Source organism: Nuphar pumila, chromosome 11 (assembly GCF_984573655.1).
Source record: "Nuphar pumila chromosome 11, dmNupPumi1.hap1.1, whole genome shotgun sequence".
Taxonomy (NCBI): domain Eukaryota; kingdom Viridiplantae; phylum Streptophyta; class Magnoliopsida; order Nymphaeales; family Nymphaeaceae; genus Nuphar; species Nuphar pumila.
The window spans coordinates 93,493,184-93,565,272 of NC_143259.1; the positions used below are offsets into that span (position 1 = coordinate 93,493,184).

The 72,089-nt window shown below is 37.5% G+C and overlaps 1 protein-coding gene across 2 annotated transcripts; it reads left to right on the forward strand.

The window, feature by feature from the left end:
- The first annotated feature begins 9,329 nt into the window (after nt 1-9,329).
- On the forward strand, nt 9,330-18,793 carry LOC149822516 (putative tocopherol O-methyltransferase, chloroplastic). Of its 2 annotated transcripts, XM_089981602.1 has the most exons (7): nt 9,334-9,695; nt 12,094-12,263; nt 14,072-14,176; nt 15,803-16,006; nt 18,094-18,196; nt 18,285-18,402; nt 18,516-18,691. In XM_089981602.1, the coding sequence occupies exons 1-6, from the start codon at nt 9,380-9,382 to the stop codon at nt 18,353-18,355; spliced, it is 969 nt and encodes a 322-aa protein (XP_089837728.1). In that variant the 5' UTR covers nt 9,334-9,379; the 3' UTR covers nt 18,356-18,402; nt 18,516-18,691. The 2 variants fall into 2 exon arrangements, with proteins under 2 accessions (XP_089837727.1, XP_089837728.1); XM_089981601.1 differs by lacking the exon at nt 18,285-18,402 and having other exon boundaries at nt 9,330-9,695; nt 18,516-18,793.
- Nucleotides 18,794-72,089: the final 53,296 nt, after the last annotated feature.

Sequence of the window (72,089 nt, forward strand, 5' to 3'; positions counted from 1 at the left end):
ACGACAACAAAATCCGAAGCTTCCTAGGATTAGCTAGCTACTATAGGCGATTCATACATGACTTCTCCCGAATCGCTATGCCAATGACAAAGCTCCTATGGAAAGGGGTGAAGTTCGAATGGAATGAGAAGAGTGAAGAGAGTTTTCAAACCCTTAAAGCTAAGCTTACCACAGCTCCAGTATTAGCCTTACCATCTGGAAGTAGAGGATTCGTGGTGTACACGGACGGTTCTGGTACCGGACTGGGGTGTGTACTGATGCATCACAGCAAGGTCATTGCCTATGCATCTCGACAACTAAAGACTCATGAGAGGAATTACCCCACTCATAACCTGGAGTTGGCGACCGTGGTTTTTGCTTTGAAGGTTTAGAGACACTATCTATACGGGGAGCAGTTCGAAGTCTTCACTGATCACAAGAGATTGAAGTAACTGTTTTCTCAGAAAGAACTCAATATGCGACAAAGAAGGTGGCTCGAGTTTATCAAGGACTATGAGTTTATAATCTCTTACCATCTCGGGAAAGCAAATGTTGTTGCTGATGCCCTTAGTCACAAGGATGGGGAAAATCTGTCTAGCCTGGTAAGTCTTGGATGAAAGATAATTTCTGAGTTCACAGAATGAAGGCCTTTCTCCGATGATCAAGGTGTACTTAGGATGTCTAGCCTGACAGTACGATCAAAACTGTGAGAGCAGATCATGATTAAGCAAAAAGAAGTCTCGCAATACGTGAAGATGGAGGCATTGGCGTTGCAAGAAGACACTACTTTTCAGCACAAAGAGGATGAAAGTATATGGTTTAATGATCGACTATGGGTGCCGAGCGATCCAGAGACCAGAGAAGAATTATTGGCAGAGACACATAAGAGCAAGTACACCATTCACCCGGGCAGTACTAAGATGTTCAAAGATCTACAACATAGGTACTGGTGGAATGGAATGAAGCACGATGTTGCAAGGGAACCAATTCATGTGCTATAATTAGGTTGTTTTTATTATCAATTTAATATTGGCATTATCCTAATCTTGCTATAATTCTAGATACGTCGCAAAGTGCTTGACGTGTCAACAAATCAGGATTGAGCATCAAAGGCCAGGAGGAATGATGCAGTTGATGGAAATTTCTTAATGGAAATGGAAACATATCACGATGGATTTCGTGATGGGGTTACCACGAACCCGAAAGAACCATGATGCTATTTGGGTAGTGGTTAACCGACTCACTACTCACTAAGTCAGCACACTTCCTACCAATGAGGAAGGGTCAGTTACTGGAGAGCCTGACCGACCTGTATGTCTAGGAGATAGTACGACTATATGGGGTGTCAGTCTCGATCATTTCTGCCAGAGACCCTCGGTTCACCTCACGACTGTGGGGGCAGTTACAAAAGGCATTGGGAACTAAGTTGAAACTCAACACTACCTTTCATCCACAAACCGATGGACAATCAGAAAGGACCATACAAACACTGAAGGACATGCTACATGCCTATATGTTGGATTGGAAAGGCGAATGAGACACCCATCTTGCGGAGTTCGCCTACAATAATAACTATCATGCGAGTATTGGCATGGCGCCTTTCGAAGCATTGTATGGGCGACCTTGTAGGTCACCAGTACACTGGGATGAAGTTGGCTAAAGAGCAATTGAGTCTCCAATTGTGCTTCAATATTACACAGAGCAAATATATAAGACACGAGATCGTCTTAGAATAGCACAAAGTCGACAAAAAAGCTATGCAGATCAGCGACGCAGAGAGCTTAGTTTCAAAGTGGGAGATGTAGTGTTTGTCAAGGTATCACTGACCAAGAGCATTTTTAGGTTCAGAAAGAAGGAAAAGTTGAGTCCCAGATACATCAGACCTTTCTCGATATTGGAGCAGATCAGCGAAACAACATACCGAGTTGAGCTACTCTCTCAAATTGCTAAGATCCATAATATATTTCATGTATCCATGTTGAGAAAGTATATTCAAGATCCGTCTCACGTGATTCAGTTTGAGGACATTAGTGTGCAAGAAGATCTGACCGTAGAAGAGAGACCGATCAAAATCATAGATCGCAGTGAGCGAGTGATGCAAAATAAGATCATCCCATTAGTCAAAGTAAGATGGAGACACCATGGCTTATAAGAATGCACGTAGAAACCAGAGGCTGCAATGAGGGACAAGTACCCTCAACTGTTTGATTGATATGTGTTACAAATTTTGGGGACGAAATTCCTTTTTAGAGGGGAAGGATGTAAAACCCGTGAATTTCTTAGAAATCTTTAATGAATAAAAATGAGCATTTATGTGTAATAATAGGATTTTTTTATAATATTCTATGCGATATTGATGCTTAAGGGTTAGTAGAACGAACCCGGTAATGAACACTAGAAAAGGGTATTTGGATCTGGACCTTAGCGAGATTCGATGATCCGACCCAGTTCACAAGGCCAAATGAGAAAAATCTGATGGTTCCAGGATAATAGCATGAGACCCGAAGCACATTTAACGTGAGAGAGTGCAAGGTTGGAACAAACGGGAGAGAAATCCACTTGAAAACGGGAGAGATCCATCAACAGGGAAAACGTCCCAATAAGACATAAAAGGAATTTCCTTGCAAAAGTAAACATGTGATGGTGTAGTGTTGTGGTAGGACGCATGATTGTGTGGAGCCACAACCCTATTTTAAAACCCCTTGTGTGTGGAATGACTTTTTGCAAAAAGGGGCCACATTTTTACCTTGTTAAAAAGGTAAAAACGTGGGATCTTGGCCAAGCCTATTTCTTAGGCCTTTTCATCTCATTTTACCAGGGATTGAGAAAAATCCCATGTGACATGAGAGAGTGGTACCAATAAAGCAAAAAGTTTTGAAAGTTAGAGGGATTGTAGCCAAGAGAAGGGAAGGGTGATTTTGGAAAAAAAAATTGCACCCACCAAAAACGTGGGTTGAGGGTGGTTCTCATGAGCTCAAATTTTGAAACTCCCCTAAGTTGGGCGAGTTAAAATAGGAGATCCAAGTGAAAGCCACCACCTACATTTGGACGTCACCCACTTCTCTCTCTCTCTCTCTCTCAAACATTTTTCTCTCACCGTGAGGGTCGGCCTCCATTGTTCCATTGCCAAAGTGGTGTGCCGCTTCAACGAAGGAAAGAAAGTGCGGTTGTTGTCGTCTCAAAACGTCAAAGAGGTAAGGTGTATTGGTTTATATGCGAGTGTTTAATGCCAGTGATACGAGTATGTTGCATCCCACCTTCTACATTCTAGGAGGAAAACCATGCCTACTACAGGGGTCACGAGCCATGATTGTGCCCACTGTTGGCGTGAGGTTAATGCCCTGACGTGAGGGTTATTCGAAAACCCTCAGAACGGGTTTTTGACTACCAACTCGTGTTGCACTCTTTCTCGAGTTGCAGTCCCGAATGGACTGGAAGCCTCAACGTCGACCCTATAACAGATGGGTCTGACGATGAAGACTGTGCATCCTATTCCTGTGGCAACGCAGAGGGTCATGGATTGCTGCGTGCAGCATATACATGATCAGATGCGTCACCGAGGGAGACATCCAAATAATCCACTATTCAAAACAACTTTATAGAGAGAATAGGAGTTAGATTTTTATTGAAGTTTGACATATAACGTGGGTTCAGTTGCCTCTTGGATGCAATATCATCCTTGCATTTATTTTTAACAGATTAAAGCTCATGTGTATACTAAACATTCATCTTGACCTAATTACTATGGTTTAGATGGATTTCTTCTTTTTAAATGTAGTTTAGATAGCCCGTTAAGATGTGGTTCAGATAAAAAAAAATGTGTGATCTGCCATACTATGCCTTGACACAAAGTAACGTTTGGGATGTGTGTCATTTGGCGTGATATCTGTTGTTAGCACCTATATAACGTTAGGCCTGTAAATCTTATATTGAACTGTTAGTTAATTGGCATGAACTTCTAAAAAATATCAGCAACAACCGTCGATAGATAGTGTATAGCACATTTAAGAATGGTGTTGTAATGTACAGACTACTTGAAAAAGGATAATTACAACACACGAATGGGTTGAATACATTTTCATAGCGTATTTTGCTTATGAAAAAAAAGAAAAAACAATAACCTGAAGTTCTCTCGACGTGTCTCTATGCTGCCCGACCTGAACTTATGCGTAGGAACTGAGGTGGACTCGTCTGCCCCCTTACATTAGGGTACCCAACATTTTGGTTGGGTTCCATCAGGTGCGAGGCAGGCTCGGTTGGGGGCCTGTTTGGTCCCAGGCCGCTCCTGCCTAACCGGGTTATGGCAGGGGTCTAGCGACGTCACCACCTCCAGCTGTAGGTTGGGGGATGCGGACATTGCCTACGGCCTATGGGTGATGCCTAGCTAGAGCAAAACAGCGGGTCACCTTCTGCGGTGGCCACTAGGGTGGTGAGGTTTTGGGTCAACTGGTCCTGGCCTGACTTCACACGATTTAAACAATACCGGGTGATCAGCATCAACGGGGAAGCGAGCCGCAGGGTTGGGACCTGTGGTTGCAATGATGAAAACCATTGGGGGTTTGCTGCTACCGACAGGATCCGACGACGATAATGCACCATTGACTCGGGTGCAACCGCAGTGGCGTGGGAAAGCCCTATCGGGTGCTTGCTGGCCCCTGCACACGCATGTGGGATAGGCGAGACCAGTGGGTCCAACTCCTAGTCCCGTGACAGGTAGCTATAGGAGCGTGAGGAAATTTGGAAATACTCGGTATTGGTAGTCAACAAGTTTCGTTGTCCGTACAGGTAGGGCATATGAAAAAAAACAAAACATGGATGGTAGGTAACCCGTGCCACAAGGCGACACTGTTGCATGGGGTACAGATAAGTACACCCTAGCCCAGAACTTGGTTGTGAATGTGGGCTCCGAGTTGGGCCGAGTTCGGTGAAATTTCACTCTTTGGTGGTGCTTGTAGTACCAGGGAGGTTAAAGGCGTACATTGTTTGTGAACCCAGTGTCGGGTTAGGGATTGTTAGAATCCTCTGTGGTGCGATGGCTCGCAGAGGAAAATGATTGGGAAATCAAACGTACGCATAAACATTAGAATTTGCGAGGTACTGGGTATACCTGAGAGACGGTATATGTTACCGAACCCTTAGCAGTGCGATATGTTCGCACGTAATTATAACGAAGAGGTTAAATAAATCATAAATATAAAACCTTTGAGATTCTGGGTATACTTGAAAGACAATATATGTTACCGGATTCTCCGGGCTCTAGGTATACCTGAAAGACGGTATATGTTACTTGACCCATGATCTACCTTGGAGAGAGTAGGTGGTACAAGCTTCATGGACATTCTAGTTTTTTTGTAAAAGATAGGCGTCTCACTAGGTCTCCAGTCCATGAAGTTAGGGAACTAGGACTACCAATGTATCCTAGGCGGTAGATCAAAGTCTTTTGCAGAAGTATCACAGGGTGCATCCTAATCCTTATTCTAGCCACTGGGGAGTTCTTTCTCGGTCACGGACCGTCCCCTTTGGATATCCGTACGGCTAGTCATACGGGTTATTAACTAATAGACTTCTGTATGGTCTCGGTCCGCTACGAGGTCTATGCCTGTACATACCCAAAGGGTATGAGTAAGATAAACATTAAAATAATTAACTTGGTTGAAAACTTATTCCTGAGATATTGCGAAATTATTGATGTGAAAATTGTAATACTTGTAGAACTAAAATTCTTGCTAATATGATAGATTCACCTATAATCCAGTTTGCTCTTGCACTGTATCATAAATTAGAAAGCATGCTCATTTTCTTAGAATAGTGTAAATTACATACTAGCTATAACTGTAAATGTTACACATATTTGTACACGGGACACTAAGCACCACACAAAAATATAATGCTTCTTTCGCAGATAGGGGAGTCTGACCCTTCTATTTTAAATATTTTTCAGGTAACGAGTAAATTGGAGCATCAGGGTGTCGTTCTGGATTGAGTCAAGAGATCTTCTTTATTCAGTGTTTTGGTTATGTTGGACTCTGATTAATGTACTTTGCTTTTAATTAATGTAATGGATATTATATTGGATGAATGGAATTATTTTGCATGTCTCTATGCCTTAACTCTAATGCACCCAACTCTTTGTCTTTTTCATTTCCGCTGTTTAAAAAAAAAAAAAATTATCCAAATGTTTACGACATTAAGTTGGGGTATTACACCTTTCACCCAGACGAATCCCGCACCGCCGAGAAGATTTCTCCTTCGGTGAACAACTCCTGAATCGAGTTGAAGAGTGCCCGATCCATGAACAAAAATAATATCGTACTCATATATGAGAAAGAGAGAGAGAGAGAGAGCCGAAAAGTGATCAACATTACTTAAAAGTGAAACTCAACAAAGCGTTGAGGCCCACCGGCACCAGCACAACAACAAAACATGACAACTCCATTTACACAAAAAACCCAAACACAAAACAGAAAACTCATCAAAGACTACAGACATCTAGATGATGATCGGTTGGTGGTAGAGGCAAGGTCTTTGAGATATACGCGTAAGATAGTATACACATCAGCCAAGACCTTACGAGTAAGGTTGAACGAGACATCCCAAAAAGTAGCATCATTTCTGACCATCCAACATAGAGAGAGAGAGAGGGTCGGATGGCCCTGTCCAGGCATTTTTTAAAATTTGTTATGTTTCTGATATTTTAATAATAGGAGGGTGAAACAAAAATAACACCTTTTTTTTATTTTTATGCAGCAGATGGCATTCTGCGCATCCGTTGCATCGAACGTTTTGTTAGAATGCCCATCTTTTTCACCCTGCTCGACAGGAGGGACGAGCCATCAAACGTGCTTGGAAGGGGAGTGCAAAACAGGTTTAGTGAGATTGCACATAGGGGTGGCAATCGGGTCGGGTTGGCGGGTTGGCGTGTCAGCATACCTCAACCCGAACCTGACCCGTTTATTAAACGGGTCAGCTGTGGCAAACACGAACCCGACCCGTTTAATAAACGGGTAACCCGACACGACCCGCCAACCCATTTAATAAATGGGTTGGGTCGGGTAAATGGGTTTTCAGGTTCGCGGGTCAGGTTGGCAGGTTGACGGGTCGGGTTGGCGGGTTGCCGGGTCGGGCAGACGGGTTGACGGGTCGGGTTGGCGGTCGGGTTGGAGGGTCGGGCAGACGGGTTGGCGGGTTGACCCACTCCCCTAACCCGTTTATTAAACGGGTCAGCCGGGTTGGCGGGTTGGCATACCCCCAACCCGAACCCGACCAGTTTAATAAACGGGTTACACGGGTCGACCCGTTTATTAAACAGGTTGGCTTAAGCCCAACCCGAACCCACCTAAGAGGCGGGTTGGCGGGTCGTGTCAGAAATTGCCACCCCTAATTGCACACCTTGGTTGTGCTGCAGCACCTGATAACCGATGCAGGGGTTCCCTCCTCAGCCCTGAAACTAACCATGCTAGTGTCATACAACAAAAGCATCACTATCCATATGGAATTGGAAGTTTTTTAATGGACAGATCTGGAATAATGGGTATGACGAGTTCGTTCACTTTTTCCCATGTTGGAAAGTGATATGACTTCGGTTCACTTGATTCTCAATTTAATATTCTACTAGTAATTAATGTGCATGTGCACCAACCATGTTTAAACGAAGTATGGTAGAATGGATTGTCAAAAAGATTCGGCCGATTCTGTTTCTGAGGGATATTGAACTGAACCAGCTAACTTTTGGCCACCCACCTTGGCCTAGTGTCCATCCTGAAAAATATTGAGATAGATGGTCATCAGTAGTGGAGCTGCATAAAAAAAAATGAGCTTTTTTTTCAAATTCCAATTTCTGCCGAACGAACCCAACAAAGAGTGTTCAAGCTTAGCTCGTTTTTTGTATTGAGCAGCCAAGCTTGAGCTCATGAAAAGCTCGAGATTAATGAACTGAGCACGAGTAGGCTCATTTACAACAAAAAGATATTTTTAATTAAAAGTTGAAAACAATAGAATTTAGATTCTAAACCTACTAAGCCAAGCTCAAACTAACTCATTTAAAAAATAAAATAATTGTTCCAAACCTGTAAGCAATAGGATTTGAATTCTAAACCTATTTCTTGTAGGGAAAATACTTCCACTGTCTTCATTTTCTAATATAAATATATGTAAAATATATTTATTATTAATAAACGGGCCTAGACGAGACCGGACGAACATTAGTTGTTCATGCTCGAGCTTATTTCAAGAGTTGGGAACGGACTCTTTGGGAGCTCAAAATGAGCCGATCCAGGAGCAGCTCGTCTCGTTTCCCAGCCCTATCAAGTGCTCGACTGCTCCCAACTCAAATAAGCATCTAGAAGAAACCAGAGTTTGTCTATAGTCTAGTTTCTCTCTTAAGTATTTCTTTACAAAATTTTGTAACTGACATGATGTGAAGACGTGGCATGACTCAGTATCGGCCTAAGTATGATATCGCCAGAAAATGGACACGATACTGACCTGAATCGGCTATTTTTAATAAAAATAAAATAGCTTAAAACTATTTTTAATATTATTTTAACATCGTGTCACGTTCTGATTGACATGTAATATTTTATAAATTATTTTTTTGGCCGATTCAGAATAATTCACTTGAAGGTTGATTCACCTGAATGGTTGGCCAAACAATACAGGTCTTATTCCCATACTGACAACATTGCATGAGACCATTTAGTGTTGCAAAAGACAACTTGGGAAATCTTTGGACCACGATGGAGCCGCGAGCTAAGCAGGCTGAGCAGCTGGTCTGGTTTAGTGGTTTTCCTTACAAAACAAGTTGGGGTCCCTCAGCAGTAGGTCAAAGACCCATGTAGGGATGGCTATGGACCGGAGCGAGTGCGGGGGACAAGGTCTCCACCCCGTTTTGTCTCAAAATCCAGACCTCCATCTCCGCCTTTATATTGTCATATTTAAAAACAGATTTGGGATGGGATGGAATGGGGCGGGGCGGGGCAAGGCTTGGATTGAGACAAAGAAAAGGGTAAGTCCATTCCCGCCTTCATCTCTGGATGGGTTTTGATTTTAACCTCCATCCCGGGGTGGGGCTCAGTTTCACTCGGGACTGTCATCCCTGGACCCATGAGAGAGAAAGATAGAGAGAGAGAGAGTTAATGTTGCTAACTTCAAAGGGCACCATGTGAGCTAGCAGCTTTTGTCCAAAAACAAAGGATGAAAAGACGAAAAAGCATGAAGAAAATGATAGGGGGCATCAATTTGGGATTTTCCATAAACGTTTCTGTTCGTATGTGATGCCGTGTCGCACCCTGATTGGGTGCAATTGCGTGTGAAGGCATCTTTTCTTTCTTTTAAGTTGAACCTAAGAGTAGAGGAAGAAGGAAGGGAACACCATTTGTCCGGACCTTTCCAAGAAAGCGCCATGGAATCCCACTCGTCCCAAACCCAAGCCCTACCTCCCAAACTCAGCCCACTGACCCTCGCAACGCAGTGGGTGCGATCTTTGTTCGTTTCTTCTTCGTCTTCGCCACGGTCGACGGGCAACGCACGCGGTGGTTCGAACCTGCAGCAAGGGATCGCGGAGTTCTACGACGAGTCGTCGGGGGCGTGGGAGAGCGTGTGGGGCGAGCACATGCACCACGGCTTCTATGACCCGCACGAGCCGGCGTTAATCTCCGACCATCGATCCTCCCAGATACGGATGATCGAAGAGTCCTTGTCCTTCGCACGTGTGCCAGGTTTATTCCCTCCCCCTCCCTTCTTCTTAGATAGTGGTTGCCTTTTTTTTTTTTGTTTCAGCCAAAGAAATGAGGATGTGTATAGATAACTGGTTTTCTTGCCTCGATATGACCTGACCGAATAAGAAAAATTCAATTTATTAACCATTTTGCTACAATCAAATAGATTTCCATGAAGGCACCATAGTCTAAAATTCAAAATTATCATAACATATATAAAAATAATTTGTGACTATGCTTCCATTTCCCTCCTGCTATTATTGTCAGTATGGGGTGTGGTTATTAATTGCTACTACTACAGTTGCACTCGGAAACAGGTCACGATGGGTTCCACTGGCTGGTCAAGATGAGAATGTTGATTTTGCAACTCGATCCCGTAGCTGTCATCTCAGTTGGGTGCACAAGTGGGCGATATTTTGAAGATCTTGCGATGATCAAATGCCGATATAATAGCAAAAGAACATGATCGATATTTCCAAAACATCACATGTTTTGCAAATACTGCACTTTTTTAGATATTAACATATATGACCAAAACAGTTTTTGTGGAATATTGTTTATATTTTTATTTACAATTTTTTGTATCTTTTATTTTCATATATGCCAATATTTTGGTAAGAATTTCTTGAAAAATCAGAATGAAAAAGTGTTGCGAGATTTTTCCCAAGAACGGCGTTTGTGATATTTGTGCATACCAAAGTATAATTGTTATGTTTTTTTTTAAGAAAATCCGACTCCAAGCTAGCTAATCAGGAATGCAATAAAATCAGGTTGCTTGGGATAGCCAAACAGGTAATTTATATCCTTATCAGGATCTCTCATAGACAACTGATCAGAAGGATAATGCTGATCCTAAAACAGCACACTAAAACTGTGCAATTACATTACACCTGATCCTCCCTGAAACCAAACAAGTAGATCAGATCTTTCTGGGTGCGATGTGCAAAAAATAATAAATGATTGTCCCCATAAATACGAGTTATTTTATTATTGAAGGGCAAAAAGTGATCTTCTTACCATTGGAGGGCATTTAAAATGCATTAAAAAAAGCAGGAAATAAGTTGATAACCAAGCATTTGCTTCTCTCCTAAATTTAGATTTGATGCATCTGATATTGACCCCTTCTTTTCCAGTATTTAAAGTGGATCCCTAATAAATCTAAATTAATAGTAAGCCCTTTTCAACATAAGAATGATAAGTAACAAGTATTACAATCAAATTGTATTACTTAAAACAATAATTCAATATTCTCTTGTATACAACTTTGTTTCAACTAACATTCTAGATGGACCGACAGGAAGCTGGGAAAAATTCACTCTAATTAGGGATGTGAACTGCTCGATCCAGTTCATATGTCCGTTTTACTGAATCCGATCTAACCATATATATATATATATTGACTATCTGGATTCAGATTTGGATTTGAATTTGAATTCGGATGAAAAAGGGTACCAGTGAATCCTACTTTTTACAGTCATTAGATTTGGAGGATGGAAAATCTCTAGCTGAACTTAAATCTGATTATTAATTGGATTCAGTTTCCTTTGCCCAACCAAACTAATTTGTGTTTGGATATTAGATAACATCCAATGAACTCACATCCTTATCTCTAATAAAAGAATAGCTATAGGCAGGGGCGTAGCTAGGATTCATGTGAGGGAGGGGGGGGGGGGGCAAACAGGGGTGTAGCAAAAAAAAAATTATTTGTGTGATAGTCGGGGGTTCGGGGGCGCCCCCGATTTTTTTTTTTTTGAGATAAAATAAAAATGGCTACAATTATTAATAAAAATCTATTTCATATGGACAAATCAAACTATTTGCTGCAGTCAGGGCTGGGCTAAAAAATGGATAAAAATCTATTTCATATGGAATCAGGGCAGGGCTAGGACTGGGCTTTAAAAAAAAAAAAATTAACTGTTTGGGGGAGGCAGGACTGGGCTACAGCCCTGGCTACAGGTGTGGGCCCCGGAGACACTCCCATCGATGGAGGTAGGTATGAACTCATTTTGAAAGGAAAACCTTTTATTTTTCATTTATTATGTGGGTTCCACCATATATTTCTCATAGCATGTTTGTTTGGCTTTTTGTATGAATTCTATGATAGAGAGAGCGTCCTTGGTAGGATAGGAAAGAGTACGAAACAAACACCCCTTTATTATGAGTTGGACTAGATGAAATTCAAGCTCAAATAATTTGATGCTTTTTTTTTGGATAACTAAGAAAAAAACCCCACCTTGCTCACCGAGTTCACCGGTGCAAAACCCTAAGTCCTTCTTGCCCGGCTTTTGCCTTGCAGCAAAGGATGCACACCCATGGGTTCCAAACTCATGACTTTCCATCAACTTGATCCCTACCAAATAACTGAATTAATTATGTAAATCTTAACCATGGATTGCAGGAGATGCAGAGAATAAGCCCAAGAGCATTGTGGACGTTGGCTGTGGGATTGGGGGTAGTTCAAGGTATTTAGCCAGAAGGTACGGGGCTAAATGTCAAGGCATCACTCTGAGTCCCTTTCAAGCTCAGAGAGCTAATGAACTGTCAATATCTCAAGCACTTGGCGATCAAGTACGTACGTGACCTTCTGTACTTCCTCTTCTACTTCTTACTGCATTAATCCAACCCATCTGATGGCTTTCCTTGTGCCTTGGATGCACCATTATCCACCACTTTATAAGAATTGTGACTGGTTAAGTTCTTGTGGTGGGGGGCAAGTTTGATGGTTTGTCTAGGATTGAACGAAATAAACAAAAAAAGACAGATTTTTTATTTGTTCCGTAACAATTGTACCAAGTCCTTGTTTGGACCATACTAGGATGCTGTATTTCAAACATGACGATGACAGTCATGGATACTGAGACGGATTACTTTATTTTGGATAGCCTAACCATATGAATACGAGTGTTTTAACAAGTTTATCATAGATTTTTAACTTACGATATAGATAGGATTAGATTTAAAAAATGTTTAAAATTAAAAAAAAACTCTAAACAATGGAAATCAAAGAAAAAATCTTAATTAAAAAAAAAGTCCTAATCAAGAAAAAAATCAAAGTTTGGCCCCGAACTGTGATTCTCTTGTCTAAGTAGATCATGAATTCAATAAAAGAAAAATTAGATTTTTTCATAAAATTTTCCCATATTTCTGACAAAACAAAGAAAATCAACTAAATCAACTAATAAACGAACTGTGATTCTCTTGTGATCTCGTATTGAATTCAAATGCCAAAAAACACATAAAAAATAAGAAATTCATTCATAAATTTAACTATTCATACGTTAAGAAAAAAATGTTAATAAAATAAATTTATCTATTCATTCATAAACTAAATATGTTAAATTTAAAAATTAAAATATCAAAAAATTAAAAACTAAAAAACCAAAAAAATTGCATTCAAATCAGAAATTTGGGCTTCATCATCTATTGTAGGATGAGATGTGCATTTGATTAGAAATAAAAAATCAATCGGTATATACCCTATTTCCTATTTTTCTTTGGCCGCATTAATTCAATGTTTGTTAAAAAACCCGTTCTCAGCTTCTTTTTTGTCTAGCGGGACAAGCCATCAAACATGCTCTGAGGAGGAGACCGATATTGACAACATTGCTCTTGTTATATAATGGGTGAAATTCATTTGCCTTGCTTTATAGAGGAGCCAGTTACGTGTAACCTTTTCATTTCTTTATTTTGAGCACTCGAGAAAAAAACTGCTGGATTTTCTGTTCACCTGAAGTCCAATCGATTGACCCAGGCCTTATTCACAATGTCCATCGGCGTAAAACCCTAGACCTTTTTTGCTCACAAGGGAGTACACCTGATAGATCAGTCCTGTGGCAATTAGGAACCCACACTGTGGGTTTTGAACTCGCGACGTCCTTTTTAACTTTGGTGATATTACGAGTTGTCGCCTAACTGATGAGCATAGCCCTTGTAGTAACCATGATAAATTCAGGTTGTTTTTTTTCCCTTCTTTTCTCGCTCAAAATTGGTTCTTTTACATTTGTTTTTTTTTTAACTCGAAGAAACCACCCCCAAGATGATAGACCTAGTTGTGTTGGTTCTGCTTGCCATACTTACGGTAGGAAGCAGATCAGGTCATGCCGAACATGAGCGTTTTTTCTCATGCCGACATCATGGCCGTCCGATTTGCATTTTAAAAAGCTCAAAAGTCAACAAAACCACGTGGCATTCATCCAAAATGCAAACAGACGGCTACGATGTCCGCATGAGCGAAAACGCTCATGTTCAGAATGACCTGATCTGTGCGCCTTACGGTCACTGTCCTGACAGCATAAAACTCCGATGGCTTACCCCCGCCCCCAGGGACTCATCATGCTTCGCATTCGCTTGACATTTAAAGGTAACTTTGGGTGCAGGTTTCCTTCCAGGTTGCAGATGCATTGGACCAACCTTTTCCAGATGGGAAGTTCGATCTGGTTTGGTCCATGGAGAGTGGAGAGCACATGCCTGACAAGAAGAAGGTAAACCCATTTTCTCCATAGGCCGTGTATTCCATGGTTCAACCTCACACAAAATCATTTCCATCTCACTATGCATAAATTGGGTATGATGTGGAAAAATCATTTCCATCTCCATAGGCTGTGTATTCCTAACCAAAGCGGTTCTTTCTTTCTTTTTGAAGGAAAAAGGCTTCCTTAGATCGTGTTTGAATCAATGTTCTCAGTATCAGTGTGTATCAATAAGTATCATATCGCCAGAAAATTGATACGATACTAACCTGCTTCGGTTATTTTCAATGTAAAAAACAGCTTAAAATTAAATTTTTTAATATTGTTTTAACACGTGTCACGTACGTTTTGATTGACACGTAATAGTTTTTAATTATTTTTGATCGGTTTAGAATCGATACACTTGAGTATATATACATATCGGACAATACAGGTCCAATTCCGATACTGACAACATTGGTTTGAATCACACAATCGTCTAGGGAATCGACTATGTCCTGCATGGAAAGTGGGACATATGCTGCAGGGTCAGGTGGACATCACATTTGGGACTGCACCACCTGACGTTCAGCACACCCTGGTGTTGGGTTCTGATCCTGTTTTCAGTGCACATGGGGCACCACATTCCACGACCATCACATGCATCAAAAAAATATTCTGTTATTTGTTATAATAATTTTTGGAAATGTCTTTAAAAATAGATATATACTGTATTAAAATACCAAAATTTTTATAATTAAATAATAAAAACTCTATCTCCTCATGTCCAATGGTATGGTTGTATAATTGGTAGGGGGGTCTCCCTAACTCCAGCTTGCCTTTTAAAAAAAATAAAAATCTATACAATATACTTGTGCAGTAATAACGGATCCCACCAAACAAAATGGTCACGGGTAACAATGGTTTTTGATATGGCCCCATCATTCTATATCCAAATTAGGGGGGGGTCAACGAGTAGAGTTTGTCCGAACCTGACCTGGACCAAACCCTATAGGATCGATCCAGGTATGGTGATAAATAAGAAGACCAGATTAAGACCTTTGTCCGGACCTGACGGTTTAATTAATACATGGATCCGGATATAGTTTGTGAAATTTTATACCAGGCCTGAGCCCCGACCCCAGTTCCGATTAAGACCCGCAGTTTTTCAATGTAAAAATGATAAAAAATATTATTTTACAGGGTATGATCCAAGTCTGGTTCATGTAGTTCTTATCAGGTTCGGGTATGGTTTTTCTTATAGTGGACCCAATTATACCCAAGTCTGAACCCGATACCATATCCAAAAATTGGGTCCAAGTCTGGTTTCACCTGGTCCGAACCAAACTTGATCCGTTGCCATCCCTAATCTAAATCAATGCTGTTAGTATCAGTATGGGCCTCAATCGTTTGGCCAACGATTCAGCTGTATCGGCCCATACTGATACTCAAGTGAATCATTCTGTTTCAGCCAAAAAAAAAAAACATTGTGTTTTCATCAGGTGTTAAAACCATTACAATAATATTTAAAAAAATATTTTTTAGTATTTTTTATATTTATTAAAAAATAGCACACACACACACAAACCTGGTTTGTTTAGTTACTTTTGTGGTAATAATAGAGCACAGTCTGGTGAAATTGAGCATATTTTTGAGCAGTTTGTGAGCGAGTTGGCACGAGTAGCGGCCCCTGGGGCAACCATCATCATCGTAACATGGTGCCATCGAGATCTCTCACCGAATGAAGAGTCGCTAAAGCCACAAGAGAAGGAGCTATTGAAGCGGATATGTGATGGCTTCTACCTTCCTGCCTGGTGTTCTGCTGCTGACTATGTCAAAATGGCTGAATCCCTTTCCCTCGAGGTAAAGTTTGCCTGTTATTTTCTCTCATACAAGGTCTTCACCACCACCTCGTCTCAAAATCTTGCCCTCCATCCCTGCACCGGTTTTGATTTTAACCTCCATCCCTGCCTCATGTCCTTCATCTCCGGTCCAAACGGGGCGAGGCGGGGTGGGGCCCGTTTCCCCTCGTCCATTGCCATCCCTAAAGAAGGATTGAGGATGGAGCGGGGCGGAGCAAGGTGGGGGATCGGAACAGGGATGGGGGAAATTGTAAGTCTATCCCTCCCTCCATCCTCGCACGAGTTTTGATTTTAACCTTTATCACCATGCATTTCATGTCCTCCATCCCCCGTCCAAACGGTGCCAGGCGGGGCAGAGTCCCGTTTCCCCCCGGCCCTGGTCCACTGCCATCCCTATCTCTCAGCACTACACGTGTTTAGGAGGGCTGGTGTTAGGCTCCACTCATCCCCTGTGCCATCCATATATTTATGCCCCCCTTTGGCATTTCATTGATTCAAGTTGTTTTGATCAAGTTTGACTCCATGGATGTGATCTACATCATTTATTTGTTGGATATAGACATTTAAATTGTCCAAATCCAATTTGTGTTCAGCATGTTTTGGTGATTCAAAAATCAGACAAAACACAAAAGTTTTAAATTTAAAAAACCATTTTTAATTGATAAAATATGATCCAATGGTTGATTCTTATTAAATCTACCTGAATCCATCTATAAGGTCAGATTTGATCAAAACTTGTATCATAAGATTTAAGAAAGGTAAGAAGATGGGGGATGACATAGGGATGAGTGAAACCCAACTTGCCAGCAGGTAAGGTTTAGGTTTGGTATCAAAGAAAAAAAATCAGATTATCTATCCGGGTTAGACTCATGAGGTCCAGTTAGCAAACAGAGTTGGGTATGGTTTATAAAATTTCAGACAAGACCTAGGTCCGACCTGAGTTCTGATTAAGATCCACAATTCTTTTAAGGCAAGCTGGGGTTAGGCGGACCCCTACCAGAACAACAACCTCCCCATGTGGCAGAGGGATTGGATCCTGGGCCTTCCGCTTGACACAGGACCCTGCTTACCGCATGGCATACCACCTTGGTTAAGATCCACAATTTTTAATGCAATAAACATAACAAATATTATTTTTACTGGCTATGGGCTAAATGTGGTTTATGTAATCATTATTGGACCTGGCCAAGTTTTTTCCTGTAGTAGTTCCTGGCTAGAAACCTGGTACCAGCACTTCTTAGTTAGATCTGAATCCGGATCAACCCAATTCTGGTGGAGGTCCAGCCTGTTGACACCCATACTGGCTCCAAAGTTTGCCAATTGTCTTATTTTTTATGATTTTTTTAAATAAAACATAAAAAAGACTACTTAAAGAAAAGCCAACATTTTACTTTTAGCATATAAGCAATCTTGTAACAAGCAGTCGGATACGGGTTATGTCCGTTTAGAAAATAGAAGCCCAAACTTAGCCCACATAATTTAGAGGGCATTTACAATATAATTCTTTTTTACTTAAAATACATGAAAAGTACTCCCTCGGTTGAGTCGGATCAGATGTTCAGCAATAGCCCAAACCCAACTCACGTTATTCGAGACAAGTTTAGGGTCGGCATTTTTTATGCTCATATCCAGATATCCGACTGTAGTTCAGGTTAGGTAACCGAGACAAGCCCAATCCATTGACAGCCTTACTAATGATTATTGAACAATTTGATATATTTTTTGATATTTAAAACTCAGTTGGCTTACCCCTTACCCTAAGGACCCTTGGCTTACCCCTTACCCTAAGGACCCGTCACGCTTCAGCTTGCGCAAGGGATGACACTCATGAAATTTGAACTTAGACCGCCTGCTTACTAGCCTAGGCCCCATCCCACTACGCCAAACCCCATTTGGGGCAGACAATGTGATTTATGTGACTCATTTGACATTTCACTTGGAGTCAACCTGGTAGGACGGTGAAACACTTCTTAATAACAAGAAAATATGGCCATTGACAATGTACTCCTGGAACTTATTTAGCACACATTTGCACATATTTTTCTCGCATTGATGTCTATTTTCTTGTTTGATTATCCTCCATAACAGGATGTTAGGACAGCAGATTGGTCAGAGAATGTGGCACCATTTTGGCCGGCAGTCATCAGATCTGCATTGACCTTAAAAGGCTTCATCTCCCTACTTAGATCTGGTAATTATTTTAATCCACCAACCCTACCAAGGAATTTGATTTTTTGCAAAAATACATATCATTATTTTACCAAAAAAATATCCCACAGGTTGGGCGGAGGTGGTAAGCCGGCGCCGCCCTGGGGGTGAAGGTCCTAGCCTCGGAGTTTTACCCTCCTAGGGGGTCGATTTATGATCTACCTGCCACTGGGTCCAGGGTTTCTCCATGTAATAAAAAAATATCATATTTAACATATTAAGAATTCAGTTAATTACCAATCTCCATTTGATTAATGTGCTAATACTCTTACTATTGATGTATTGACCCTCCCCCCCCCCAGGATGGAAAACAATGAAAGGAGCATTGGTGATGCCACTGATGATTGAAGGTTACAAGAAAGATCTGATAAAGTTTGCTATAATCACCTGCAGGAAGCCTCTGCAGGCCTCCTCCTAGAAGGAGCATTGCTCTGGATTTTAGTAAGGTTTTAAAGTAAATAACAAAAGCAAATCATGCTAAGTGCTTGCCTCCATGCATCAAACTATCAAAATTCCTCAAGCATGTCACTGGTGTAAATCCTTTTAACATGATTCTCCCGATTTATATTTTTGGGTAAAAGAGAGCAGCTTTAATAAGGAGTTGCACAATCTTTTTTTTTTTTTTTACAACTAATTAATAAGTCTGAATTGGTAGGATTAAGATGATGATCCACGGGAGTAGATTCATATACAAAAGATCGATTCCGTTTATGTGAAACTCTTTGTATCAAACCGAACATGGTCGAGTGGGACTCCTCTATTTTAGTTGCACTACTTTCAACTCAGCGCCAACCACCATGGTTCTCTACTGGTTAGGGATGGCAGTAGACCAGGGTGGGGGACAAGGTCTCCACCCTCGCCCCATCTCAAAATCGGGACCTCCATCCCCACACGGGTTTGGATTTTAACCTCCATCCCTGATCCAAACGGGGTGGGGCCCCGTTTCCTCTCGGTCCATTACCATCCCTTAGAAGGATTGGGGATGGGGCAGGGCGGGAATCGGGATGGGGACGGGGCGGGGAAAAGCATAAGTCTATCCCCGCCTCCATCCCCACACGAGTTTTGATTTTAACCTTCATCCCGGTCTCCATCCCTGTTTCATGTCCTCCATCCCTGGTCCAAACGGGGCGAGGTGGGGTGGGGCCCCGTTTCCCCAAGTCCACTGCCATCCATACTACTGATGGAGTGATATGCTGCACTACAATGGCAAATGTCTCGCTGTTTGGTTTTAAAAACCACACCCACCCCCTCATTCCGAAGCATGTTATATGTCCCCCCCCCGATCAGGGGAGTTAGCTACATCTCATGTTCGGGGGTCCCAAAGAGCACCACATATGTAAGCATGTGCGTCTCGTATCTCCATGTTTGTCAGCATTAATTAGCGTTGGAGTTTGATGCGATTGCAAAGACTTAAGTATCTTCTCCTCCATTGGTGTAAAAAAAAATGACGATTCTTGAAAAGGAGTGATTGTAAAGACTTAAGTGCCCCGAAGATGATTATTTAAGACCAAGTCTCTGCACTGCAGAATTATCTGAGAAAGAAATATCCCCTAGAGGAGGTCATGAACATCAACCCTCTCACTCTCTCTCTCTCCCTTCTATTTCTATACCTAAGTTGGTTTTTCCTTTTCTTTTTATAATTAAGATATAACATATACAAAGAAGGTTATGACACTTGTGGGTACTCTTATTTTCTTCATTTGGATTGAGTAAACAGTTGGAAATTTTATCAAAGAAGGCTAGTATGATAAATTGTGCCACAGCACAAGGGTTTGTTTAAAATAATCAATTGTTAATTAAAATTTAAATAAATTGGAGAGAACTGAACACTCCAAGAAATCCCGTGCATAAGCAGGAAATTCAGAGTTCAGACTGCTTGACACGCTGGATTCTGACACGTTGCAGTAAACAACTGGTTCCCCATAACCAAGAACAATGTTTGCAATAGAAATTTCAGAAAGAATATTCCAAGAGTAACCCTAAGCATAAAAAGTACCGACATGACTTCAAGAAATATGTCATTGCTGTTACTATGGGGAACTTTGGATCAGCAATTAGCTATGAAATGACACCCAAGATTAACCAATCATCAGCCTTTAAACCAACAGCCAATACCTATGTGGGACCCACAATATGCCTTATATCACAGTACGATGGATGGCGATCAAATTTGATGTTTGGATGGTGAAGTTTCAGCATCTTGGTTGTGGTGTACAGAGTTAGAATCTACCTAGGGAGGCTACGCCTTAGTTTAGACAGATTAACAACCAAAGTGACCCTATTAATTTGGACCCTTGGATTTGTCAAGATGTCTGGTCTACATCATGGCTTTCCCAATGATCATGCTCCTGAACGGAATTCTTTAAGGTGATTTGGTGTCATTATTTGTTTCAAAACTTGCTACCTTTTCATGAAACGACATAAACAATGTTAGGAATTTGCTAATTAATAAAAAATAGACATCCAAGGGCTATGAACCAAGTATAGCCTTGCTTCATAGGTCTAACTTAAATTATTTTATATAATCTTGCTTATTTTTTAATAAGGAATCTATATTAGCAAAAAAGTTACATAATTAAGACAGATTAAAAAGAAAAAAAAGAAAACAGTGTTGTCTTTTAAAGCCAACAACCGCGTTTTATTAGCAGGAGTGATTCTGTTTCTGTGGTAGGAGGCCTATTGTGAAGCAACGATCTAAAAGTGTTCGTTTTCAAAACCGCGTTGAAAGATAAGAATTATGTCTAGGCATCTATGCTAAGATTTCTTTTTCAAATACGTGATTCGTGATTAATATATTCAGATATTGTTTTTTTTTAGATAAGAATATTCAAATATTGTTGGTGATATAATCTTACTAGCTAGGTGCACCTAAGGGCCTTAATTCTCAAATCTGAGGGATTTGATCAAAGATCCTTGGATTTGAGAACTTAGGTTCTTTGTTTGGGTCAGGCCAAAGAACCGAAGATTTCCCTTGTAAATGTGCATCTTAGAAAGTGAGGATTTGATATACTTTAATTGAATGCCTCATATCTAAAGGTGGGGCCTGCACCACATGCATCATGTTTTTCAATTTGCATTTTACAAAATCTCATAGCACATGCTTGAATTCTCTGTGCATTTAGGATAAAACACAATTTCGATAATTTCACTAAGTCAAGCACAATTTTGGTCCTTGATTCGATTACCCCTATTAAAGGCGGCAGGAACGGTGCCGCTATGGAGAACAACCTCAAGGGTAAAAAGCTTTGGCCAGTTTTCATCTGTCTATCGCGAGGCTAATACACTGGCTGACATGAGTATTGACTTAACTAGTCTAATTATATGAATCAAACTCTATTTAACAGCAATGCACACTACAACAAAATAGACTTTTAGTGATAAACTTTTCAGTCACTAAAGGCCCCAAAACCTGTCTTTAAAAGTCTCGAGAGCTGTCACTAAATGTTTTAGCAAAAGGTCAAACCGTCACTAAAAATCTCTAGCGACCGTTGCAAGAGAAGACCTATAGTGACGACCATAGCCTGTCGATGATGGTCACTCTCTTCAAAAGCACATTTTCAGTATCAGTGATGGCATTTACTGTCAGTAATGGTCATTTACTTAAAAACAAAATAAGATATATATAAATACATATTAATAACTAAATTAGTTATATATATATGTCAATCAATAAATCTCCCCAAGTAGCCAGTCAACCAACAGTTGACCGTACTCTACACTGAGCTATTGAGGAACTTAATATGTATGTACTTATTTATTTTCATATTGAAAAACTGCAAGAAATTTTTTTTAACAATAACTAATTCCATGAAGGAACAATAGTGACTCTAAACAATGGTGAGAATGCACTGGTACCATATGTCATGCTCAACAACAACCAATTAAATCTTTATATAGTGGACTTGACGCTAGGTGGGAAGGTCACTGTTTATTCCGCAAGAATTATGAAGTTATTAGTTTATCTAAAGTTGATTTGACAACAATATATTGTGAGTTGATTTACCTTCCATGTGAGTTGATTTACCTGAAGTGCTGGCTCTATTTCATAGCAAATAAAACCCAAGCCCAAGGCAGTCAACTCTGGATAGTTCACAGACACTCGAAGATGCACAAATTGCAAATTGCACATTAACCAAGACTAAGAGAAATTGTATTTACAAGTTTTTTTATTTTTGCATAAGGAGAATCAGAGTAATTCAAATCTCAAAATGTTGAATGAAGATATTGCGCTAAAATTTAATTATGGTGTAACTCTGAAACATGGAGCTATTAACTTTCAAAATTTGGGTTTGCATAAGGATTAACATGCAAATTAACAACAATTGTGGATATTCCTACGAGGGAACTGTAAATTACAATCTTGTGTAATGCTAATGGATATCATTTCAATGTTGGTTTACGTGATCATGCTTCTTGCCAATGCAGTAATAAAAAGAATGAAAATTTAGAGGAGACTAGTAAAAGGTCAAAAGTGGCTGTTGTATGTTAATGAAAGCACAAAGTTAAACATATGGTGAATAGAAACATGTACAAGTAATGTTTGCTAAGTCAATATGAAGCATAATGCACTTCCAAGTACCAACAATATAAAGACATACTTTTTACTATAAACATCAAAGGATATATGCATAATTTCCAACAAGAGGCTTAGACTAACACATAGTACCTTACCTTCTCTAAACAACTTTATCCTTTAAAATACAGATTCATAAATATCAATTATACAAATATTACACTTTGATATTGATATGGAAAAAGAAAATAGGTCTTCAAAATACATACCATATCATCTCCCTCTCTAATATAAGAATTGTATACTCCACTTCATGTCACTTGCCAATACATAACTGAGGCCAAAAACTTTGAATTCACAAGGGAACCATCAACTTTCCAATTACACATCCAATTTGAGATGTTGCCAATTTGGATACATTTATGATCTTTTTGGATAATGCATTTTACCAAATATTACTTTATTACAACATGCTCCTCAAACCAAGAATATTGTTTATGTAGAGTGGGAACATACCATTTGGCTCATGTCTTGATTAGTAAAGGAAAGTTAATCAATATAAGAGAATTAAGCTATCTATTTTCAAAATTTCTAAAATCTTGAATCCTCGCTATATCATAAATGTTAGAGTTCCAATTTTTTCAGAAGAATTAAAGTATAACAATCGTATGATATAAACCACTACTACTCCTTAAACAGAATTTACAAGTTAAAAAAAAATGGATCAATAATTTGATTAGAGTACAAGAGAAAACCTTTACATAAAGTAAATTGTTCACAATTTTGTACTACTAATTCCAGGTAATAAAGTTTGAAGCAATCATATTCATGTATCATAGTGATTCTACTATAAAACTTTAAGCCACAAATATCATAAGATTATATTTTCAAAATACAGATAAACAATTCTACATCTATGCTATTATTTTTTTCCCCCAAGAAAAGTGCATTAACGAGGCATTACAAGAAAGGATAGTAAAAAAAATGACTTGCTCCTGTATTCTAGAAATCACCATCCTCAAGTTTGCCTTTTTAACTTTACAAGACATTGGGTATTTATGCATAAAATTTTCACCACTATGAGATCCCTGAAAAAGCATACGTAGAAAAAAAATAAAAGGAATTCAAGTGTTTCACCATACAGAGAAAATTAGATTAATGACATTTAAATTATTCTTTATATTTGAAATTGGATAGAGCTATAAAAGGATTCAAGTGTGGATCTATCTTTAAGGAAATAAATTTGGTAACAGACAATTAACCATCAACTATATAATAACAAAGACGAAGAAACAAGTCTTTGAATATGAGGGTCGTCTTTTTAAACACTTTGGGAATCCCAGAAATTCATTGAACTGATTTCTCATTTGTACATCATCATCCAGAGTGAATCTCTTGAATGGGTTCGAAAACCACACTATGTCTACATCTTGCAAGAGAAGAGATCCTAACATGTCTTGTTAGTTGCAATTCAGAAGAGGGGAATGATTATGGAGTTTTACACCATAGACACTGAAACAAGGTTATGATCAACATGGCACCCTAAAAGTGTCGTAGTCAAAATAAGATGCAGCTTAATGTGTTCTTTGAGCTTGTCTTCTTTATAAAAGCTTATTTATAGTAGTTAAGGATGGGATATGGGTCAAAGGGGTATTAGATTCAAAACCAACCTAAATGAATTTGTGCTTATCCCAAGAAAGGGATAAAGCTCATCCTGTAAATAATTTTGCGTGAAAAAGGCATGTAGGGCGGTTGGGATAAGATAGGAAAAATGCTGAGGGTTTATTCTTATATTCGACTTAACGGACAACGAGATGTTTTGTTGTCTGGATTAAAAGGGGTAGGACGAGATGACAAAACATTATTATTGTTCGGAATGAAAAGTGAGAAAATAGAAACATGGACAACAAAACTTTTGCCGACCAGGACTAGACGACAAAAAGTTTTTATCGTCAGACTAGAAAGGGGAAAAATCAAAGAAGACAACAAAGGTATTTTGCCATATCAAATTCGGACAACAAAATTATTTTGTTATCGTAGGACCAGATGGCAAAATTTTTTGTTGTCCCAAGACTGGATGACAAAGTGCTTTTTCATACCACTATTGGACAACAAAACAATTTGCCATCCATAGAGATTTGCAAAGTTTTGGAGTAATTTTGGGTTTTCTCTAAAATTCTGAGGTTTTCCTAAGATGTGTGAAATAACCTAAGGTTTTGGAGATCTTCACCTTAGAACTTGAGAAGATATTTTCAAAAATATTAACCCTTGGGCATTGTAAAAAATTTGGTGTCTACAACTACACTGATCATATTTTAGAAACTCAATGGGTTTAAAATGTGTAAAGTTAACCAAGGCCTTATGGGGGCTCGTCAATTGAACTTTAAACTTTGGATTTTGACTCAGATTCAATCTAGCTTAGCTCAGTTCAGCATTGGTTTCAGTCTTAATCTTGACTTTGACCATTCTTTTTATCACTTCTTTTAGCTTTTTTTGTACCTCACTAAAACCAATTAAAAACTTTTATTAACCTTTTTTTTTTTGGTGTTGAACAATGCAATCAAAGGTTATTTTTTGGAGAGCGACACCAGGCCTAATGGCTAGCTATTTGCATAAGGATTAACATGAAAATTAACAACAGTTGTAGATATTCCTATGAGGGAACTGTAAATTACAAGCTTTTGTAATGCTAATGGATATCATTTCAATGTTGGTTTACGTGATTATGCTTCTTGCCAATGCAGTAATAAAAAGACATAAAATTTAGAGGAGACTAGTAAAAGGTCAAGAATGGTTGTTGTATGTTAATGAAAGCACAAAGTTAAACATATGGTGAAGAGAAACATGTACAAGTAATGTTTGCTAAGTCAATATGAAGAATAATGCACTTCCAGCTACCAACAAGTACAAAGACATACTTTTTACTACAAACATCAAAGGATATATGCATAGTTTCCAACAAGAGGCTTAGACCAATAGAGAGTACCTTACCTTCTCTAAGCAACTTTATCCTTTAAAATACAAACAAATAAATATCAATTATACAACTATTACACATTGATATGGGAAAAGAAAAGAGGTCTTCAAAATACATACCATATCATCTCTCTCTCTAATATAAGAATTGTATACTCCACTTCATGTCACTTGCCAATACATGAGAGCACGGTGAGGCCAAAAACTTTGAATTCACAAGGGAACCATCGGCCTTTCAATTAGGCATCAAATGTCAAATGTTGCCAATTTGGATACATTTATCGTAGCATCAGGAATGATCTTTTTGGATAATGAATTTCACCAAACATCGCTTTATTACAACCTCTTACTCAAACCAAAAATGTTGTTTATGTAGAGTGGCAACATACCTCTTGGCTCATGTGTTAGTAAAGGAAAGCTAATCAATATTATCTATTTCCAAAGTTTCCAAAATCTTGAATCCTAGCTATATCATAAATGTCAGAGTTCCTAATTTTTCAGAAGAATTCAAGTATAACAATCATTTGATATAAACCACTACTATTCCTTAAACAGAATTTACAAGTTCAAAGAAAATGAATCAATAATTTGATACGAGTGCAAGAGAAAACCTTTACATGAAGTAAATTGCTCACCATTCTGCACTACTAATTTCAGGATAATAAAGTTTGAAGCAATCATTTTCATGTACCATAGTGATTCTACTATAAAACTTTAAGCTACAAATATCATAAGATTATATTTTTATAATACAGATAAACACTTTTACATCTTTGCTATTAAATTTTTTTCTAAGAAAAGTGCATTAGCCCGACATTACAAGAAAGGATAATGGAAAAATGACCTGCTCCTGTATTCTAGCAATCACCATCCTAAAGTTTGCCTTTTTAACTTTACAAGACACTGAGTATTTATGCTTAAAATTTCCACCACTATGAGATCCCTGAAAATGCATATGCAGAAAAAATAAATAAAAGGAATTCAAGTGATTCACATGCATAGAAAATTGGATTAATGACATTTAAATAATTCTTTATATTTGAAATTGGATAGAACATGCTATAAAAGGATTCAAGTGCAGATCTATATTTAAGGAAATAAATTTGGTATCAGACAATTAACCATCCACTATATAATAACAAAGACGAAGAGACAAGTCTTTGAATAGGACGGTCATCTTTTTATTCACTTTGGGAATCCCAAAAATTCATGAACTGATTGCTCATCTGTACATCATCATCCAGAGTGAATCTCTTGAATGGGTTCCAAAACCACACACTGTCTGCATCCTGCAAGAGAAGAGATCCTAACATGTCATGTTAGTTGCAATTCAGAAGAGAGGAATACTTATGGAGTTTTACACCATAGACACTGAAACAAGGTTATGATCAACATGGCACCCTAAAAGTGTCAGTAGTCAAAGTATGCAGCTCAATGTGTTCTTTGAGCTTGTCTTCTTGAGGAAAGTTTAGTTACTGAGGGAACAGGAAAATACAAGTGAAAGCTGTTTTTTGGGCATGAATTCAATTTCTTTTGTGATAGATAGAACATTTGCCTCTATATACTTAGATTGGAGGTAAGCATTCCAGCTGAATTATTCTGCATTGGGTGAAGTGGGCGCTTTACCTATGTGCAAGCAGTAATTAAATGCAGATGGAAACTTGACTGATATTGAAAGGCTGAAGGGAGATGAAACACTAAAGAGGAAAAGGAAGGGAATGATTGAAAGAGAGAAAAGAGCTGATTTACTGAAAATGTAGAGAGGGTGGTTACATAGAATGTTCAGATAAGTGTGGCCTACTAGAAACTACTCTTGACAGCTCACTGATAACTGCAGATATATTATAAAGATGAAAGAGTATAATGATGCAGTCAAAGGCTGCCTATAGCCCAGTCCTGCCTCTCGAAACAGTTAATTTTTTTTTAAAAGCCCAGCCCTGATTCCATATGAAATAGATTTTTATCCATTTTTGTAGCCCAGCTCAGTCCTAGCCCAGCCCTGACTGCAGCAAATAGTTTGATTCGTCCATATGAAATAGATTTTTATTAATAATTATAGCCATTTTTTATTTTATCTCAATTTTTTTTTCAGGGGCGCCGCCCCCGAACCCCAACTATCACACCGTTTTTTTTTGCTACACCCTTGTTCCCCCCTCACATGAATCCTAGCTACGCCACTGGATGCAATAGAAGATAGTCCGTTCAAAGGCGTCAACCCCACGTTTGCATATCTGTTTGGAAGCTCATATTGGTCCAAAAATAGTTTGTGGTGTAGCGAGGGGATCAGCCCCATGTTTTCATGTCCATCATGGCTACTAATAAAATAGGACTTGGCGTAGTGGCGTGGGGTCTTGGCTGCTAGATGGGGAGTCAAGAATCGATTCTCATGGGCGTCGCCCTTTTACACAAGTCAATGGGCAGTATAGGCCTCAGGGCAGGGCTCCGAGCATCAGAGTTTTAAGTTGCCTTCATGATGACCGTAGGTATGGCAGGCTGAGCCAGTGTGGCCAGGTCTTGATGCCAGTGTTTCTTTGGGTTATAAATTTAAAAGAAAAAAAGTATGGTTTTGGTTAACCAAAATGATGTAGCTGGCACTAACCCTGCTGGCTCAGCTTGCATTTCTTAGGTCTCTGTCTATGTCAGCATAAAACTCCAAGGGCTTACCCCCTCAACTCCAGGAGTCATGAAGTTTCGGCTTAAGCATGATCAGGGTGATGCTCATGGGATTTGAACCTAGACTGACCATCAAAAGGTCTAGGCCCCATCCCGCTACGCCAAACCCCTCGTTCTTGAGAGGGTGGTGTATGTTCGCCCCCGATGATTCACTGAATCTCACGTCTGTGTTTGGGGCTTTGAATGAGCACCACGTATACAAGCACATGGCGCTCGTATTCCCGTGTATGTTGACATAACTTTGCATTGAACTCTGGTGTTGTTGCAAAGACTTAAGTACCCTTTCTTGCTATTCTTCTCATAAAGTGTCAGTTTGAGAAAATGACAAAAATGCCCTTCATTCAAAAAAGAAAAAAACAAACAGTTCAAAAAAAGGACAAACATGTCCTCCATCCAGAAAGTCGAGGATGATGTTGACTCTTCAAAGTCTTCTTCTTCTTTCTCTGTTAAAAAAAAAAGGACAAACATGTCCTCCATCTAGAAAGTCAAGGATGATGTTGACTCTTCAAAGTCTTCTTCTTCTTTCTCCGTAAAACACTGTAAAACCCTCTCTCTCTCTAGAGAAGAAATCAAGGGAGACAAAGAGTTCTTCCTGGAGAAGGCCATGAACATCAACCCTCTCACTCTCTCTCTACTTCTGTGCACATCCAACCGACGATCCTACATTGCTCCATCACCATCTTCTTCTTCTTCCTTCTCCGTAAAACACTGTAAAACCCTCTCTCTAGAGAAGAAATCAATGGAGGTAAAGAGTTCCTCCTGGAGAAGGCCATGAAAACCAACCCTCTCACTCTCTCTCCCTTCTCTCTCTACTTATGTGCCTGATTTAGAGTTTTTGCCCTTACAGGAGGGGGGTCCAGGGGCTCCCCCCCGGCGCGGATCCCGCTGCGCGGTCAGCGGGTGGGGGTCTAGGGGGGGCCGCCCCTGGCGGGGGGCTCAGGGGGCAGCGCCCTCCGGACCAATTTTTTTTGGGGCCTTCCAACAATGATTTGTAGTATTATCGGGCTTTCCTACAGCAATTTGTAGTATTTTCGGGTCTCCAACGAAACGCTATAGTGATTTGCGGAAGACACTACAAATCGCTATAGCGATTTGCAGAAGACACTACAAATCGCAAATCGCTATGGCGATTTGTAGTGTCTTCCGCAAATCGCTATAGCGATTTGTAGTGTCTTCCGCAAATCGCTATAGCGATTTGTAGATGCTTCCGCAAATCGCTATAGTGATTTGTAGTGTCTTTCGCAAATCGCTATAGCGATTTGTAGTGTTATTCAGTAAGCAAATCGCTGTAAATCGCTACCCGAATTAGGACCAACTTGTTAGTGCCATATCTCCCTAATCGGAGGTCATATTCCAAACCCGTAAAAAGTAGTGTCTTCGTTATTGAGTCTAGTTTATTTCTGTAAATTTTCAGCGATTTTTATTGTCATTTCATTCCCCATTTTAACTTCAACGATACATTACAACCACAATCATCAAAAGAAAGATTGCCCAAGCTAAGAGTCTTGAGAAAGTAGAGGAGGGCCTCACCACCCACCGAACAACAAAAAATACAATGACTCAACTTTAAGTGCAGTAAGGACCCAGAGTCGAATAAATTTAGAGGCAGCTCATCAGTAAGGACCCACAATAGTCAATGTGCAGGTCAGTCGGTGCTTGATGGAGCAATGTAGGATCTTCTGATTGATGTGCACAGAAGCAAAAATAGAAGGGAGAGAGAGAGAGTGAGAGGGTTGATGAGCCCCCGAACCCCCCTCTTGTAAGGGCAAAAGGCCATGAACACGCTGGGGGGAGCCCTCAGACCCCCCTTCTGTAAGGGTAAAAACTCTGAATCAGACTCCATAACTCTTCAAGTTGAATGATGCTACCCACACTGAGAGGAGTTCTCAAACCCCCCTTTCTGTAAGGGTAAAAACTCTAAATCAGACTCCACAACTCTTCAAGTTGAATGATGCTACTCACGCTGGGAGGAGCCCCCAGACCCCTCTCCTGTAAGGGTAAAAACTCTGAATCAGGATCTACAATTCATTTAGTTGAATGATGCTACCCATGCTGGGATGAGCCCCCAAACCCTCCTCCTGTAAAGGTAAAAACTCTGAATCAGGCTCCACAACAGTCAATGTGCAGGTCAGTCAGTGCTTGATGAAGCAATGTATGATCTTCTAATGGATGTGCACAGAAGCAGAAATAGAATGGAGAGTGAGAGTGAGAGGGTTGATGTTCATGGCCTCCTCCAGGAGAGATTTCTTTCTCGGATAATCCTGCAGTGTAGAGACTGGGTCTTAAATAATCATCTTCGGGGCACTTAAGTCTTTACAACCACTCCTTTTCAAGAATCGTCATTTTTTTTACACCAATGGAGGAGAGGGTACTTAAGTCTTTGCAATCGCATCAAACTCCAACGCTAATTAATGCTGACAAACATGGGGATACGAGACGCACATGCTTACATACGTGGTGCTCTTTGGGACCCCCGAACATGAGATATAGCTAACTGCCCTGTTCGGGGGGGGGGGGGAACATATAACCTGCTTTGCTCGTTCTTGCTCAACGTAAAGTGAACGAAGTATATTTTTGAAATACCAATTTTTTGAGTATGAATTATCGAAAAAAACTGGACATGTTCTTGTAAATAACCCTAATATTTATTATAGAGACTCTAATGAATGGATGGCTGATAAATTTTATTAGTTTTTTTTATGAATTTCTTTTGATTTTCTATAGATCAAAGATTAACATAACTTATTTTTTGTATTTTAATTTTTACATATTTCAGTATATTCTCAAGCTTCTTTACCAAAAAATTCATGAGATTTTACTTTCCTGAGGGAATCCCAATACCTTTGGGGGGTCAATTTGTTTAACCACAGTCAGCTTTGATGCTTCTCAAGCTTTAAGATGTTTTTTTTTTTCGGAAAATGAAAAGTTTGCCTCTCTCAATGTAAATGTGAACTTCCTTAATATTGTTAATATTTTTTATGTTTAAAGATTTGTCTGCTTTAGGTATTTTTGCAAAGTAGTCCTTGTCTTATTGACAATTTACAAAAATGTCCCTGATTTAATTCATTTTAAAAGCAAGAGGTGACACCTTAAAAAGTTTTTATTAAAAATAAAAAATAATTTAAAAAAATTATAAACTAAAAAAGAAAATATAAAAAAGAACTATGGTTAGACAGTAATCATAGATTGAGGGCTATGTAAAATGACTGTTCTACCTCCATGAACTAATTAAAATGAATATTGTTGTTATTTTGTAAAAGGTCCTTTAATGAGCATAACAATACCTGCTATTCATGTTCGATTTGTCGAGCCACCTGTTGCTTATTAATACCTTTTCTTCGGGAAGGTAACCTGGGGTTAGTCAGACCCCCACCAATTAAAATAATATTTATATAAAGACCTTTTGCCATATTAATCGTGTCGTGATGACGAGATTTTAGAAAATGTGATTGTACGCTTTTAGTGTGCTGCCCATGTGATTACGATGTTGTCAGCAGGGGTGGCAATCGGGTCGGGTTGGCGGGTTGGCGGGTTGGCGTGTCAGCATACCTCAACCCGAACCCGACCCGTTTATTAAACGGGTCGGCTGTGGCAAACACGAACCCGACCCGTTTAATAAATGGGTAACCCAACACGACCCGCCAACCCATTTAATAAATGGGTTGGGTCGGGTAAACGGGTTTTCAGGTTCGCGGGTCAGGTTGGCGGGTTGATGGGTCGGGCAGACGGGTTGGCGGGTTGACCCACCCGCCTAACCCGTTTATTAAACGGGTCAGCCGGGTTGGCATACCCCCAACCCGAACCCGACCTGTTTAATAAACGGGTTATGCGGGTCAACCCGTTTATTAAACGGGTTGGCTTAAGCCCAACCCGAACCCGCCTAAGAGGCAGGTTGGCGGGTCGTGTCAGAAATTGCCACCCCTAGTTGTCAGTATGGGTATCGGTCCTGAATCGTTGGGCCACCGATTCAGTTGTATCTGCCCAAACTGATATTCAAGTGAATCATTCTGTATCAGTTAAAAAATAATAATAAAAAAATAATATGTTAATCATAACATGACATGTATTAAAACTATTAAAAATAATATTAAAATAAATTTTTTTAGTAATTTTTGTATTTATTTAAAAAATAGTATAAATTTTCTGCTGATTCAAGATCAGGTTCTTATAAAACCATCCTTGCGGGTTATATTCAAGAGAAAAGAACAAAAAATCTATGAAAAATCGTGGTTCACGTTATCATGTTTTCAGTTTTCATATATATATGAGTGGTAACTGACTGACCACTTTTTGCAGCAAACTTACCAGGCTTTGGAAGTTTTTTTTTTCTATAATCTAACTAAATAAATGTGATTTATACATGCTTGATTTTATAGGAATCTACTATTGGATCGGTCAATTACAACACCCGGTTAGGTTTTTATAAGATGTAAAAACAAATGGTCTACGATTTTCAAAAATATTCAATGTTTAAAAGGTCATCTTTTTTATCAAAAAAACATGATACAAATGTCATTTCTTAACAAATCAATATGCAAAAATCATTTCAAAAACCCCTATTCACTGGTAAGAGCCTGACGATCAGGTTCAAAAGTGGTCCAGAGAGAGAGAGATGGGTCCAGGCTAAACCAATTTGGTGCTAAACTGCATGCTAAATAGGTTTTTTGGGCTTTTTTATTTTATTTTTAAATCCTCACCGTGTAGATATGATCTATATACTTGATTTTAGAGGGATCAGCTCTTGAAGAGTTTCATTCCAACACATTGGTGGATTTTTATAAAGTTGAAAAAATCAACCGTCCAAAATCTTTGTAAAATTTTTAGACTCCAAACATCATTTTTTTCATCCAAAGCACATGATCCAGGTGTGAATTCTTAGTAAATCGATCATAGCCAACACATTTATGGGGCCGGAACCACTTAAAAAGCATCGGAGAAGCCCAAAAAGCCCATTATATATATATATATATATATATATATATATATATATATGGGTATGCGCTAAACCAATTTAGTGCTAAACCACATACTAAATGGGGTTTTCAGACTTTTTTTTTTTATTTTAAATTTTTGACCATACAGACATGATCTATGTACTTCATTTTAGAGGGATCAACTCTTGAAACATTTGATTCCAACACATGGGTGGGTTTATATATCTAACTGTGTATATATATATATATATATATATATATATATATATATATATATATATATATATATATATATATATATACTTTATATGTAGTCTTCTTTGATATATTACACTTAAAATATATATGGACTCGTTTAAGTTAAGCTAACTGCTCATGACTGGCTCGTCAGCTATGTGAACTGATCGCAAACCAGTTGGTGACAAAGCTGAGTCACGAGCTGCCCGGTTAGTTTACTCAGCCCTACTTGCCATATGGTACACATTATCCTAATTGAGGGCACGCACCAGTATCTTTCCTCAAAGTGGGGAGGGTGGTGTGTGTTCTCCCCGAAACACAAATTTGCGTGTTTCTGTGTGTACGGAGGAATATCTTGGGACACATGATAATTCATATGCCAATGTTGCCCACGATGACTTTATAATAAAATAACATATAGAAAAGGTAGATATGCTTTTGAAGGAAATGTTCTCCCGTAAGATAGATATGCGTTGGACAAAAATATCCTCCTGCTTCGCGTATATACATTTGCATCTTCCGCCTTTGTTGTAGCATAAACTAAAAACAAAGGCAAAAGGAGGAGAGGGCGAAACAAAGAAAGGCACTTGTTAGATAGAAAACTTTTTCTGGTTCGTTCCTACCTCGTGGAGATAACTATAAATTGAATGACTTATTCGATCATTGGTGGGCATCAATAGGGATTTGTTGGCCATCTCTTTTTCTTCATTTTCGTTAGGCAGTATGGAAAAAAGCAATGAAGCACAAACATTTCAACAAGTGCCATTAAAGCGTCGTGAGTACCTTTTCATGTTATCGTGCTATTGTTGAAGAACATATATCATCGTGAGTGTCATTACGGCATTGTTTTGTTATTCTAGGTAGATTTTATCGTTTCATCGGTTAGAAACTTGAAGACATTTGTGAGACGTTGGGACTTGTTGACAAGAATGCTTGGTTACAGATGCGAGCAAGGGCCTCTACCCCATTCGGTATCATCCATTCACTCAGTATATGTAATGTAACATAAATTATGGTTGTAGTAACATGTATATCGATTTGTGAGATATTGTTTTGTTTGTAATATATTATGTTGAATTATCGTATATCAATTTGTAAGATATTATGTGTTTTCTAGTGTCGATTTGTGAAATATTATTTTGTTTGTTGATATCGATTTGTAATATTATACTGAATTGTCGTATATCGATTTATAAGCTATTATATGTTTTTTAGTAACAATTTGTGAGATATTATTTTGTTTGTTAATATTGATTTGTAATAATATATTATGCTGAATTGTCATATATCGATTTGTAAGATATTATGTGTTTTCTATTGTCGATTTGTGAGATATTGTTTTATTTGTTAATATCGATTTGTAATATATTATGTTGAATTATTGTATATTGATTTGTAAGATATTATGTATTTTCTATTGTCGATTTGTGAGATATTGTTTTGTTTGTTACTATCGATTTGTAATATATTATGCTGAATTGTCGTATATCAATTTGTAAGATATTATGTATTTTCGAGTATCGATTTGTTAGATATGGTTTTGTTTGTTAATATCAATTTGTATGCTATTATGCTTAACTAATCGGTAGTCGTTGTTATATGCATCTTGAATAAATCGTAGTAAATGTATGTGCTGGCTAACACAAATTGATATTTTGCAAATGACAGTGTTGAGTATATCAACTAGTTGCAGTGAAGATGACATATCCCAATCATTGGGAAGTCATGGAGTAACGAACATCCGTACTATCAACGCACCTGAAGAGTTGAATATATGCACTAATGATGCACATGATAAGAAGGGTGCAAGCATTGAATTCAATCTTGACTTGAATATTCTCATTATCGAATTGCAATTCGATAATGAGGTAGACGATCATGACAGTTAACTTGACAAAGGTGCAGACACCTCAAGTCTATATGATAGTACACTTGACTCTATTCCCGTAGAGAGAATGCAGTTTAATAATGAGGAAGCTGCATACAAATTTTACAATGATTATGCCTTAAAAATTTGCTTCAATGTTAGAAGGTATCCTTGAGCAAAAAATGCACAGGGTGTCGCGGTAAGAAAGACATATGTTTGTTCAAAGCAAGGTTGGAAGAAGTCAAGTGGAAATCCAACAAGGAGCAAGCTAGATTCAAGATGCGGCTGTTCAGCGAGAATGATGTTAAGAAGACTTTTGAATAAAAAATATGTAGTTCGTACTTTAATCAATGATCATAACCATGAATTAGCCGCTTCATTTATGACTCTTATGTTAAGGTCACACCGTAAAGTAACTGCAGTGCATGCTGTAATTGCTGAAATAGTTGATACCGCCGGTATTGTACCAAGAAAGACATACAATTTCTGCGTGCTCGTAGATGGTGGTCGCGAGAATGTACCATTCACACCTATGGATCTAAGAAACCACTTGAGAAAGAACATGTCAGAAAACATGAAGAATGTAGGAATATGTTCTTTGGTTGATTACCTACAGAAAAAATCAAACATTGACCCTAGTTTCTTTAGTGCAATGCAACTGAATGAAGATGGGTATGCTGTGAATATGTTTTGGGCATATTCAAAGTCAAGAGTGGATTATGAATGCTTCAATGATGTGCTTGTTTTTTATACGATAGTGAAGATTAATACGGAATAGTGGCCATTTGCGCAGTTTGTCGGAGTGAACCATCACTCACGGAGTTGCATATTAGGCAACACTTTTTTGTATGACCAGACCAAGGAAACCTTTGAGTGGTTGTTCAGAGTATTTACACTGGTAATGAATGGGAAACACCCTGGAGCTGTACTTACAGATGGTGATCATGCAATTGCAGCTGCAGTGTCTCATGTATGGCCATATGCATATCATCACCTATATTTGTGGCATATCTTTCAAAATATAGCAAAGAATATAGGACACATTTTTAATCAGAAGACAAGGTTTAATAAAAAGTTTAGACAGTGTATACTTGAGAGCATAGACGAGGTCACCTTTATGTCTGATTGGGAGCAAATGATTTAGATGTATGACCTTGAAGACTGTGTGTGGTTACAGCATTTATATGCAGACAAAGAGAAGTGAGCATTGACATATGCAAGATAATACTTTTGTGTAGGTATGATAAGCACATAAAGAGCTGAATCTATACATGCCACACTGAAACAAATATTGTATTAATGTTTAACAATATTTCATTTCATGGGATAATAAGAATTATTTGTAAACGGTCTTAGACAAAATGAGCTTTAACCAGATGTGAAATGCTTCAACACCCGCCCTGTAACTTTGGGCATGAAAATATTGATGCGACCTGCAGATCTGTATACAATAATTGTATTTAAATGAACTAAGAAAGATGTTATACAGGTCATGAATTACAACATAGAAGGACATATGCAATATGAGAATGTGCACAAATACCATGTTGTATGGGATGACAAAGAGTATTCAAAAAGGCAAGAAGCACATGTTACGTATAATGTTGACAACAAAACAGTTGAATGTACGTGCAAAATGTTTGAATTCAAAGGTATTTTATGTCATCATGCATTAAAGACACTTAATCAAGAGAAGATAAAAGAAGTACCTCAGTCATATATGATGCAAAGATAGACGAGACACACAAAGATTGAACTATTAGAGACAAATAATGTCAGTCCATTTAGTGTTGATGAGAAGTGTCAGATAGTCTCACGTTACCAACAACTATGTAGGTCACTTATGCATGTTGCAGATTTGTCATCGAAAAGCAAAGAAGCCTATGTATGTATGAGAAACGTGTCAAGAAAATTACTTGAAAAAGTGCAGTTAATTTACCATGAGTCTATTGTAGCTCGTGAAGACCAATCTAAGAAAATGAGATCGAACAACGTAGGTAAAAATTACACTTCCCCTGACCCTTGTGAGAAGTTGGGCCTAAGCGTAAACATCATCTTTGACAAGTCAGGAGTAAACATTATAGATTATGATAAGAATATTCACCTAGCGAAGGGCATCAAAAGGAAACCTGCCTCTGATTGCAATCGTCGGAGGACAATGGGTGCACTGGAATTGGTTGACAAGAAAATGTCTAAAAAATAACCAACCCCTAAGCAACCAAGCCCTTCGCATGAACATGTATGTAATACAGTATATTGTTTTCCATGTAAATTATATTACATGCAACCTATCAATATCTAATTTGTGTAATTTCCAACATACAACAATACCATACAGACACACACTACAATGTTATAACTCGTAATCCACCCGACCTGTTTGAGTGAAACGATGGCATGAGTATGACAAGTCTTTTGGTATGTAATAATTTTGAGAGGATGTTAGCATTTCTTGTTGAACTTAATGTAGTGTCTGATATTGTTCTGTTTTATAACAAACTTTGTTCAATTCAAAAGCGAGCAATGCAACACAGGAATCACGTATGGATTTTTCAGCTTCAAAATAGTCGTAGCATTTAACTTTCATATCTTACAAATCGTTGTAATGTTTAACATTCTATAATTCTTTGTTGTAGTTCTATAATCCTTTGTTGTAAATAGATAATTCTTTGTTGCAATTCTATAATTCTTTATTGTAAATAGATAATTCTGTGTTGTAATGTTATAATTCTTTATTGTAATTCTATAATAGAAATCATACTATAAATATCATAAAAATCGACACTAGAAAACACATAATATCTTACATATTGATATACAACAATTGAGCATAATATATTACAAATCGCTATACGAAAATTCAACATAATAGCTTACAAATCGATATTAACAAGCAAAACCATATCTTACAAATCGATACTTGAAAACACATAATATCTTACAAATCGCAAAAGGGATTAGCGATGTATGCGGTGTACAAAGACTCGTAATGTTTGCCCTTCATCAATGAAAATCCAATAAGCGATTAGAGACGTGTACTGTTCACAAATCGTTATGATGCTCACCCTACGTGAATGAAAATCGCAAAAGGAATTAGCGATGTATGCGGTTAACAAAGGCTTGTAATGTCCGTCCTTCGTTGACATAGACATAGCCCATAAAAGCGATTAGGAAATATCGTTGACATAGACATAGCCCATAAAAGCAAATCGCGATAACACATAGCCTTCATACGTCATTGTGTTAATCGCGATGGTACGTGTCATTCAATTAGACAAAGCTCATTGTCTAAAAGATATACGTCATTGTGTAAATCGCAATGGCATAACGATTTACACAATGGCGTCTATGTCAGCCACATCTGAATAAAAATTGCATTGTGCATGAGTACAAATTGCGGTAAAATTGCACGGTCAATGTTTGTGCAAATCATTTGACTTTTATCAATCATTATGTAAATCGTGATAGGAACACAACTTGTAAAAGCAAATAGTGGCATTTTCATGCTACAAAATGCTAAACGATAATTATGTGTTATAATGTTATATTTTTTTGTAATTCTATAATAAAAATCATACTACAAATATCATAAAAATCGACACTAGAAAACACATAATATCTTACACATCGATATACAGCAATTGAGCATAATATATCACAAATCGATATTAACAACCAAACAATATCTCACAAATCGATATTAGAAAACACATAATATCTTACAATTCTATATACAACAATTCAGCATAATATATTTCAAATCGATATTAACAAACAAAACAATATCTCACAAAAATCATTATAATATCTTAAATTGCTGCAGAATTTACATTGTTGTGATTTGGGCGCTTGAGGTAGTGATTTGCGTGTTCAACACACGTGTGCCAGGTTCGTGATTTTGGTTTATGGATCAATGCGAATTTTGTACACAGTTTTACAAAATTTGTTACAAATGTTTGTACACAAAATTTGAAATTTGAAAGTTGAGCCAAAAATTGCTCTCTCTCTCTCTCTCAGCAGTAGAACATAACCATCTTCACGTTATCCTTGAGAACAGATAGACGTTTAAAATGACTTCCTTTTACTCCTGGGGGCCTCGCATCCTTCGTAGCTTTCTAGGTAATCTTGCAGTATTGGTTTTTGTATCATCCTCAACTAAAAAATCGCAATCTTTAACAATTATAAATCACTATTGCATCAAATGTATAAATCGTTTCTAATTTAAATATACAAATCGATGTATAAATCACACCCTTCATAAGTACATATCGTTGTAACATTTGGACTTCAACAGTAAACCTTGTTGTACAATTTAACAAACTTGAGTATAAATCTTGGTAACTTTATATATCATAAATCGCTACTACGTTAAATGTATAAATCGTTGCTGCTTTAAACGTATAAATCATAACTCATAAATCATGTCGATTTGGCTTTGTTACCAAAATGTGTGTCATTCAATATCTGATAGATCAGGCTTCGCGATTTGTATTTATGATTTATGAAGTTACCACGATTGTTGTTGTCAAGGGTTTGTGAGGCATAACAATACTTACATTTATCATATCGATTTGTAATATGAATAAGCGATTGTGCTAAATTGTTGTATCGATTTGTAGTCTATTATGCGATATGTACATCGATGTGTGTGTTCAAATCGTTGCTCAGTTAGCGATTTCTATTAAACTCGCTACATATTATTTGAAGTATGAATCATTATAAATAAATATTATGTGTTTGCTAGTGGTAATTATTACAATATTTGTCGTATGAATCACATCAAAACATGCTAATATTATAAATCGTTACTTTTATTGGCATGATAAATAATAACTCGAAGATCATTCATTACAAATAACTGAATCACCTTTCCTTTGGCAGGGTCAACCCATTCTTTGTAAAGATCTTCAATTATTTCTCTTCGATGAGTATGTACAACCACCAATTGAAACAATATTGAACATAACAAACATCTGAGAAACTGTATCGATTTGAATGGTGCAGTGGGCTGCCATTACAAATGAGCTCGTTTGCTTGCAAAGGATATGTGGGATCTGACCCTTGATACATCGTTGTTGTCAGAACTTCTATAAAAGAACATGGAGCTATCAGCTGCAGAGTATACTTTTGAATATGCTCTTGTTGATTTAATATCTGATAGATCCTTAGTTGCATGACAAAGGGTGGTCCGACAACATACGACGGTAAAAGGTGGTTTGACAGGAGACGACGGTAAAAGGTGCTTCAGCAACTAACGATGCAAAGGGTGCTCCTCTGGAGGTGTAAGGGTGATCCGGAACGGAGAGGGAGACATATTTTGAGGTTGAGACTCTTCAAGCAAAGGTGTTGCTTAGGGAAAAAACAAAAGGTTATCCTCTATTTTTTGGCTGGAGCAGATTTTGGTATATTACTCGAAACGTCGTTTCATGGCACTAATGGCGAGAAATGATACTTTAGTCTTTGCAAATGCACCGAACTTCGATGTTAAGTGATGCAGACACACACGGGGAAACAAGCCCCATGTGCTTAGCGCTTATTCAGACACAAGAACACACACTTGCATGTTCCGGGGGGAACATATAACCTGCTTCGCTCAAAGTGTATGTACCATCCATGGTTTTATGTTATAAGATGATCCTTCACATGCCTGTTTATTTTGCAGGTGTTCTTTTCATTTTATTTTTCTAACGTTATAATAACAACCGACCCACCTATGCAGCCGACTTTGATTACAAAGCACGTAACGCTTTCGTAGCAAGAAAAACAAAATCAAGTTGAGATCGGAGGAAAGATAAATACTTAATAACAAAAAAAACTGAAAAGGAAAAATTTCGGGCAGTTTATCTTTCAAAGTAACGTTAACAACACATTATCGTACCCGAGCGCGGATCAAGGTATAGGGGTACCCCTCATGGTAAGTAATACCATCACGGTCATTCACAAACCGTTTATCTGTGCAAGATGAACAACAATCAACCGCTTCGTTCAATAGGTTCTTCACAAGTGACTATTCCTTGTGTAGTAGCCTTCACCGTAATGTCAGCGAGGGCATTCTCAGACTGTTCTTGAGCTCTCACTACAAGAAAACCCTAATTAGCGATGACCATTTGCGACAGAAAAAATCCATCGCAAAGTGTCGACAGATTAGCGAGAGAAAGATATTCGTCGCTAAAATATCTGTTACTTACGATTTTAGCGATGAAAAGTATTTTGTCGATAATCCATCAAAAGTAGCGACAAATTAGCAATGGATTTTTTTTCGTTGCCATATTCATTGCAACTTAGCGACAGATCAATGGTAGAACTATTTCGTCGCTAAGTTGTCGCCCATTAGCGACGGGCGTAGCGACGAAATTTGGTCGTCGTGAATCCGTCGCTAATTTTTTCATAAATCCCTAATTTCCCCCCTTTCTTTCTCTTTTATGTTTCATCTATGCCACGTTTCCTTGACCCGTCGCCCCTAGCCCGCCTTCCGTCTCTCCCCCGGCCTGCCTCCCGTCACCCCCCGCCTCCCGTCGACCCCCGGTCAGCTGCCTGTCCGCTCTCTCTCTCCGTTATATTTCCCGACCGCCACTGGCATCCCCTGTCCGACGACCCCTCAGGTGGAGACCCTCCCCCCCCCCCCTCTGTTTGTCTTCTTCCTCTTCGCTCCTCCAGTCCGCCAAGGGCCTGTGCCCTGCCATTCGGGCTTTCCGGTAGGCGGGGGGGGGGGGGGGGCTTTGCCTCTTCCCGTCAGCAGGGGCCTCTGCTGCTCGTGTCTTTCCAGCAGGCAGGGCGAGGCCCTGCCTCCTACTATCTGGCAGGGGCCTCGGCCCCTGCCGCTCGGGTTTTTCGACAAGCAAGGGGTGAAGCCCCCTTGCCTCTGTGTGTTTCTGACAGGCATGGGGGGCTCTGCCCCCTGCCTCTTTGTTTTTCTACAGGTAGGGGCCTTTGCCTCCTCCCGTTAGGCAGGGGCCGAGGACCCCTGCCGCTCAAATTTTTTGGCAGGCAAGGGGCAAAGCCCCCTGCCTCTATGTGTTTCTGACAGGCAGGGGGTGCCCTTGTGATTTTCTGACAGACAGTGGGGGCTTTGCCCCTTGCCTCTTTGTTTTTTGGCAGGGGGGGGATTTTCCCCCCTCTGCCTTTGTGTTTTCATGCAGACCACCAGAGACCAAGCCCCTGTCGATTAGGCTTTTGTAGGCCGGCAAGGCCCGAGCTCCTTGCCGCCTCCCGTTCTTCTTGTTGGCAAGTCGGCAGGGGTTAAGCTTTTGCCCCTGTCTGTTTTTTTTTTCAGAAGGTCGGCAGGGGACTCAGTGGGTGGGTGCATGCTAGGGTTTTGTCAAGGTTACGGTTTGTGCAGGGTTAGGGTTTAGGCTTTGTTCGTAAAGCATTTTTTAAGAGGTATTAATTTTGTTTCGATTTTTGTTTTGTTTTGTTTTAATCTGTTTTGATTTCCTACTATAATTTTTAGCATTCAACTAAGTTTCTTGTGTGATTTTCAGCAAGTTTTACTGTTTTTCAGTAAATATAAGGAGCTCTGAGCACTGTGCTTATAAAGGATTTTCGGTGAAAAGCAATTCAAATCGGGTAGATACCCGTGGTGAGTGATGCAAGCGCATCACATGTTATTTAATTTATTAGATGCAACTCTTTTCTGTTCACGACTCACTTAGTTGTGGATATCTAGGACTGCTTTGATGGAGTTTGGAGATCATGCTGAGTATGATTTTAATGTATAAGAATAGAAGTGTTCTTATTTTTGGAGTACGGATTCCATGCTAGGCATGCTAGTAGTTATCGTGATATTTGAGTGTGTTTGTTGTAGGTACATGTTTGACATTTTTTTGATATGAATGATTTGAATGTATTGCAATATTTGATGTGATTGTATCCATGCTTGCATATAGTTGCTTTTAATTTTATTATGAATTTCATGTGAAATTGTATAATGAAAGCATGCTTCAAATGAATGTATCGTGTTTTGAATAGTTTGCACATGAAAATATTAAGTTATCAATGCATGCATCATAGTTCTCGTGATTGTATGACATTATATATTTATATGTGTATGTGTGTGAGTGTGATATATATATCAAATATATAACATGCATCATATATTGCATGATAAATTTGATATTTTCTTCATCATAGCATTTTGATGATTCTATTTTAACTGGTTAGGATATTGTTCGTAACATCATACTACAAAATGACTGCAAACCGTGAATGAATGTACCATAGGATAGTTGACAACGAGGTATCACATGAATATATAGATGGTGTTGAAAGTTTTATTGAATTTGAATAGTGGCGTGTGTGTCAAGGGTAGCAACTATGGTGAAAATGAACATGATTACTACGGTGTTATAGAGAAAATAATGGAGTTGACTTACTTAGGCATAAATAATAGGGTAACTTTATTCAAGTGTCATTGGTTTGATTCAACTACAACAAGAGTCGACAAAGCCTCAAGCATTGTGGAGGTGAATCATAAATCAAGGTTTGGAACATATGAACCATTCATATTAGCCTTGCAAGCTCAACACGTTTACTATACTTCATATCCGAGTACAAAGAAGTCAGATAAAAATGAATGGTGGGCAGTTTGCAAGGTGAAGTCCAAACTATACCCTGAGTATGATCAGTTACAGGAAGACAAGTTAACTAAAGAGAGTGATTACTATCAATCGGATGATATCTATTTCTCTTATGGTCACGATGTCGCGCATGATATGCATGTCATATCTTCATTGGTCGATGAAACATTCATGAAAGAATGTGATCCAAATGATATACCAAGTTGATGGGCAAACAATCAAGAAGAAGAAGATGAAGAAGAGGAGGAAGAAGAAGAATATGAAGATCAAACAACTGATGAGGAAGAATTCTCGAGCTAGTGAGCAAAATCTTGTAATACAAACCCCTATTGAATGTATTGTAACATTTTTGAATGATTTGAATGTATTGCAATACTCGATGTGAATGATTTGAATTATTTGAATGTATTGAAATGTATTGCAATGATTTGAATGATTTGAAGGTATTCCAATGTTTGAATATATTGCATGACATTTTTTATTCTTTGATTATGTATCTTCCAATCGTATAGAGTTATGATTTGAATGTATTGTAACGTGTTTGAATGATTTGAATGTATTGCAATACTTGATGTAAATGATTTGAATTATATGAATGTATTGCATGACATTTTTTTTGTTAGAATATGGTTCGTGGAGATTACAATGGTCGTTCACCCAGTGGTAGCCAGTCTCGGCCTTCAACTTCACGGGCTGCTTTGATAGGTATATCATTTAACTAATTATATACTTGATTAGTTTAAATATGCATTTTGAGAATTTCTAACGCATTTTCTACAGATGATGTTTCGCCTGTACATGACTCACCTACACCAGTTGTTCAGACAAGTCACGAGCCAACGCAGGATGCAAGGTCTTCTCAGTCTGACACAAGAAGACTCATTCAAATAGTATATATCGATAATCGACCGCAAGTATTTTGTTTTCACTTATTACATATCTTATAAATATTGTATATTGATAGTTAATATGTACCAATTCATGTGAAGCGCGAGGTTCGAGCTACAAGAAGTAATACAAGATATTAAGAATTCACTACTTCAACATCTACCAAGACCGGTCACTCAATGAAAAGAGTACCCGAAGGAGGTGTTGGACAGATTGTGGTCCTCATTCACGGTATATAATCATTTCTCATAGTTAATATGTTTAATCTTTAACTTTTTGTTATAGTCATGTTTACTAACTTTCTGAAAATATTTGCAAGCTTCGAATCACTTCGCGACTACGATGAAGGAACATGATGCAAGAAAGGTGTGGCAGAAGGTGTCTGCCAATCGATTTGCAGACATGTTGCACAATATGAAGACTTTAGCAATAAAAGCATCTGGCGGAATAAATGATCCACTGCAGTGGAAAAGCCGTGGACCTCCTACTATCAGGTCAGATGTTTGAGATGCAATGTACGACAAGTGTGCGGGGCATGAATTTCGAAACCGCTCAGTGAAGGCTGCACAAAATTGAGCGAAAATGCCCGATACCTATCTGCACACAGGTGGATCTAGGACTTTTGGGAGCCACCTAAAGAAAATGGTAACTCATCAATATATATATATTGTCAATTTTATAAGTATTATTACAAACCTGTTAAATAATTCTTTTATCATTTAACTTCGTAGGAAGGAGAAAAAAGAGGCATTGTGCCATACACGGATGTGTTTATTGAAACACATAAACGTAAGACCACGAGAGAGTTCATATCAGAGAAGGCGAGAATGACAATGGTATATATTTATTGTATTAATAATCATTATAATATACAAGTTATCATAAATATTGTAATTCTTAATTATTAATTTATACTGTAATCATTATTTTATAGGAGTCATATGAGCAACAGATGGTAGAGAGATATGACGATGACTTACTCAACATACATCATTTGATCCTGCCGCATGGCTGACTACAATAGGTGAACCAAAAAAGGGTCGTGTGTTCAGGTTTGAGAGTAATATGTACACCTCACCAATTATTGTTTCCTTCAATCACGACTCACAGAGTTTTTCCGTCAGCATCAGCTCCAAGCATCCAACTGACCCACCTAATTCTTGGGATGGTGTACGCCAGCTCGTTAAGGACACAATGCGTAACTACTTACATGAAGCAATTTTTGACATTGTCCGTAATGAGTTGAGCAGTTTTTTTCAGAACAGGGGAACCTCGCCTACAGGTGCCTCTCAGGTATGAAAGTTTCACGTGATGTATTGCATGTCGTTAGATTTCATGTTACTTTGATTGCCTTAACTTAGGTGCATTGCATATAATTTATTTCAGTATATTTTGTTTATTAATACTAACCTTTATTTTCTCGTGTAAGTTGTTGGCAACAATCAGCGTAGTGGAGCTGAAGGGACAGATCGAGACAATGAAGAAGCAGACACACAGAATCTTGGCGATGATTAGATTCATGTGTTGAATTTGTTGTATCTTCTTTTTGTTTAAAAAATACAAATATTCAATTATAAATAATTAGAACTTGCAAATTTTATAGCAGATAGATTAATTGTTTTAGTTTCCTTTTATATGTATTTTGATGTGTACTTTATTTTTTATTCACAGAAAATATAAATTGTATCACAAGATTTTTTTTTTGATATTTATGTTTTAAACAAAATTTTTTAATTTTTTTCTTGTTTGCGACGGACTAGCGACGGATATATCCGTTGCTATTTACTACCAGCGTCCAATTTAGCGACAGATTAGGGACAAATTTTAATTTGTCGCTATTTACTAGTTGGTCAATGTTTTTGCGATGGATCTTAATTCGTCGCTATAGTACCGACGACATTAGCGATGGATATTAATCCATCACAAAACCAAAATCTCTTTATAGTAATGATGTCCTTGCAACGAATCTTGGCATTCGTTAATTCGTTGCAAATTAACGATGAAACTGGTGACAGATAGTTTTCGTCGCGAATTAGCGACTATAATTTTGCGATGGAAGCTATCCATCGCGACTCCGACGCTAATCCATCGCTAAACTATTTAGCGATAGATTAGCGCCGAAGTAGCGACGAATTTAGGTCGTCGCTCATCCACAAATTTCTTGTAGTGTCTGTCGGTGAGGTTGTTGGGCGGTAGTGCTTATTAGGACAACTGTTTTGTGTGGTCACTTTCACGATCGTACAGTACGTAGTTGCTCTACTCATGTAATCACAGTCCTTCGTCATCCGGTACAGTCCACTAGTATAGTACGTAGATGCTCTACTCCGAAGCTCGTGCTCTTTGGCTAAGCACAATGCACGTGAGCCGAGTATTTAGCCGCTTTGCCAGCCAACATGTTTTGAACGGGAATCAGATACGGACCAATGTTGTCAAAATCGTATCGGCTATCGAATCGTTTGGCCAATGATTCAGGTGAATCGTTTGATAGTCGATTCTTAAGTGAATCGGCTAAAAAATAATTAAAAAAAATTCCATGTCAATAAAAATGTAACACTTGTTAAAACCATTAAAGTAATATAAAAAATTTAAGTTTAAGTGTTGTGTTGTTATTACTTTGTGTTTGTTTGTTAGCACATTCATCTAGATGTTAAGTGTTGAGACCTTTTTCCTGTTTGCTTCCATTTGTGTATTTCTTTGTCTAACGTATTTTTATGCCTTCTAAATTCACTTGATCAATTTGTTGCCCAACCACTAATTAAGGAACTAATAGGATTAGTCAAGAGACTCGAGGGAAAAATGGGTTCAACTACCTTTTACTGAAGATGCACTTGTTGCCTAATAAGACGTCACTGAAGAACCTTTTATATTTGTATATAATTTGTTGTTGTCACCATGTTACTGTAGTCTCTTACGTAGATCAATTAACTTATTATCAAAAAATTTATGTTGTATATGATCAATTTTATGCGGCAATATAAACCTGTGCATCACAGATTATTAACCCATATAAACTATATTGAATCTCTCTCTCTCCACACACCTTTCACAGTTCTAGCTTGCCTAAAGCATAGCTTTCTAAATTATGAGTTTGTCTCGGCTTCAGCTTGGTTAAGCCTTATTATAAAAGTGATTGTGGTAAGTAATCCTTCTTTTTTCAGTTTGTTTTCTCATTGTTGCAATATTATTCATGCAAATCTGGCCATTGATGGTGTTCATTTCTTGAATTCATTTAAATTCGTTATATTTTTTACTTGATTTCCATTGTTATGGAGGTTTATGGTGAGCTTCATGAATGTCACATATTTTTTTTTAATTCCTTGAATTTAAGAGTGATATGATTTTTCACTTTGTTTTCTTGTTCTTGCAATTATTCATGCAAATCTGGCTGTTGATCAAAACTCATTTCTTGAATTCATTTAAATTCGTTCTTGCAATTATTCATGCAAATCTGGCCCGAATGTGATGAAAAGAAAGGCTGACAATTTCCCATCAATCTTGATCAACCCATAGTGGGAAAGTTGCAGAATAGAAGAAAATGTTATCTAACTTTACAATGAGTTTTCGATCATGGGTTGGTTTTACAAAGAGAAAACTATATATGATGAAAAGGAGATATTCACAATATATTAGGTGTTATATTAATACTCATTGTTGGCATTATATATTCCTTACAATACTTTCAAATACTTTATTGAACAAATTTATAGAGTATTTCGAGTGAACCCACCCACATGGCGAACAAAGATTGAATTTGTAAGGACAAGTAATCTATCATTATTTTTATTCTTTTAAATAATATCATTTGTGTTTATAAAGAATTGATACATTGGCTAACTTTTTTATCACCATTGATAACATTGTGGTTGTTGAAGGAAGAATTATGTGTCCATGTATAAGTTGCAACAATTGTTTGTATCAGCTTCTCATAGTTCACTTATCAACATATATTGTTGGATGGATTTTGCCTGAACTATACTCTATCTTTGGAACCAAATTCAAGTGATATGCATGACATGTTAGACGATTCATTTGGAATTCCAAGTTCAGTTGATCAAACCGATGAAGAAGGAGATGAATCTATACATGGAACTTCGAGAGAAGCTGAATTTTTTTACAAGTTATTAAAAAGATGTTGAACAAGAACTTTATCTAAGATGCACAAAGTTCTCGTTGCTCTCTTTTCTGGTGTGACTATTTCATATAAAATGCTTTTGGATGGACTAACTCATTATTCACTACGTTACTTGAACTATTAAAAGAAGCATTACCTGATGGTGAAAAGCTGCCAAAATCTTTTCATGATACTGAAAAGATTATAAGAGATTTGGGTCTGAAACATATGAATCTCGTAATGTAAGGCTTGGGTTAGCAGCTGATGGTTTCAACCCATTTAGAACAATGAGTATTGCACACAATATATGGCCGATTATGATCATTCCATATAATTTGCCACTGTAGACATATATAATGTTAACATTGTTTATTTCTGACCCGTCTAGTCTTAGGAATGACATAGACATTTACTTACAACCCATTATAGAGGAATTAAATGAGTTACGGGAGAGGGGTGAAAACTTATGATGCTTCAAAGAAAAATACATTTCGGCTTCATGCAACAATCTTATGGACTATTAATAATTTTCCTACATATGCACACTTGTCATAACGGAGTACAAAGGGTCGGTTGGCTTGTCCATGTTGTGAAAAAAAATACATGTTCTCATCACTAGACAAATAGTCACAAATTTTGTTATATGGGGCATCGTTGGTTCTTGCCAATGAATCACAGATTTAGATTGAACAAGTACACTTTTGATGAAACTAATGAGAGAAAACCTATTCCTAGTGTACATTCGGGAGTTAAAATGTTCAACGAAGTTGAACACATTGTAAACATTTTTGGGAAGAAAAGACATCTTGTTTTGAATGAACATTTGCCATACAAATATAAAAAGAGGATCATATTTTTTGAGTTGCTATACTCGCAGTATAACTTGCTACGACACAATTTGGATGTCATGCATATTGAAAAAAATATGTGATAATATCATTGCAACCTTATTTAACTTGCAAGGAAGAACAAAGTACCCTTGGAAGGCACGATTTGATTTAGAAGATATGAATATAAGGCACTCACTTCATCCAAAATGAGTGGATGGATCTAACAAGGTTATTTTGCCTCCTGCGACTTTTACGAGTAAGAATGAGAAAGATATATTTTGTACAGTATTGAAAAATATCAAAGTTTCAGATCATTTTTCAGGAAATATTTCAAGATGTGTATACACAAGAGAACCTAAAGTTTCAGGGCTAATTAAAGATTCATGATTGCCATATACTCATACATCAATTGATTTCACTGACTATTCGTAGATCATTACCAAAAGAGTGTGAGCTTAGTATTGATTGAGTTTTGTAGATTTTTTAAAGAATCATGCTCAAAAGTTGGAAAGGAGATGGAGTTGGAGCACTTAAAAGCACGAATGGATGTAATATTATGCGAACTTGAAAAAAAATTTCCTCCAACCTTCTTCCATATCATGGTGCATTTGCCTATTCACTTAGCAAATGAGGCAATCTTAGGAGGGCAAGTGCAATATCGATGGATGTATCCAATTTTTGGGTAAATTATTCATATAGTTATAGTTATTTTATTTTGGTGACATTATTCAATATTAAAGTACCTTCTGTTCTAAAATGTACAGATATCTTCTCACTCTCAAGTCATATGTGCCCAATAGAAGCCATTCAAAAGGTTCTATTGCACCCAAAAGGCTCTATTGCACAAGGATATTTGGCGGAAGAGTCACCACAAAAAAAATGCCATTCCGTCGCCACTTTACGATGGATTTAGCGAAGAAAACTTATTCATCACTAAGATTTGTAATATTGATGGATGTAGCAACGGAAAAACGTCCATCGCTACATCTGTCTCTAAGTAGCGGCGGATTAGCGATGACCCATTTTTGTCGCAACATACGCAAGGATTAGCGACGGCTAGTTTTTCGTCACTACTTAGCGATGAAATTAGCGACGAAAATATTCCATCACTAAGGGGTCATATAAATTTATGATGGAGTTGCGACGAAATTAATCCGTCGCTAATTTTCGCGTAAATCCCTAATCGAAGCCCCTTTTCCTCTTTCCTGTTTCATCTCTCCTGCCCAGCCGATGCAACCCTCTGTCGCCTGATGCCATCCTCCGCCGCCTGGCATGTTACGACAATGAAGCCGTACATGATACTTCAAGTACAAGGTTTTGATGATGAACAAGTTAAATCAACTGCATTTCATCTAAGACAATGAAGACATTGAAGAATTCGATGAAGAATTCGATGAAGAATTCAATGAAGAATCTTTGAAGACTAGTGTGCAATTGTTAAATTCATTAAAAGTCTTAGATTCTTGTAAGAGCCTTACTTAGAGTGCATATTTAGATTGCATTTTACCTAAAAAGTCTTTAGAAAAACTTTTCAAAAAGAACCCTTCATGAAAATCTTTTTAGAAAACTCTTTTCTTAAATTTTCGTGTTTATTAGTCGACCAATAGTCTCACCAGTCGACTAATCCTTTCGCGCCATATTTTCTAAAAAGTCATTTTTGTCAAATTAGTCGACCGAAGGTTTTATCAGTCGACTGGACAGAATGTCTGTTTTCTGGAAAATTTAGCAGCAGTCGACTAATGACTTTATCAGTTGACTGGACAAAACATGTGTTTTCTGGAAATTTAGCAGTAGTCGACTAATGCTTTTATCAGTCGACCGGACAAAATGTATGTTTTTCAGAAGATTTTAGCAGCAGTCAACTGAAAGGTTTTTCAGTCTACTGATGATATTATCAGTCGACTAATTTTATCTCTAGTCGACTAAGTTTCAAAAGTTTATATTTTCAAACGGCTCGATAAATAGATCAGTCGATCTACGATAACTGTCAGTCTACTAATAACTAACTATTAGTCGACTAACTACTGTTCCAGTCGACTAATTTTGTCATTTTTCCTGAAACTCTAAAAAGTCATGTCTTTTCATTTTTCAAACATTTTGATCGTTAAAAAATGGACTGTTTTGACACCCTTTCATACCCTCAATGTATGAAAACTTTCAACTATAAATATAAGTGCATTTTACACTAAAAAACACTTCAATTCAATTAATTTGAATCAATTACTCTTTGCTTTTCACTCATATTCATTTTCTCACTCACGTGATATTTTTCACTTCAGTTTTTCACTCAAATTCCTTTGAGAGATAGTGAATTCGTGAGTAGAGTATTTCAACAACCTCAAAAGCCAATTGCATCTCATTTGCATTCAAAAGAAGGGCTCATAAGTTGTATTGTAAGTTGTTACTTATTTTCTGTAAAAGGAAGGACTACTTGGTTTAAAGGAGTTGTTTGCTTTCAGTAGGTGTGTTACTGAAAGTGAGACCGAATTTGGTCTATGTATGATCTTGTAGTTACACAAGGTTGATAGTGAAAATCTCAAGCGGGTTTTGCTTGGGGACTGGATGTAGGTCGCGAAAGACCGAAATAGGATAAATTATTGTGTTTTTTATGTGTTTGCTTTGTGTATTGCAAAATCCGTCAATATTTTGCAGACAATTTTTAAAAGCACTATTCACCCCCCCTCTAGTGCTCGTTGCCTTGATCCTACTGCACTTTCATTTGGTATCAGAGCAGGTTTGCTATTATTTTGATTTGATCATCATTTAGCATGACAACTACAACATCTCAGCACAAAGAAGGATGCTCCTCTGTTCGTCCTCCTCTCTTTGACGGAACAAACTATGGATACTGGAAAGTGAGAATGACAATATTCTTGCAATCCATGGATCTCGATATTTGAAAAGTTGTTTTAGATAAATACCAAACTCCATCAACTGATTTCAGCTGATGGACCGATGAAGAAAAGAAGACTACTTCACTTAATGCCAAGGCAATGAATGCATTATATTGTGTTGTTGACAAGGTAGAGTTCAATCGAATCTCCCAATGCTCTACAGCAAATGAAATCTGGCATACTCTTCTCGTGACTCACGAAGGTACATCAAAGGTAAAGGAATCTAAAATCGCCTCTTTGGTTCATAAATTTGAATTATTTAAAATGAAGCAAAATGAATCTATATCGGACATGGTAACAAGAATGATCGATATAACTAACACTCTGAAATCCCTTGGAAAAGAATATTCACAAGTGGATTTAGTCAGAAAGATCCTAAGGTGTTTAACTGCTGAATGGGAGAGAAAAACCACAGCTATTAAAGAGGCAAATGATCTAAACACTCTCACTCTTGAAGATTTGGTTGGTAACCTAATGGCATATGAAGTCCAACTTCAAGACAGACAAGAAGAAGAACCCAAGAAGAAATCTCTTGCTCTTAAGGCTACTTCTGACTCTGAAAATTCAGAAGAAGATGAAGATGAAAATATTGCCCTTATTACAAGGCAATTCAAAAGATTCATCAAAAAGGAAAGATTTCATAGAAAGATAAAGAAAGCGGATTCTTCCAATCTAAATGAAGTCAAGTGCTTTAACTACAAAAAGGCAAGACATATCAAGAAAGATTGTCCTATTCTCAAAATCAAGCCCAAGGACCAATTCAAGAAGAAAAAGGCATTTCAAGCATGTTGGGATGATAGTGATTCCTCTTCCAATGAAGAATCAAATGAAGAAGTCACCAACATGTGTTTTGTAGCACAAGAAGATTCGGTAAGTCAATTTGTCTATGATGATTTATTAGAAGCATTCAATGATTTATATGCTAAATTTAAGAGTCTAAGTTCTAAAAACAAAGAGTTAAAAACTGAAAATTTAACTCTTGACTCTGAAAACAAAGTGTTACTTCAAGAGATAGAAGATCTCAAGAAGGAAAACTCTTGTCAAGCATTTGAGATAAAAGAAATTGGAACACGAACCAATCTCTTACAAAAAGAAATAACTAGTCTAAAAGAAAAATCAAATGATCTTCTTTCTATAGTGACCAAATTCACAAATGGTCAAAAGAATCTAGAAAGACTTCTTGGTTCTCAAAGATGCTCGGTTAATAAAACCGGATTGGGATATAGTTTCTTTGATACTCAAAATAGACCAAACTATGTGGTGAAGAATCAAAGACAATATTCTCAACTATTTATTCATAGAACTAAATTTTCTAGTTCTAATAGAAATGCATCTAATCATGAAACTTATAATGCTTATAAGCCTAGACATGATTATTCTAGAAATGCTAAATCTTTTTATAAAAAGAATATTTATTATCAAAGGAAACCAAAATCCAAATGGATATGGGTTCCTAAGACTAACTCTCATGGACCCAAAAATAGAAAGGGGTCAAATGTTTTGTCTTCTAAATTTGTTGTAGGTACACAAAATAAGGAGCAAATGGATATTAGACAGCGGTTGTTCCAAACATATGACTGGAAGGCCGAAGTTATTTTCCACCCTCCAAAGTAAGGATGGAGGAACCGTCACCTTTGGTGACAATAACAAGAGAAAAGTAATATGTATTGGTAATATTGGTAATCCAAAATTTCCCTTGATAGAAAATATTCTTTTAGTAGATGGTTTAATGCATAATTTATTATCTATTAGTCAATTATGTGATAAAGGTTTTCATGTTTCTTTTGAAAATGATTTATGTTTAATTTCTGATTTTCAATCTAAAAATATCATTTTTAAAGGTAAAAAAAGGAACAATGTGTATGAACTATATTTAGATGAGTTACCCACTTTTAATGAAAATTGTGTTATTGTTTCAAATGAAATTCAAAGGTTATGACACAAGAGACTTGGACATGTTAACTTTAAAATTATTTCCAAGTTATCCAAGAATGATCTTGTTAGAGGCCTACCTAAAATACCATATAATAAAGATCACTTATGTGATGCTTGCCAAAGGGGTAAACAAATCAAGAGTTCTTTTAAAGCAAAAGATATAGTTTCAACAAAACGTCCACTTGAACTTTTACATTTAGATCTATTTGGACCATATAGAATTCAAAGTTTGAATGGTAGCAAGTATGCTTTTGTTATAGTAGATGGTTATTCTCGGTTTACATGGGTGATTTTTCTAAAAAGCAAAAATAATGCTTTTTCAGAATTTTCCAAACTTTGTAGAAGAATTACAAATAAAAACTCTACATCTATAATTAAAATTCATAGTGATCATGGTGGTGAATTTGAAAATGAATCTTTTCTAAAGTATTGTGATTTACATGGTATATCTCACAACTTTGCTTTTCCTAGAGCGGCTCCACAAAATGGAGTTGTTGAAAGAAATAATAGAACTTTGCAAGAATGTGCTAGAACCATGCTTCAGGATAAAAATTTACCAAAATACTTTTGGGTTGAAGCAATAAATACAACATGTTATGTTTTAAACCGTGTTCTTATTCGACCAATCTTACATAAAACATGTTTTGAATTGTATTATGATCGTATACCAAAGATCTCATATTTCAATTTTTTTTGTAGTAAATGTTTCTTGTTAAATACCAAAGATAATCTTGATAAGTTTGATTCAAAATCAGATGAATCAATATTTCTTGGATATTCTTCTAGAAATAAAGCTTATCGTATTTTTAATAAAAGAACATCTTGCATTTAAGAATCTTTACATATTGCATTTGATGAGAATTGTGAGCATGTTATACCTCTTAGCGAAGGAGAAGAAGTAATACTTTAAGAAGAACCCTTGATAGAAAATACTTCTTAAGAAAATATTCCTCTTCAACCTGTTTGGAAAGAAGATCCTAATCATTCACATGAACAAGTTATTGGAGAAATAAAGAGTGGTGTCCAAACTAGAAGGCAATTGCAATATATTGCAAATGTTGCTTACATATCTAAAATAGAACCAAAGAATATCAATGAGGCTTGTGATGATGAATTTTGGCTTTTGGCCATGTCTGAAGAACTTAACCAATTTACAAGGAATGATGTTTGGGATCTAGTTGATAGACCAAAGGATCATCCAGTAATTGGAACAAGATGGGTCTTCCAAAATAAGCTGAATGAAAATGGCGAAGTCATTCGAAACAAAGCAAGGCTAGTAGCACAAGGCTATAATAAAAAAGAAGGCATAGATTTTGATGAAACCTATGCACCAGTGGCTCGATTGGAGTCAATTCGAATGATGCTTGCTTTTGCTAGTTACATAAACTTCAAGTTATATCAAATTGATGTTAAGAGTGCATTCTTAAATGGACACATCAATGAAGAAGTTTATGTAGAGAAACCTCCAGGCTTTGAAAATGAGAAATATCCAGAAAAAGTCTACAAATTAAAAAGAGCTTTGTACGGACTTAAACAAGCACCAAGAGCGTGGTATGAAAGACTACGAAATTTTCTAGAAAAATCTGGTTTTTCCATTGGACGGGTAGACTCCACTTTATTTATTAAAAATCTTAATTCAGATATTCTTATTGTGCAAATTTATGTTGATGACATAATATTTGGTTCTACTAATGATTCTCTTTGTAAAGAATTTGCTAAAGCTATGCAGGAAGAGTTTGAAATGATCTTGATGGGCGAATTAAACTACTTCCTTTGACTTCAAGTAAAGCAAACTGAAGAAGAAATCTTCATCAATCAGGCTAAGTATACAAAAGAACTTCTCAAGAGATTTGGGATGGATTCATCAAAATCAAGAAGAAATCCTATGAGTACAACTACTTCTCTTGATAAAGATGGAAATGGTAAAAATGTAGATACTAAGCTCTACAGAGGTATGATCGGATCTCTATTATACTTAACTGCTAGTCGACCTGATATAATGTTTAGTGTTTATATGTGTGCAAGATTTCAAGCTAATCCAAAGGAATCTCATTTAACTGTAGTAAAACAAATTCTTCGCTATTTGAAAGATACTTCAGATTTCAGTTTGTTTTACCCAAATCATCTTCCTTTGATTTAGTTTCATATAGTGATGTAGATTTTGTAGGAAGTAAATCTGATCGCAAGAGTACTAGCGGAACTTGTCATTTCTTAGGAAATTCCTTAGTCTCTTGGTTTAGTAAAAGCAAAATTCAGTATCACTCTCAACAACTGAAGCAGAATATATAGCAGCTAGTTTAGCGTGTTCACAAGTACTATGGATGAAACAGACCTTAAAAGATTTTGGTCTGAATTACTCCACAACAACTATTTATTGTGATAACACTAGTGCTATAAATCTTTCGAAAAATCCTGTTCATCACTCAAGAACTAAGCATATTGAAGTTAGACATCATTTCTTAAGAGATCATGTGTTAAAAGGAGATATTTCGTTAAATTTTATTTCCACTAAAGAACAACATGCCGATATCTTCACTAAACCACTTAAAAATGAAGATTTTATGAGAATTCAGAGAGAACTAGGCATTTGCTCGTTTTTGGATTTATAAAAATGCTGATTTTTGAACAAAATCTCAAAATCGCACTATATTAGTCGACCGATAAAATTTTAGTCGACTAATGCTTTAAATTTTTTTTTTGAATCGCACCATATTAGTTGCCCGATAAATTTCTAGTCGACTGATGCTTTAAATTTTTTTAGAATGAGTCGCACATTCTTATTCGACCGATAAAATTTTAGTCGACTAAATTTTTTTTAAAATTTTAACTGAAGGGACCTGATACCCCTTGGATTTTTTAAACACCCATTTTTTTTTGGCATCGTTTCATTTTTGTACCTTTTCATTTTTTTTAAAGGAACAAAACCCTTAAAATGAAACTCTCTCTCTCTTCTGAAAAACCCTCGGAGTGCCGTTCGAACCTCTCCTCGCCGGAATCCTCTGGCCGTGATAGGGAAACACTAGAATCCTCTTGCAGTAACTAGCACATCTTCAGATCTCGCCGGAATCCTCTTGCCATGACGGTGTATCTTTAGTCCTCGTCAGAATCCCCTTGTGGCAGCCTTCTCACCCGCCGTCAGCCACCGTATTCTCCTCTATTTCTGTTGCACGACGCACGACAACATCTTCCTCCCGCTGAATGCCATTTGGAAGTCAACATCATTCTCTGCAACTATTTTTTGAGGTGAAACTGTTTTTTTTTTAACCATGCCTCGTTTGAAGACTGCATCTGCAAAAGGTTTAGGTTCTCCTCCTCCTACACCTTCTTCAAGACATGGATTTTTACTCAGATTACTCAAAATGCTATTTTATATGATACTTTTGGATTGATTTCTGCACTACCTATTTTACCAGGCCAAAATGTACTGTTTCACTTGTTTTCTCGTTACAAAATAAGAGAATTATTTCTAGGAATTTCATATATTTTTGATGCTTGTGCAGACACCCTTCATTATCCTTTTCTGATTCACTTGTTTTACACGAATTTACATATTGATCATGAAACTGGAGTTCTTTCCTCTCTTGTTTGTGATGTTGAAATTGAGTTTGATTCTAAACTACTTGGAGAAATCCTAGAAATTCCACCTTCAGACACTCTTTTCAATACTGTTGTACTAAATGATGAAAGAATTTTTTAACAGATTCTTCTTCCAGGAGCACCTCATTGCCCTCCTTTCAAAAATACTAATCTTCAAACTCGTGTACGCATTGCTGGACGAATCCTTGCTCGCAATGTTTTACCTAAAACTGGTTCTTTTGATTATTATTCCATAGATCTTTCTATGGCTCTTTATGTTTTATTTGGAAATATTTCTGTAAATTGGGCTAATGTGTATTTTACTAATTTGTGGAAGCAAAAACCATTTCTTCTTTATAGATGTCTTCTAACTCGTATTTTCCGACATTTCAAAGTTCCCTTAACAAATGAAAAATATATTAAGCAAAAGGAGTTCTTTGATCAAACTATTTTTAAAAGGATGAAAATCAAATATCTGCCTCCTTCAAATGTTGATCAAACTGAACCATCTGATCCTACTAAACCATCAATTTCTGAACCCTCACTATCTTTTGCGACACCTTCATCTCAAGCAAAAAGAAAGAAATTTTTTACAATTCAAGACAATGATGAAGTTTTGCAGCGACTAGAAGCTTTGGAGCTGCATCAACGCACTTTTCGTGAAGATGTGACTCAACAACTTTCTTCGATTCAGAAAGATGTTACTGCAATCAAAGACTTGCTCAACTCACTTTTCTGATCTTTATTTTCTGTCTTTACTGAACTTTAATATTTTATGGGTTGTAATATTTTAAACTTGTATTTACATTTTGCTTATGCTATTTCTGCCCTTACTCTTTTTGATTATGACAAAGGGGGAGAAAAAGATAGAATTTTAGAATTTGGTAGACAAATGCATGGAAATTGCTGGAGACCTTGCATGAGAAATGCGAAATTAAGAAAAAGAAAGCATTTATGAAAAAAATTTAATTGCATGAAGTAATGATGAATGAAAATGCAAACCAATCAATATGTGATATATGTGCTTTGAATGTACTAACTTTTAATGTTTTGCAGCATATTGATAGGGGGAGTAAAATCTCCATCTATGCATCTAAATGCTTCATCTTTGATTAAGTTTGTCATCATAAAAAAGGGGGAGATTGTTACGACAATGAAGTCGTACATGATACTTCAAGTACAAGGTTTTGATAATGAGCAAGTGAAATCAACTGCATTTCAGTTAAGGCAATGAAGGCATTGAAGAATTCGATGAAGAATCTTTGAAGACTAGTGTGCAAATGTTAAATTCATTAAAAGTCTTAGATTCTTGTAAGAGCCTTACTTAGAGTGCATATTTATGTTGCATTTTACCTAAAAAGTCTTTAGAAAAACTTTTCAAAAAGAACCCTTCATGAAAATCTTTTTAGAAAACTCTTTTCTTAAATTTTCGTGTTTATTAGTCGACCAATAGTCTCACTAGTCGACTAATCCTTTCGCGCCATATTTTCTAAAAAGTCATTTTTGTCAAATTAGTCAACCGAAGGTTTTATCAGTCGACTGAACAAAATGACTGTTTTCTGGAAAATTTAGCAGCAGTCGTCTAATGACTTTATCAGTTGACTGGACAGAACATGTGTTTTCTGGAAATTTAGCAGTAGTCGACTAATGCTTTTATCAGTCAACCAGACAGAATGTATGTTTTTCAGAAGATTTTAGCAGCAGTCGACTAAAAGGTTTTTCAGTCTACTGATGATATTATCAGTCGACTAATTTTATCACTAGTCGACTAAGTTTCAAAAGTTCAGATTTTTAAATGGCTCAATAAACAGATCAGTCGATCGACGATAACTGTCAGTCTACTAATAACTAACTATTAGTCGACTAACTACTGTTCCAGTCGACTAATTTTGTCATTTTTCCTGAAACTCTAAAAAGTCATGTCTTTTCATTTTTCAAACATTTTGATCGTTAAAAAATAGACTGTTTTGACACCCTTTCATACCCTCAATGTATGAAAACTTTCAACTATAAATATGAGTGCATTTTTACACTAAAAAACACTTCAATTCAATCAATTTGAATCAATTACTCTTTGCTTTTCACTTATATTCATTTTCTCACACACTTGATATTTTTTACTTCAGTTTTTCACTTAAATTCCTTTGAGTGATAGTGAATTCATGAGTAGAGTATTTCAACAACCTCAAAAACCAATTGCATCTCATTTGCATTCAAAAGAAGGGCTCATAGGTTGTATTGTAAGTTGTTACTTATTTTCTGTAAAAGGAATGACTCCTTGGTTTAAAGGAGTTGTTTGCTTTCAGTAGGTGTGTTACTGAAAGTGGGACCGGATTTGGTCTGTGTATGATCTTGTAGTTACACAAGGTTGATAGTGGAAATCTCAAGCGTGTTTTGCTTGGGGACTGGATGTAGGTCTGGAAAGACCGAACCAGAATAAATTATTGTGTTCTTTGTGTGTTTGCTTTGTGTATTGCAAAATCCATCAATATTCCGCAGACAATTTTTAAAAGCACTATTCACCCCCCTCTAGTGCTCGTTGCCTCGATCCTACTGCACTTTCATGGCGCACTCCCCAGCTTGTCGGCCGCCACCCGTCGCTCCCCGGTCTGTCGCCCGTCGCCCTCCGTTCTCCCCGGCCCGTCTTCCCCCGTTCCGTCGCTCGATGCACTCCCTGACCCGCCGGCCACCGCTCGTCGCTCCCCATTTCGCCGCCGGGCATGTCGCCCCTCGGCCCGCCAACCCTCAGTCCGCCGCCCATCTTCCCCCGTTCCGCCCGGCCCGTCTTCCGCCGTTCCGCCGCCCAACGCACTCTCTGGCTCGCCGACTATCGCTCGTCGCTCCCCATTTCGCCGCCCAGCCTGTCGCCCCCTGGTCCGCCGTAGGTAAATCCCAGTTTTTTTTACCTACGGTAGGGGGGGTGCCTGCCCTGCATTTTGGTTTTTTCGGCAGGGGGTCGACCCCTCTGCCTAGTTTGTTTTTTCAGGCTGGGAGGGGCGACCCCCTGTCGCTTTTTTGTTTTTTCAGGCAGGGGGTCGACCCCGTGCCTCGTTTGTTTTTTTTGGCATGGAGGGTGACCCCTTGCCGCATTTTGTTTTTTCCGACAGGGGCTCGACCCCCCTGCCTCGTTGTTTTATTCGGGCTGGGGGTCGCTCTCTTGCCACTCATTTTTTCCCGGGTAGGGGGTCGACCCCCGTGCCTCGTTGCCACTTTTTTTTCCGGTAGGGGGGCGACCCCTGCATGTTTTTTTTTTCGGTAGGGGGTCGCCCCCGTGCCTCATTTTTTATTCAGGCAAGAGGTCACCCCCTGTCTCGTTTGTTTTTTTCGGCAGAGGGGGCGACCCCCTGCCGCGCTTTGTTTTTTCCGGCAGGGAGTCGACCCCCCTGCCTCGTTGTTTAATTATTCGGGCAGGGAGTCGACCCCCCTACCTCATTGTTTTATTCGGACAAGGGGTCGCCCCCCTGCTTTTACGGCAGGGGGTCGCCCTCCTGCCACTCATTTTTTTTCCAGGTAGGGGGTCGACCCCCCTGCCTCGTTGCCACTTTTTTTTTCCAGCAGGGGAGGCGACCCCTGCATGGTTTTTTTTTTCCGGCAAGGGGTCGCCCCCGTGCCTCATTTTTTTATTCGGGCAGGGGGTCGCCCCCATGCTTTTCTGACAAGGGGGCGACCTTGCCTCATTTTTTTTTTCGGTAGAGAGTGACTTCATTTTAACACAGTGTATCTTGTAGATTTCTTAACGGAACTCACATGTGCCCTACCACCCGTATTAAGTAAGTGACAAAAATAATGCAAATCGGGTAAATACCCGTGGTGAGTAAGTGATGCAAGCACATCACATGTTATTTAATTTATTGGATGCAACACTTTACTGTTCACACACTCACTTAGTTGTTGATATCTAGGACTGCTTTGTTGGAGTTTGCAGATCATGCTGAGCATGATTTTAATGTACGAGAATAAAAGTGTTCTTATTTTTGGAGTACAGATTTCATGCTAGGCATGATAGTAGTTAGCGAGATATTGAAGTATGTTTGTTGTAGGTACATGTTTGATATTTTTTATATAAATGATTTTCATGTATTACAATGTTTGATGTGATTGTATCCATGCTTGTATGTAGTTACTTTCAATTTAATTATGACTTCCATGTGAATTTGTATAATGAAAGTATGCTTCAAATTAATGTATTTTGTTATGAATAGTTTGCACATGAAAATATTAAGTTATCAATGCATGCATCATAATTCTTGTGATTGTATGACATCATATATTGCATGATAAATTTGATATTTTCTTCATCATAGCATTCTGATGGTTCTCTTTTAACTTGTTAGGATACATTTTGTAACATCATGCGACAAAATGACTGCAAACCGTGAATGAATGTACCGTATGATAGTTGACAATGAGTTATCGCATGAATATATGGATGGTTTTGAAAGTTTTATTCAATTTGCAACTGCAAGTGTCAGTACAGTGGATCCCATAGGTCAGATTAGGTGTCCCTGCAAGATTTGTAAGAATAATCGATTTGTAGAACCTCATGACATTAGACATCACCTATACAGAAAGGGTTTTGTGAAGTATTATCAAAATTGGACGTTTCATGGAGAAGAATTTAGAAATAATTTTGATGCACGGGTGAATGTGGTGCACGATAATCCATATATGGATTTGATATTTGATGCCGCAGGAACAGAACTCGGTTCTACTATAGGTCCTAGTGATGTAAGAACTACAGTAGATGAAGAATCACCAAACGATGCAGCTAATAGATTTTATGATTTACTTAGAGATGCTGATGAGCCACTTTGGAACGATTGCAAGAGTCACACTATCTTGTCTGCAGTTCTTCAACTAATGAATTTGAACTTCAAGTATAATTTGACTCAATCATGTTTTGACCGTTTGTGCATGATTGTGAAGAGTATGTTGCACAAAGATGAGAAATTACCATAAAATTTCTATTGTGCGAAAGTTATGGTCAACGCTCTAAGTATGGGGTATAAAAAGATAGATGCTTGTCCAAATCACTGCATGTTGTATTTCAAGGATCAGGAAAACAACATATCATGCCCGTCATGTGGGCATCCTCGGTTCAAGCCAAAGACAAGAGGCAATGGTAGCACGAGATCAAGAGAAGTTTCATACAAGTCACTTCGCTACTTTCCTATCACTCCTAGATTGCAACGATTGTATATGTCTTTAAGGACAACTAAACACATGATATGGCATGCAAATAAAGTTCGACATGATGAAGACAAGATCACACATCCTGTTGATGCTAAAGCTTAGAAGCACTTTGATCGTACTCATCATAACTTCGTAATGAAAGTGAGAAATGTTAGACTCGATTTATGTACAGATGAATTTAATCCATTTGGGGGTAGATCAACTCCATATTCATGCTGGCTAGTATTTGTAACTCCATACAACCTTCCACCAAGCTTGTGTATGAAGCATCTAAATCTTTTCTTGTCAATATTGATCTATGGTCCGACCTCACCTGGCCAAAATCTTGATGTATATTTAAGGCCATTGATTGATGAACTAAAAGTACTGTGAGATGACAGTGTTACCACGTATGATGCCCATAAAAAAAAATCAATATGAAGGCCGTTGTTCTATAGAAAATCAGTGACTTTCCTGCATATGGTATGTTATCTGGTTGGAGCACACATGGGAGGTTGACATGTTCGTACTGCATGGAGGATACAAAAACTTTTAGATTGACACATGGAAGGAAGCCTTGCTGGTCTGAGTGTCATCGTCGATTTCTACCCAGCGACCATCCGTTACAACAACAAAGGAATGTGTTTCGAGTAGGCACAACTGAAATGGAAGGTCCACCCACAAGATTGTCTAGCATAGAGATTTTAAGAAGATTGCGATACTTTTCAGATGTATTAATAGAAGCCCGTAGTTCAACGCCCTTCCTTGGATTTGGGAAGGATCACAATTGGACAAAGAAATCTATTTTTTGGAAACTACCATATTGGCCGACCCTATTGATACGACATAATTTGGATGTGATGCATGCGGAGAAAAATATTTTTGATAATGTGTTCAATACAGTAATGAATGTTAAAGGGAAAAAAAAGGATAATCCGAAGGCCCGTATGGATTTAAAAGTAATATGTAAAAGGCCAAAATTAGAACTCAAAGAGTATAATGACAAAGTACTGAAACCAAAGGCAAGGTACGTGCTTAGACCTGATCAAATAAAGCAGGTATGTCAATGGTTAAGGCAGTTGAGATTTCCAGATGGATATGTCTCTAACATTGCTCGGGCTGTGAAAATTGACAATAGACAGTTATATGGGTTGAAGAGCCATGATTGTCATATCTTTATGCAACGATTGATACCCCTAGCATTCCATGATATGTTAGACAAACCTATATGGAGGGTATTGTCTGAGTTGAGTGAATTTTTTAGAACATTGTGCGCATCGAAAGTCGTAGTATCTGATGTAAAGAATCTCGAGGACTTTGTTATCACTACTATTTGTCTGCTAGAAAAGATTTTTTCGTCATCATTTTTCGATGTTATGGAACATTTGATCATACATTTGCCATATGAACTAAGGGTTGGTGTCCTGTGCAATATCGGTGGATGTACCCATTTGAAAGATATATATTTTCTTATATTTGTCTCTTCAATGACAAATATTTCAAATTCGAAATGTATATTTTTAACAGATACATGTTTGACCTCAAAAAAAAGGTTCGTAATAAAGCAAGAGTAGAAGGCTCTATTTGTGAGGCGTACACTTTAGAAGAGATTTCAAATTTTTCATCTATGTACTTTGAACCTCACATTACAACATGTTACACATGCCGGCCTCGTAACGATGATGGAGAACAAGTAACTTTAGCTGACAAACTGTCGATATTTCAACCACTTGGGCATGCATTTGGTAGTTGCCGATCAAGACTCTTGACAGATCGAGAGCAAGATGTAGCACACATCTATATTCTTTTTAATTGCTCAGCGATCGACCCATACATCGAGTAAGTATATGTAGACGCAACACAATTCTAAATCCTTTTATGTGCTATACGTGCATATATGGTTCGGTAATATAAGTATTTGTGGTTTGCAGACTATTTGATATGGAGTTGCGAAGAGAAGTTTCACATCTCACTGATGCAGAAGTACAAAAAGAGCGTGGAACTAAGTTTGTGGAGTGGTTGAAAGAGTTGATAAGGACGTTCACATAAATTGTGTACTTGTAAACAACACTAAGTTACTTAATTGGTCGTAATCACAATCATTGTTTATGTTTGTGTGTAGGTTCGCCATGGTGATGTTAAAGATCAAGGAATATGTGATTTACAAAATGATCCAACCAAAGTTGTGCAATGTTACAATGGGTACATCGTAAATGGTGATCGATTCCATACAAAAGACTACGGTATAAACAAATCAACGATGAATAGTGGCGTGTGTGTCAAGGGTAGCAGCTATGGTGAAAATGAACATGATTACTACGGTGTTATAGAGGAAATAATAGAGTTGATTTACTTAGGCATAAATAATAGGGTAACTTTATTCAAGTGTCATTGGTTTGATCCAACTGCAACAAGAGTCGACAAAGCCTCATGCATTATGAAAGTGAATCATAAATCAAGGTTTGGAACATATGAACCATTCATATTAGCCTCACAAACTCAACAAATTTATTATACTTCATATCCGAGTATAAAAAAGTCAGATAGAAATGAATGGTGGGCAATTTGCAAGGTGAAGTCCAAACTATACCCTGAGTATGATCAGTTACAAGAAGACAAGTTAACTGAAGAAAGTGATTACTATCAATCAGATGATAACTATGACTTCTCTTATGGTCACGATGTTGCGCATGATATGCATGTCATATCGCCATTGGTCGATGAAACATTCATAGAAGAATGTGATCCAAATGATATACCAAGTGGATGGGCAAACTATGAAGAAGAAGAAGATCACGAAGAAGATGAAGAAGAAGATGAAGAAGAAGAAGAAGAATATGAAAGTCAAACAAGTGATGAAGAAGAATTCTTGAGCTAGTGAGCAAAATATTGTAATACTGTGAACACCCCAAAATTTTCAAAGTTTTGTAAAAATAACCTTTTTGCCCCTGGTTCCATCTCCTGAGAAAATCAAAGCCAAATTTCAATTATTTTTTAGATCTTTCGGGTTAAATCCCATGTTGATATATTCAAACTCGATTTTGAAGCCGGACCCAATGTTTTAAATCTAAATCTGAGCCTCGTTATCCAAATTTTTAAACAAAAATTTCAAATTACCAAAATAACCTTTTGAAAGGCTCAGACAATCCATCCGATATCCGTTTGGATCCATCATGTTATATTCCTCGATTCAAGGTTTAAAACTCGAATATTTTTCTCAAAACTTGGGTCCAAACCCATTTTCTGAAGAAATCAAACCAAAATTTTTCAGAAAACCCTTCCCTTTGTAAATATTTCTGAAAAATTCAAAAATGATTTTTAAATCCTTTACTTTTCTTAGCTTCATATATAAAATGAAGAAAAAAGGGAAAACAAAAGATAAAAAATAGAAAAAAATATAAAAATTGATTAAGTAAGCCTCTTTTTGCAAAATCATTTTGGTAAAACCCTCTTTTTGTATTTTTTTCTAAAAACAGCCGTCTCTTTTGATTTTCATTTAAAATTTTAAGGTTTTCGGAAAAAAAACCCTTCTCTCGAAACTTCTTCCCCTTTCTTTATAAAAAGATGCAAGGGGAAGAGGGGTCGGCACCGCCTCTCACCCCCGCACCCCTCTTCTTCCTGCAGCAGCCACTCTTCACCTTGGCACCCTCCTCCTTCTCGAGGATTCATCGTTTCCCTGGTTTTATTCTCTTGTTTGGAAGAGTCAGATCTATCCAACATTTAGAAGAAAGACTCTTCTCTTGCGCAGCTTCCAGAAGGAACATCTCCTTTTCCTCTCGATCCTCTTTTTAGTTTTCCTCTCTTCGTTTTGGGTTCTGAAGAAAACCCCATAGCAGCACTGCCTCTTCTCCTTTCTGGCACTAAAGTTTTCTTTTGATTTCTTGTTTTCGTCCCAATAGACGCATACCCTGCAAATCCAATTTACATATAGTAAATCGGTTTACACAATGCGATATAAATGGAATGCTTACATTCCAACAGTTTTCTTTTTTTTTCTTTTATCGCCTCTCGATCTTGATTATCTATTAATGTTCTGATCTCTCTTTTTACACCTTATTTGTTTTTGGGTAAATCGATGGTTTAGAACCCCTCCCTTGAAGCTTCTGAACAGGAAGCTCTTCCCCACCTGATCTCCTTCATTTTTTTCCTTTTTTATATCCTGGTTCTTCCCCAGCCGGCTAATAGGAGTCGATCAATCCCGAAGGTTACAGGTAAGTACTCTTCCCCTTGCTGCCATATCAATGGAGCTACTGGAATCCAACACTTGCTTTATTCTTTTCTCTTCAAAATTTTCTTTATGTTTAAATGAGTTTGAATGTTCATCGGTTCAACATTTTCTTTTTTTCTTTCTCTCTATTTTATGATCTTAATTTTTTCTGTTGATATTATAGATCTGGCATCCCCTTTCCGACACTTTGTTAGCATTACATTCCGATCTGTAGTTTACTCTGTTTTCCCTTTAACTTAATTTTTTTTTTTTTTGTAGTTAATTCATGCTTTCCTACCGATGATCGACTGGTTTTCCCTGTCCATGCTTTTATCCTTCTTTTTTTTAAGAATCATCATTCCGTTAGATACTTCTGCATTTTCTGTTGTGGATTCATATCATCGATGCTTGACAGCTTCATTACTGGCATATTATATGAGCACTTTTGGGTTTTACAACACATTGCCATCTCTCCATTACATTATGTATAACTTCACCTCTATTCCATGTTTTTAGTGTATGCATCACCTCTGATTTTGGCATTTTGCATCAATTCATGTATGTCTCATGTGGATTTCCCTGTAGCATCTCACATTCATGCAGTATTGTACATTATATTTGTTCAACTCTCCCTTTCAGTATTTAGTCATTTATATTTCTCTTTGGCATCGTATATGCTCTCTTTGTCTTTTACTTTGTGTTCTTGAGATGGCCACTTAAGCCTCCCAGCATATTATGCAAGTTATTACTATCATTGAACACAAGGACGACCTGGCTGGAGCAACAATTGGACAACTAAACTTCTTATTAGGAGCATTAGCGAAAGATTGTGGTCCGACTAAAGTCTAGAAGCTGCCACAGGATCCTTTTTCTGCATTCAGGATTTACCAAGAAAATCTCTCATCACCGATGGTTCTAGCTGTTAATGATTAATAATACAACCCACCATAAATTGCCAGAGGTACTACAAAAGTTAGAGGATGAGACGGGTTTCAGCTGGGGGTTTGGTGCATCTGGCCCCTGTTGATTACAAATTCTGGCAAAAAAACCAGCCAGTTATCTTACCCTCTATTGCCTCTATTGAATAGGCATATCTGGGAAGTAAGGCATGTTTAGTCATCTTAGAGGGGATGGTAAGGTAAAACCATGGTTTCCTATGGTAGATTTATTGATGCATTCTTTCATTCCTGTCCTTTTTTTCTTTCTTTCTTTTCTCTCTCAAGACTGGTAACATTTTGTTTATTTTCTACAGGGTCGTAGGATCGAGATTCATCCTCATGCTCGGTTTAAAACAAATTCCATTGAAAATCAGGATGACTTCTCCTTTTCAAGGTGTTCCTGTAGCACCTGCATGAGAATATTTGATGCTCCATTTTGGTATTTGAGTACCTTTAACAATTATAGGATTAAATCAGACTTGAGATCATATCTCCCTACTGCAGTACAGCTATATCCATAATAGCTCAATGCAATTTACAAAATCTGTGGATCTAGCTAATTAGCAAGCCTGATTAAAGTTCTGATGCATCTATTGGTTTTCCCTCTCACTTATATTTCTATGTTTTCCCTGTACGTATATCAGTGTTTATATTACAATCCTGATATCCATACCATTCATGATATATTTATCTCTGAGTTGGTCTCTGCGCATGAAATTCACCCAAGGCACCCCTAAGGTCATAAGTGTTTTGCTTGGGACATGTTCTCAAAGTTGAGCAGATGTTGAAGAAGGAGGGTAGCGCTAATGTCGCCATCATCTGCCATTCAAATTTCATGTTACTGTTAAATTGCTGAACTCTATTGCAAGTATCCCTGAAAAAAGATAAAACTGCTTTTTGATTCTTCATCAGGTGACTTGATCTCTCAAAACATTTAGGGTGATAGGCAGAAACAGAATGACAGGATGAAGAAATAGAATTAGATGCATTTCTTTATTTTCTTTTTCGTCTGAACTTGGTTCACCTTTCCTTCTTTCTCAGAGCAGTTGCTCGTCACTTTTTTTTTACATTTCCATCTCTTAAAGAATCCATACCGTAACCATTTTAGTTACATAATCCATTTGTGCATCTATTTGTCTTGTTTGAAATTGATCATTTCCAAGATGCTCGAAGAGACATGTGAAGCTATTCTCTTTAGAGTTAACAGGTATTGCATCTAAAAAACCCTCACCTCTTGTTTCCTCTTAAATTGTATTCTGATTCTCATTTCATCATTTTTTCTGCAGCATCTATATCCTTTTAGCTGAATAAATTTTGTTGTCTTACTAGTAAATATTGGTCCTTGGAGTTGTGATCCAACTCTTTGGTGATACAGGACTAGGACTATGCTGAGTCCAATTCCACGCTTTATCAAATAACAATCAGATCAAGTGAACATCTGAAACAAAATCCAGAATTCTGAGGCAGAGCATGATATAAAGAAGAAATTTTAAGAGCCTGAGAGGGCTGAGACAAGCTTTACCTTGTTAATAGACAAGAAAAGGGGAATCATGTTTGGCTCACGCTCTAACTCCTAATCTAGAATGTTGTGAGAAAAATGATTTGTTTACAGGTATTAAAAGCGATCATTTCAACATGCTGAAGACGCTCCGTCTCAAGGGATGGAAGAACTACAGAAAAACTCTGGCTGAAACGTTGGTATCTACTTCTAAGTATGTCAAATATTGCGGATTATAAGGGACAAATGGCTACAACACTGGATAAATTGAGGATCCTCATTCGGGTAACTTCTCTGAGTTGCAATTGATCCCAGCTGGAGGGTCACAGTCAATGTTTGTGAAGGTTTATTATATTACGGCTAATTGATCATAAGAGATCATGTTAAGAGGAGTTGCTACCGAGGTTTGAGATGCTGTCTTCTTTCCTTTCCATACAAGGGATGGCATTTGCTTTGGATACTTCATTGGGTTGATTCAATATTCTGCTGGCCGAATGACCATGTTGTATTGGAACTGGGTCTTTGTCAGATAAAAACTCTTTTATGAGATGAACAATGTCTTGACTTTGCATCTTTTCTATAATTTCCAGATCTCCTGATGGTGCTGTGGCTGCTAAAGCCAATGGAGCTCAAGCAAATGGGGTCATATTGGATTTCTGGTTTTTACTTTGGTAGCAGTCTGCTTATGCATTGTGCTCATTTTTTTTTTTGGTATGTGTTCCTTTCTTTATTATTCATTTTTTTTTCTGTTAAACATAAGCATCTGAAGCAGGAAGATAAAATGAGCACACCTTCAGCACTGCAATTTCGAGCACATATACATCCCCGTGGCATTTGTTAAAACTTATCTGATGTAGATCATTTGTATATTGAATAAAAATGCTTGAAAGTTTGTTCATATCATGATTATGTGTTACTTTCTTAGCCATCACAATGTATGCCTATTAAAGCATCAACTTTACCATGTTCCCACACACAAAATTCTACACTCTTGTCATTCACCTACTTGTGATAACATACCACACTCATCACTTTCAGCATGTCTCCATTATTGAACATTCATGCTGATTCCAATGCATTTGCTAACTGAGTATTTCCCAGTTTTGTATCTTAGCAATGCACTTGAATTCGTTGGCTATTGAGTATATTTCCATTAGTGGGTTAGCAATACATTTACATTTATCAAATTGCTGAAATTCTCTAATCTGCATACTAGCAGTACCTCTTGCTAGTCACTAATTATTTTCAGTTTGTATATTAGTCATGTCCTTTTGTTAATCATTGCACCCATCGTGTTTTGCATGATAATAATGCATAGCCACCCTATTCTTTCTTTTCTATGGTGGTCCATCAAGAACCACCATAGTTGCTATATTTCATGGTGGTTCATCATGAACCACCGTGGTCTCCTTTCTTTTTTTTAACAGTTTGTCAAAAACTACTACAGTAGTTACCTTTTGCAATGGTTCACAAAGAACCTCTGTAATTCTTCTTGACTATAGTAGTTCATTAAGAACTACTATAGCAGTTTTTCTTTCACAGTGGTTCAAAATGAACCACTGGATCCCTTCTTTCCTATGGTGGATCATCAGAGACTACCATATTTCATGTTGGACCGCCCTGGTTCTTGACTTCACCCATTGTATATGCCTTTCTCATTCTAAACATAGCATCTGGTATTAGAATCAACACAATCACATACAATTTTGCTATCAACAAAGTGTTTTCTTCTGCATTATGCAAACTCATTTCTTTGCAGGGAAGTCATGGAAAATCTTCTCAGATTAGAGAAGTTGTTTCAAATTTCAGTTTCAAAAATTGCAAATAACTTAGATATCAATGAGGATTTGCATTTCCAATTCTTAGATAGAATGAATGAGCATTGTAAATATCATGAATTACTTATTTTCATGTTTTTTTTGCTTTTATTTCTCAAAATCTCACAATGGTGAAACACAAATGGCACGTGCACTATTTCGTAAGAGGTAATTAATCCTAAGTTGATGATTTACATCAATGGCCATAGTCAGGATGTAAACAAAACTTAGGAT

Coding starts and splice junctions, on each gene's coding strand:
- LOC149822516 (XM_089981601.1), top strand. CDS start 9,380: ATGGAATCCCACTCGTCCCAAACCCAAGCCCTACCTCCCAAACTCAGC. Junction 12,264..14,071: donor CTCAAGCACTTGGCGATCAA/GTACGTACGTGA, acceptor CTTTGGGTGCAG/GTTTCCTTCCAGGTTGCAGA. Junction 18,197..18,515: donor CATCTCCCTACTTAGATCTG/GTAATTATTTTA, acceptor CCCCCCCCCCAG/GATGGAAAACAATGAAAGGA.